The sequence below is a fragment of the Solea senegalensis genome, linkage group LG16 (genome assembly GCF_019176455.1).
Source record: "Solea senegalensis isolate Sse05_10M linkage group LG16, IFAPA_SoseM_1, whole genome shotgun sequence".
Taxonomy (NCBI): Eukaryota; Metazoa; Chordata; class Actinopteri; order Pleuronectiformes; family Soleidae; genus Solea; species Solea senegalensis.
In genome coordinates, this window is record NC_058036.1 from 20,676,392 (window position 1) to 20,742,377 (window position 65,986).

Genomic DNA, 65,986 nt, shown 5'->3' on the forward strand with positions numbered 1-65,986 from the left:
ATAGTTGTGCAAACGTATGGTTCACATGTTCATGTGTTTGTTCTTCTGGCCTCAAACCCAAGAGCAAGAAGCAAGAATATTACTCTCAGTTTAATAAGCATTTTATGAATGCAAGTAATGGTAAACAACAAGTAACCCATTTCCTGTGGCTACTTGAAACCCCTTATCTTGTGTTTCAGCTGAGGGATTAAAACAGTGACTCAGACCTCCTCCTTATGAGGATACAGCTACTCTCTGCTTTCCTTCAAGGATAAATTGACTTTGGAAAAATACAAATATTCCCCCGGAGCCTTCCTTTATATTGTTTCAAGTCACAAATGTATATCACATTTCTGAAACAAAGGAATGAAAATGCACCACAAGTAAACTAAACATGATGAAACAGTGTTTCAATACAGAAAGTTCACCTTATCATAGTTTGCTGTTTGTCAAACAAGCATACACATCCAAGTTGATTCAAGCAGTAATTCTAAGATCATTTCAATTTAATTCATAAAAACTGCCCTTTCAGGTTGAATCATCCGTCACCATGCACCTCTTTCTGTTACCTGAAAACTTACAAATGCAAGACAATGACAAAACATGTCCATAAATGTCCCCTTGGAACAGACCTGACTATAATACTTAGTCTTCACACTTAACAGTACTTAAAAACACAATCTGCCTCACACAGTGACTCACCAATCAAAATACAGACGTTAAACCACATTAACAAGAATGGAACCACATCACATTCACTGTTTTTCAGCTTTAATGACATCATTTTGGGTTTTCAAGTTGCTTTCAATGATCATTGACATCTAGCCTGAAAATAAAAAACAGTCTCACAGACGTGTGTCTACCGGGTAGTTAAAGAATATGGTCCTGTATGTAAATAAAATGTTTAAATAGAATTATTTGCATTCACGGACTTGCTTGCATTCACTGTTGCTGCCTGACCCTGCACCGTACAGGGTCAGGCAGCAACCAGAGTGGAGCTTCTTGCATCCTGAGAGCTTCTTATTGGATGATTTAAGTTGGCAAAAACTCAGAGCCAGAAAAAAAAAATCATCTAATTCATTGAGAAAAGCAGAAAGTCTCTCTCAGATCCTCTCCTGCTGCGACCAAATCCTAGCAGTTGGTGTAAAGTGGGTTCAGCACCTTGGACAGCTCCTGTGGTGCTGCAGAGGCTGAGGCTTCGGTAAAAGCCACGAGAGTTTTAATCATAATTTAACTATAGTTGCTGATATTATTTGAATGCAGCAAACTAACTCATCTTGGTTCATAATGTTCACCACTAATTAAATGAGACCCATTTGCCTGAATAAGGAAAAACTAACACCATGTTTTATGCACAGTATATTCTGCATATGCACTATGGCACAGTCATTTCTCGACAACGTTATTTTTAGTTTGTATGTTTTTTCAGTCAATTAATAATAATCTAACTTCACTGTCCAGTTCTGATAATATTACATCTAAGTGACAGAATGGTCAGTTGAATTCTTAGCTTCAACCTGTTTTGGTAAGAAAATCTAGAGAAAGTATGAACATTTACTGGCTCAGAGCAAAACATGAACCATCCTCAGTCAAAGCATACTGGCTCACTGCTGTGCAGCACAGTGACTTCACTGTGTTCATGGTCAGCCGCTGGAGAAAACTCTCCGTTTATCTGCTGACATGAACCAGAGTGAACGTGTTGGAAAAACTACAGGTAGGCAGTGTTCAGATCATCATACTTCCTGTCTTACTTCTTCTCCTACATCCAGATTTCATGTCTCCCTCTGACTCAGTCTCACTGTTTGTGTTTATTCCCCTGACTCACATTTTTTTCTTGTCCCTCACCAAAGTGAAGAGCATCAACTGCACTACTTTGACATTACCTGAGGGACCAGGTGGAAAAATAACAACTGATGTTGTTCTGTTGCTGACCAAGTGTAATATGTAACACATTTTTATTGTGTATATATATATATATATATATATATATATATATATATATATATATATATATATATATATATATATATATATATATATATATATATATATATATGTACACATATATATACACAATAAAAATCCACACAATTCTTCACTCATAGGCACACAGCACACTATTTACTGCAGGACTATTAAGGCCACACCCCCTGCATGCATGCATGGATGTATTACAAGACCTGGATAGAGTTCCTCCCCCTCTGACTTGTGGCTAATTTTTTCCAGTGGCCACAAGTGGTACTGCAACAAAAATGAGGCAATCATTTTCCCATAGACCATAATAGTAAAAAGAGACACATGTAAAACTGTTCACATGACACGTCGACATGGACACAGGCATTTATAGATCAATATATTCTATATTTCAATGAGTGACAACTTGGTCATATATGACAGTTTATTAATTTAGCCTGAAAATGACTTGTTCTATTTATTTAAATTTATTTTTTTATTAGTAAAATTATGTGTAAAACAAACAAAACTAAATTGGGGAGGAGTTTGCATGTCTGAAAACACAAAGGTGCTGAAAAAGTTTCACAAGTGAATTCTACTGCCCTGTTGCTGTATACACACAAACGCTCCCTCAGTCAGGTCTGACAGTATTGGAGGTTGGAATACAGAAGGATTTGTGCTAAACGACTGTAAGGATCACTTAGTCAGGAAATAAAGAAAGTGAAAGCGGCTGCAGGTCTACACCGATCTACACCGAGGCAGAATTCTGCTGCTTTGCTGCTTCACAGAGTCACTTAGTCAGCATCATTTAAGGCTACAGTTGCCCTGTCCCTCGCACTGAAGAGGAGCGAAGCGTTCATATATTTTATGTTATAGCAAGGACGACTTAATGAATTCATGTGTGTGACGACGAGGAGGAGGAGGAGGAGGAGGAGGAGGAGGAGGAGGTCATGACAGCAACTGTCCGGGCCTCAACAGTGATGCAGGAGCCAGTTAACAGGTCTGATCAAGGTTAACTATTTTTACCACTCCTTAAACATTGGCACGACACAAATGACCCCTGCACTTTGATTTCCACAAACACTACACAGTGTGTGCGCCTGTACGCTCTAACACAGTCACGCGTGGTCTTCACGTCGCGTATTTGAGGCGTACTTCAACCGTCACGCACCCGTCACGTAGGCGTATATGTGCAACCACGCGTGTGTGTGTGTCAACGCGCACGTTAGAGCTTTGATGTCATCGAAGTGCATCGAGTGCAGACGAGTGCGACCTTGGCTGAGGCATGTATGTGCTTTACTAAGTGCCATTATAGTTCCCTGGTGATGATATCAAGTTTTCTGACCTTTCCTGTCCTGGACACATTTTCCATATTATTCCACACTGCTGGCCTGTTATTAATACTTAAAAAGGAAGCAAAAAGACACTACCATGGGGAAATACCTATGCATTGAGTGCATGCTGTCCTGAGGGGAGACCTGATCACACAACCATTTACTGCACTACCTTACATTACATCCTTATACCTTATATTACATCCTGACATGGCCATAAATAGCCTGGCCTTGGACATGGTTGATTATATTTGTGCAGTCGTCTCTGAGGCCCTGAAGCAAACACGGGCTTCCTCTGGGACTTGTGCAACTGTGATTAGGGACCATAACAATAATAGTTGTGAGGGCCACGCAGAGGCCACCTGAAGTAAACTAACTAATCAACCAGAGGGGTCTGAGGTCAACACTAGTGTCCAGGGACTTGATGTAAAACCCACTGGGAGAGTCATCCTGTGTTTGTGCAAACGCTGCCTCTGAGCGCTGCTGTGTAATGATTAATGTACCATGTTTTGTATTAGTATTAGATTAATGTACCATGTTTTGTATTAGTATTAGATTAATGTACCATGTTTTGTATTAGTATTAGATTAATGTACCATGTTTTGATACCAATGTGATACCATTGTTGAATGGTTTCACATCAATGTGGACTAACTTATAAAATATAACTGCTTATTAATATAACTTATAACTGTGACAGGAGATCAAACATTTAGCAGCTGAATCTATTAAAATAAATAAAAAGCTTAACTAAGTCAAACACACAAGCAGAAATCAAAACTCATCATTTAGTGCAAAATAAATGAATAAATGGAAGTGAGCTTGGTCAGAGACACACACACACACACACACACACACACACACTGAGTGACCCGCTGTCACCCTGAACGTTCAGTGAAGCATCAACAGCAGCTTCTATCTCATGAAAACAAGTCTTTTTTTTTCTTTTCTCACCCCTGATGTTGGAGAAACAGTCTCTCACTCTCTACGCTCGTGTTGCTTTCACGCCGTCGGCTCAAAGTTCTCCCCGTCTTTACGGTGAATCAGCCAAAGTCAGCGGCTTCGTCGCCTTGTTTTCACGACCTCGACACGACCTTTAGCACGAAGCATGTGGAGGTGCTGGATTAAGTTTGTGACCTTCTAGAACATTCACCTTGCAGATATGTCAAGTACCTGTACCTGGTGTAGCAAGCACCATTATCTGATACTCCATCCACCTGTATAGTCAACATTGGGGCCAATATGGGATATAACACAGTGCAGAGGCTGCTGCTATTTGACATATTGAATCTTTCTGTCCCTCTCATTAGAGCAGGGTGAGTTTAACTCCATTGAAAGTGACACTATCAAGCTTACGGTGAACATTTCCACGAGCAAACTCCATTTTATCCTTCACACTCGGCTCTTACTTTGTTAAAATGGAAACATGCCGAGTGTGAAAACAGCTTTTCTGCCTCCGACAGGTCATTTAACTGTCCTTTCATTTTAATTGAATAACTTGCTGCACAATTACATGAACACATTAAACAAAGACCCCGCCTCTTAATTTGCCCACAAATGGTAACTTCTCTAAAGACGCGCGCCTGAATCCGACACATAATTATATCCAGTTTTAAAATAGAAGCTTTTCTTTTAATTATAACTGACCAGAAAATGTTTATATTCATAGATTCTTACATTTGTATTTTATATCGTAACATGTGTTGGGTAAAATGCTGAGTTATATTGATTGATTGTATTGATTGATTATATTGATGGTCTTGAATCAGTTGCCGCATAATAGGAGAATATTTTATGAATGACTGAGCAGATTTTAAAACCCTGTTTATAGCATTTCACCAAAACCTCAGGTTATCACTGAACCTGAAGCAGTTATTAGTTATGCAGCAGTGCCATCTTGTGGCAGCCTGTGAAAAGGACTGTTTGTTTTCTTTGTTTTTGCCTGTTTGGTGGAAACATTAGTTTACATAAAACCATTCAAGTTTTGTTTGAAATAAATCAGGTTCTTTTGAGGGCGTCGTCATTTTTCTGACCTGATTTTTGGGACCAAACGACTGATGGATTTATAAAGAATATAATTCACATATAATTGATAAGCGCACGACAACACAGCGACGCACAGAACCGGTGCAAACTGAGCAGTGCATGTGTGTGAGTGTGTCTGTATGATACATTCTATTGTGCCTCTATATTCAGATATGGTCTCTGACTGTTCTTCTGTCGACACATGCTCTCTCTTCTCAGTTCCTCATGTCAGGTGACAAAACACCCGCACAGAAAAGAAGTCACACTTTCCTCTCTTCACAGACAGAGAGGAAAGGAATGGACAGAAGGGCAGAGAAAGACGCATGGGGAAAACCAGCAGACGGATGTGAGAGACGATTCATCCCCTCGAGAACTAATTATGCCTTTGCCTCAGAGTGATGTTCAAGGCCACTTAAAAAAAACGGTCTTCTTCCAGCATTTTTTCTATCGTATGTGGAGCACGGAATTTAAAAGTGTCATCTGATGAAAAAGGTGAGATGGACCACTGATGCACGACAGAGTCAAGTGTCATAATTACTGAAAGGATTGAGAACAGGACACATACATACTGCAAGGCATTGTGGGAATCCACGAGCCACGTCTAAACTTCAAGTCGACAACATTTATTCGTGAGCTGCATCACTTTTCTGTGCAACTACAAAGTTAGTTTGTGATCGTCCTTACGGCACATGGTGAACGTGAGAAAGGCTCAGGGTCCAAACTTCCATCGTAACATCTCTGTTTAAATAAACAGTCGTTATGAAGCATTCATGAAGCAACTCACCAACAGGAAGCTCTGACTCCATCAGCCTGAAACAATGCAATTATCAAATATTGCAAATTTATGTTTTTGACTTCTCTAACTTCTCACTTAAAAATTCTGTGCAGAGACAATTGTGGAGCGTAGTAGTTGTGATGGTATCTCATGTAGGAAGTGAAGTCAATATTGATTTAAAAAGTTCTCATGCAGAGGAAGTTCCGCTCTGGTTTATCGCCGGTCTCACCTGGAGAACTGTGCTGCGTTCACTTTCCATTAGTCAACATAATTAACATCCAGTTTCCACTTCTGTCTCTGTGATGTCTGCGAGCAGGACAGTGACAACATGCAGCTGGGGTCAGGAAGAGGCCTAAGCCGGGTTTCCATCATGGTACAGTTTGCTTTAATACACTGCAGTCCAGTTTGGGACTGTAAAGCCCTCGGTCTGGCTCGCTCTGGTACCCCAAAATGCAACGGTGGGGCCAGTTGTTATGGAAACACAAAGCAATACATACCATACCGAGCCGTTGAGTAGAAACACGCCACTAGTTGAACTATTCTGTTACAGCGTCTCAGCCCACTCTCTCCTGGTGATGATTCTTAGTACATCAATTGCACATATACATACATATCTTATGAATATAAAGAGATTTATTATCTGCACGCTTCAGGCTCGCCGTGCTTCTCATGCTCGACACGCTGTTGTTAAATGCTTAAATAAACCTTCTGGCCCCTCATTTGCTTCACCAGCTGGTTTCAAATGTCCCTAATTATGTTCTCGACCTGAGTTTAATATCCTCGAAATTGCTCCTTGTTTGACTGAGAGACAGATGCTGAGGAAAATGACCTGAGGTTTCTAAATGTCAACCACGAGGACTGCTGGTTGTGTTCTCTAAATGCTAAGGGAAGGTGTTTTAATGCTTCCTTTCCTCTTTCCTTTAGGAGGCACTGAACCACCCTCTGGCCTGCTGAAATCCTAACTTCTATTTATTATATTAATGGCATATTTTTAATGCTGTTTCTATAAAGATTGAAAACGTTGATTCTTATGGTTTTATATATTATCAGACAACAGAGCAGCGTTGAATAAAAGCCACAGTGTGTGTGTGTGTGTGTGTGTGTGTGTGAAAGCCTCAGAAACATCAGATAAGCTGGATTCTGTCTTTTTTTTGTCAGTACCTTCAGTGGAAAAGACAGCTGCACAGTGGGGATTTAAATGTTTAAACAGACGTACAAAGAAAAGCCTACACAGAGACAGAAGTGTCTGTATCACTGGAAATACTCGCAGGTTTATGTTCAGATCAGAGCTTTGAATCAGCTCGACAGAGAAATATCACATTATTATATCACTTTTGAGATATTAAACAAATAAACTTACTACAACAATTAAGATACTATTGAAAATGGAATGCAATCCCCTTGAAAATAGTAGTTTTCATAGTTTTTTGACCAAGAAACTAGAAATAAACTCCAGTGGAACTCAGCATCATTATGTTTGATTATTTACACCTGTTACAATTAAACCAGCACACACACCACACACACACACACACACACACACACACACACACACGGACACGCAGGACATTAAACCAATACCAATTAAAAAGTAAACTGAGAGTTTCTCTGACTCACCTTCCTCCTCCTCCTCCTCAGGCTGAAGTGTCCTCGTGCAGGTGACCACCGGCTCCTCGTCATGTCCTGAAAATGTCCCGCTGTCGAGTCTTTGGTCTGTTTGTTGTCTTTGCTCCACTTCCGTCTAACTTCCGTCTTCACAAAGTTCCGTCTTCAAACTCTCGATGATTGTCTTTCCTTTGTTTACAGCCGTGTGTGTTGGAAGCAAACTTCTCCACGTCTCCTGAGCTCGGTGCTGCGCCAGAGGGCGCTGTGTCACCAGTCACTGAAAACCAAGTCAATTAAGTGAAGTGAAGAAGTACGGAAGCGGATTAGGACCACACAGGACAACTTGATTTGAGTTCTGACTCAGAAGAAGTGTAGAAGTGATAGTTCTGACTCAAAGGTGGAAAGAGTCCAACTAAAATATTCTACTCAAGTAAAAGTACCACTAATTTGACAAGTTGAAGTTGTTTAACATGTACTCGGAGTAAAAGTTACTCAGTTACTTTTTGAACAAGGTTCTTTCTTGTGTCGTGCAAAAAAAGAACAAGGGGAGACAAATCTCACATGAATTGTTTTTAATTAAAAGCAAACATGAATATTATAATAATACAACATGATATAATTAGAGCTGCAAAGATACTCAATTAACCCTCAACTATTTTGATCATGTGTTTAAGTGTTGTTTCCATAATTAAAACAAGCGTCCTGATTTTTCAGCTCCTTAAATGTAAACATTGGCTTCTTTGCTCCACATAACAAACAAGAACATCCTCATTTCTGTCTTTGATAATCAAGAAAATAACCAACAGATTCATCAATTATGAAAATAATAAACTAACTCTTAGTTGCAGCCCTAAATAAAATATAATATAATATAAATTCATTGTATTATGTTCCACATAATACAATGAAACACAGGGTAAAATGAGGTTCTATGATCTCAATAACTGGCAGTAGATGTCTGCTTCCACTTCCTCTCCTCTCCTCTCCTCTCCTCTCCTCTCCTCTCGTCTCCTCTCCTCTCTCTATCTAACATCTAATATCTAACCGTGCACTCTCCATTGTGTGGTCATCGTCTGGGTCAGCCTCCTTCTGTCCTCAGCTGATCTTCCTGACCTCCTCCATGCATCTATCCGAGCTGGAGTCATTTTGATATAAAGGTTTTACTGTTGGTGGTGTTTGGTTTTGTCTTTTTCATATGAGCACAGGGATCCACAGTGATGCTGCCGTGCACCCGGACAGGACCCGCGTGTCCTGCACATCCATCACTTATTTACAGCAGGCTTTTGTCTGAGTGGTCCTCACGTCAGTATTGCACAATGAAAAACCAGGTTCGATTATGAAATGTTCACATGTTTGAGCAGTTCTGTGGCCCAGAGAAGCATTGGCTGAGTACAACATGCTCACAAATCCATCTTTCTAAATAAGGTTTACACATATTTGATTTAATTCATATTAAATAATAATAATAATAATAATAATAATAATAATCTGTTGTTATATAATTTCCTACCACAAGGTGTCTCTCTAGCAAAACAAAACATGTAGATTGGGGACATGGCTTGAGGATATAAGAATATGCAATAAAGAGTGTCTTATATCCTTTTTCAATCTGATGAAAAAAATCATTTTCACCAACTACATAAACATAAACTCTTCTAATTATCATTTATATTAATGATTAATGATTAATGATTAATGATCTGAACCTGTCATGTGCCAGTCTGACAACACAGATATTCACAGCCGTGGATCGACCGTCGTTCAGGCCACTGAATGACTGCAGAAAGCCTTCTAAGAATATCTAAGAATCTAAGAATAAACTGATGCTCTTTTACAACAAACGTGTTCATCTCCAACATTTAGCAAATGAATTGTCTGAAATCTAAAACCTAACAGAGGAGTCTGGTGTATTTAACGACAGCACTGCCGAAAGCCGGCGAACGTGAGCCGAACCACAATCTGTTCAGTCGTACTTTAGTTCAGTGTCAGACGGAGTCTGTGCTCCGGTCATGCAGGAAGTACAAGTACCGAACAATCCTGTCAACAAATATGTTTAATCAACTGATTCTAATGATTCAGTTACACCAAAAACAACTGCACTAGTTTTAGACGACCCAAACTGTGTAGAGTCGAGCAACAACTGTACAAAGAGCCACAAGTGTAGTGATACTGAACTTTCTTTAAAGATTTAAGTAAATCAGTTTAATGACTTTGTTTTTTTAAATGTAAAACATGAAACCAAATGATCTAAGCTCAACACAATCTAGATATTTGAACGTATGTAGATTTTGTTAAATGTAAAATGATGTTTGCCATTTTAGGAAGATTGAGATGAAAAGTCAGCTTGTGTTGTTATTATGTAATTACATTTACTTATCACGAGTTTTTCAGGTAATAACTGCCACTTTCTCAAAGAAGGGTGCGGCTGTCGCCTGTGGCCACTCGCGACACGCCCCCTTCATAACCCCACCCCTGACCCTAACTGTCAGAGGGCGTGGCGTGAGATGCTTATTATTACTCTCTTCATATTTACACGAGTCAAGTTCGCGTTCACTCAGTAACGCCTTCTGTTGCACTTGAACCGCGTGGCCCCGCCCCTTACGCAGGCTCCAGTGCGATGTATGGGCGTGGATTTTCCGGTATTTGATGTGTGTGGATTTTCAGGTTCCTCAGTGAGTGGGTAACGCGTGTGTGTGCGCGCGCGCGTGTGAAAGTGACAGTGGGACAGAGTTTGTGCTCGTGTTCGTCCTCAGCTCTGCTACTGTTACGGCTTTGCACCACTGCAGGGAGGGAGAGAGGGAGAGAGAGGGAGGGAGAGAGGGAGAGAGGGAGGGAGGGAGACCCTCCGTGTGTTCATATGCGAGTTCACCGTCGCTGCTCCACAAGCACCGGCCAGCGATGACGGAGAGCCCCGCGACCAAGCCAGTGGATGGGGAGGCGTGTGAGCGGGTGAAGAACGGACTGAAACCGGAGAGAAACGGCTTGGTGAGGAGCCTCCACCGCTGCCACGAGCGCCAGTACAAGCACCACAGCCTCGCCGACGAGGAGGAGGTTAGGCCCGGGAAGGGGACTGGGGAGGAGAGGCTGCTGAAGCCGCGGCGTGAAACCCGGAACCGCCCGGACAACGCTGACATGTTGTTGTCATTATTCCGCTGTTATCAGGTTATGACGAGATCATCTGCTGCTGATAATCTCTGCGCAGTCTGAAAAGCAAACACCATCAAAAATAGTTTCGATCAAAGAGTTTTCGCGCGTCGTTGGCGTTAGATTCTCCTCTGAAACGTCAGTCAAACACTTTGATTGGCTCATTTTGAGACGTTCTTCAATTCGGCGTCATCACAATCGCTCCAAATGTTTCGTGGATGCATAAAAATGTCAAGACAACAACAGCGCGCGGTTGTTTTAATGTGGAGAAGGTTGTTTAAAGTCTGTTTAGTGCTTCATATCTGAGAGGAGGTGCATCTCAGAATGTGTCATAAACATGTTTGGAAACAATCACGCACACAGTCTTATGTGTGTGTGTGTGTGTGTGTGTGTGTGTGTGTGTCAGGGGATGTGTTTGGTTAAGTGTTTGAAAGAGAAGAAAATGAAAAAGGATAATTCCCTTTACATCTGGTAAAGTGACAGTGATCAGGGAGCGTGAACAAAGCACACTAATGAATTTTCCACCCTTGGGTGCACCCTCTGTTATTGTCCCAATGAATACGTCCCTGATGACGATCAATGTGTTGATGCTGTCACACACATGGGTTTTTACTCTCATAGACACAGTATGTTGTCATCAGGGTTGCAACGAACAGTTATTAAATAAAAATGTCAGAATATGGTAGAAAGTGTTGTTTCCCAAACTTCATATTTGTAAGTCTTTGGCAACATTTCCACGCTGCACGCGCATCACTGGAAACATTGCGTTACTGTTCAGCAGCTGCTTGCCACCACCACCGCGCTGCCGCTGTATACAAACAAACGCTCCCTCGCCAGGTCCACGCAGACTATAATCGAGGATAATTAACTCCAACAACAAAATCACATAAAGTCACACATTGTGGATTTAAAATGACAAAACTTAAATTGCTGTTACTGATTGGTTTTCTCCTATAAACATTTTCACTGACCAGTTTTGTGAAAGCAAAGTCATTCTTATCTGTATTTTGACATTGTTGAGTGAAATAAAGGGAAGGACACTCTTATCACACCAGTTTGTGCCGCTCAGCTGGGTCAGTAGACCAGGCCCTGAACCTCAGCTGATTACATTTCATGCACAAGTTAGTAAGTATTTGAGAGGCATGACCGGTCACATGTGGTGCCTCACAGTCACGAGCACAGAGACAAACGGTTTCCTGGTTCATGTAAAGCAGAGTTTTCTTGGTGCAGGTTAGAGACATGTCAGGGTTTCTTTATTGCATTATTGATCACTTAGCGCTGACTGAGTGCACTGATTTCCATCAGTGCAGTAATGCACTTCCCTTATTTGACAATGAAATCTTCCATGTGCTGTGACACACAATGTTATCTCCCCTGAACGTGCAGTAGCTCAGAACTCAATACTGTGCTCTTATCATACCATCACTCACAATCTGCACAGACTCAAACCTGAGAGGGAGTTACAGAAACCACGGCGTACGTCTACATGTAGAATGACTCTGGGATTAGTGGGAATATTGGTTTTTCATGGGCAGACGTGACAAAATGGTTTCAATGGATTCTCATGTTCCAGCTGTGAACAGTGAAACACGAGTGTTTACAGACACACTGAAGGGTGTAGATGAGATTTTTCACGATGCATGTGTTTTTAACAGTTTGAATGTCTCCCTTCATCCCCCATGAGAAATACACCAATTTCACAGCAATCACAGTGTTTAACGGCGCTGCTCGGTCTCACAGTTCTATCACGACTCGGCTCTCCTCGGCTTTGGTACCAGGCGTCGTTTTGCACGACTTCACTCACAGCATCTCCTCTACATCAGTGCAGCTGAAGCTGCTGTGACGCGGTTTTACACACACGACACACACACACAGTGACGAGCAGAGCGGTCGTTTCCAGTGTAGAATCAGTACAGTTCTTCCTGCATGACTGATGAGTGGCATGTTGTGAATAAAATGACCTTTTTCCTTGGTGTGTGTCGCTCAGGTCCACACAGCCTCCCACTATGGCAGCCTGTACACTCAGCCCTTCCTCGAGTCCTTCGAGGAGACGCCGATGCTGGTGGCGGTTCTCACCTACATGGGCTACGGCATCCTGACCATCTTCGGGTACCTCCGCGACTTCCTCCGTCACTGGAAAATAGAGCGGTGCTACATCGCCCGGGAAAAGGAGGAGCAGAGGGTAGGAGGAGCACGTACACACAAGAAAAGTGCATTCAGTGCAACACACTTCTTTGTTTCACCAGCCAAATCCGTCACGGCTTTCCATTATTTATGTTTCACCAAAGAAAGAAAAGCCTCAGGCGTGTTGACTGAACAAACATCCCAGATATTGTCAATATAAAGTGGAGTATTTGTGACACACCCATGTCCAAGTGCTACACTTTAGGAGAAATAGCAAAAGAACACACTGAAAACACAATGAATATCACACTTTCTCTAATGGCACAAATTAGAGCAGCAGAAAGTGTGAAAGATAATAAAAAAAACCAGCGTTGGACACAGTTCTGTGTGTCAGCTCACAAAGCGTCTGATGTGATATCAAAATAAAACAGCAGTAAGTAGTAGAGCAGCATAAAACGGCGACATAAAGATCAAACAACCAAGGCAGTTCAGCAGCAAACAACAACTCTGAGAAAAGAATAAAAATAAATCAAATAAATCCAGATGAGTACAGTCAGCACTGAACAAGATGGAATGGACATGAGGGTCTTTTGATGAGAATTTGAAGATAGTAACAAGAAATCCATGGAAATATGAATCCTTTGAACCAAATAGGACATGGACAGGTGAGCGGCATTGACTCCATCTTCTCCTCGTGTGGAGGATAAAGCAGTAGAGAATGGATGCATTGACTTAGATTGGCACAGTTTTCTGTAAACGACTACAAAAAAGATCAGGAAAAGCCTGAAAAACAAAAGTGGAGCCGTTGTGCTGTTAGAATGTTATTGTTGTGTCTCACAGTGATAAAGCAGGAACAAGGAGGCGAAGGTGCTTTTCATTGTGTTGAAAACTGATTTGGCTGCTGTGTGTTGCTTGGTGATTTGACAACGAATGGAAAAACACAAACCCAGACCAGACTGAGCCAAAATCACATTAGTTTTTCCAGTGACATGAACGACGTGAGCGTTCTGTGGAAGTCACCGCCGCCTGTCAGCAGCAGAAGCTGAAACTCTGAAAACTGTGAGCTTAATACAATATTTGGAAAAACTGGCTTTTGTGCGAGTGTGAAGACTGAAGACTGAAGAGTGTGTTTGTTTGTGCAGAGATGAACGTGTTTGAGACATTTGTCCGTCACTCACACTGTTGTGTAACCACTGATAAACTCAAGCCCATTGTTCCACGTGTTGGCTTATGTTGAGGAAAGGAAGCTTGTGGGATAGATGTGGGGAAGTCATTAACCCCGCCCCCCCCCCAGGACATTGCACGGATCTTCCTCCAAGAACTAACTAAAGCCAGCTCTCTCAGTCAATATTCAAGATTATATTTCTAGACATGAAAGCTGGACGTGGTTGGTGTTTAGTTCTCTGGACAGATCCTGAAAAATCACATCAGTTCAGATTCTGAAACCACTGAATTATTCAGTATCGAAATAGTTGACGATTCACTGAGTAATTGATTCTTTCTGGTTCTTTGAAGTTATTAAATAGTTGTATAGACTGTAGAATGAAACACACACACACACATTAACACACTTCTCTGTGTAGGACTTTGTGCCTCTGTACCAGGACTTTGAGAACTTTTACACCAGGAACCTCTACATGCGGATCAGAGACAACTGGAACAGGCCCATCTGCAGCGTCCCCGGGGCTAAGATGGACCTGATGGAAAGAATGTCAAACGACTACAACTGGACTTTTGAGTGAGGGACAAACAACAGGGACTTTGCTGCTGCAGACACAGCAAAGTCAGACACATTGATTTTCCTCTTCCTGTCTCAGGTACACAGGTCGGGTCGTGCAGGAAGTGATCAACATGGGCTCGTATAATTACCTGGGCTTTGCCGAGAACACCGGCCCGTGTGCCGACTCTGTGGCCAAGGTCACCGCGGAGTACGGAGTGGGAGTGGCCAGCACCCGACAGGAGACGGGTGAGAACACACGTCGCAGCGCTCTCACAAATCCACTCTCACGCCTGTTTGTTTCATCTTTCATCAACATGAATATAAAGTGATTCACTGCAAACACAACTGTGTTGTTTTCACTTAAATATCAGAACTTCATTTATCAGTAATAATTGTAATAATAGATTATTAAAGAAGCCCTCTCTTCCCGAGCTGACCGTCGGTCCCTGAAGGTCCTTGTTGTTGGTGTGTGTTCGTCGTGACCTCGTCTGTGTTGATTCCAGGAAACCTGGACAAACACGAGGAGATGGAGAAACTGGTGGCTCAGTTCCTCGGCATGGAATCAGCGATGGCGTTTGGGATGGGGTTCGCGACCAACTCCATGAATATACCAGCGCTGGTTGGCAAGGTAGACTTTTCTAATCTGGACTTCCTCTTGTGTGCCATCACAGCAGATGTCTTTCCTCTCTTTCACTATCAATCACTCTCCGGATATGAAGTGAATTTACATTTTTATTGCTGTGCAAACTTTCAAAACAAGAAATGTGTTGAATAAATTGATAAACACGTTTGCTTGTGCTTCGTTGAACGCAGTAACAAAAACATTCCTTATCAGGTCAAATACACAGTTTCCAAACTTCCCTCTTGCTCCTTATCAAGAGGAAACTATGTGTTTGCTCAGGTGAAAAATACCAAAGTCTGCTTTGTCTCATTGCTGCTGATGTCGTTCCTTCACCATGTGATCACTTTCTACTGTTCATGTGTGTGTGTGGATGAATGCTTACATTCATCACACACACACACACATTCATGTATTTAAACTGGTAACTGATTATTCCATGTAGGTCACCAGGTGCAACCACACCAGGGTCCAAATAAACACTATTTCCTACGTATGAACAATTTATTCTACATAATGTTATATATGACTATTATTATAAGAAGTATAGTAACGACAGTTGTTCCGGTGTCCTCCTGCAGGGCTGTCTGATCCTGAGTGATGAACTGAACCATGCGTCCCTGGTCCTGGGAGCCAGACTCTCTGGGTCCACCATCAGAGTTTTCAAACACAACAGTGAGTTCTACACGCATCGTTATCACCTCATGAGATCACTTATGCAGTCAGTGTGTGTGTAGCTGTCGCACGTGTGTCTGTCAAACGTTTTAAATTAGATTCTGGAATATACTCTGACGTGAAATAGGAGAGAACATGTTTCAATTGATTGGATTCTTTTTAATTATGAACTGATATGTGAAGCAGTAAACAATCAAGTCCATAAGATTATTATTCCTTACTGTAGTTGCCATCACTGGTGTGGAAACATGTTAATAACACAAAGCCACCACTGCACTCACTTAACCACAAACATCCTTCATCTTCATCTGATGATTTCTGCCTCCTGTGGTGAAAAGAGATGAACTCAAGTCCCTGTTTGTGTCAGATATGCAGAGTCTGGAGAAGCTGCTGAGAGAAGCCATCGTTCATGGGCAGCCAAGGACTCATAGACCCTGGAAGAAGATCCTCATCGTGGTGGAGGGCATCTACAGGTAACTCACCTGTTCACTCTCTTCATGACATCGGGAACAAGAAGAGTCTTTAGAAATGTCTGCACAGAACAGGTTTCAGGAGGGAGCAGCTGTTTTAATTTCAAACAGATGATTCATGTGTGAGCAGCGTCATCACTCCTGAGACTGTCTGTCTGTCTGTCTGTCTGCCTGCCTGTCTGTGTGACTGACAGCACAGTCAGTGCTCTGTTGTAAGCGTCCTTAATTGCTTCCTTCATTCATTTTAAGGATCCACAAAACGAGTCTCGAAGATGCAAAAGAATTTGCAGTTTTTTTCCAGTCAAGCAAAACTATCAGAGCTGACTGAGGGAGTGTTTGTGTGTATACAGTGGTAGCACAAGGGGCGGAGACTTGAAGTTCTCATCAAATTGCTGAAGAGCCAAGTTTTCTGAGCAGAAGAATTCATTCTTTGTGTCTGTGTGCAGTCGTCTCTCTCTCGCTGTCGCCTCGTCTAACATGACATATTTTTATATATAAAGATTAGAAATGATCAGAAAGTATACGATACACACATTTGTCATGATGTACTGCAGCAGTGTGGGTCGATTGCTGTAAAATATGTAGATTATAAGGAATAAAACAAATCCATGGCATTAAAATGATGTTATTGTTCTTTTATCTGAGTACGGCAGGTAAATACATATAAACAGCAATATTGTGACATTTTATGTGAAGGTTTCAGTGTTAACATAAAGACCTAACACTGCTAACATGTTCATTTGTATATTAATCTGCTCTGAATCTTTGTATCCTCACGTTCACATGACAACAACAACAACAACAACAACAGATTTCAAAGTGGAACTAAAATGATAAAACTGATATAAACACTCTCTGCAGCATGGAGGGCAGCATCGTCCGCCTGCCAGAGGTCATCGCCCTGAAGAAGCGCTACAGGGCTTACCTTTACCTGGACGAGGCTCACAGTATTGGGGCCCTGGGGCCCAGAGGAAGGGGTGTGGTGGATTACTTTGGCCTGGATCCATGTGATGTGGATGTGCTGATGGGCACATTCACAAAGAGCTTTGGCGCTGCAGGGGGATACATCGCAGGGAAGCGGGTGAGGACTGTCGCTTCTTTTTTGATGTGAGCTAAACAGAGTCTGCAGACACACAGCAGTCCAGTGAACGCTGATGTTAACCGAGTTCATCAAATCAAAGGTTACACTTTCACCTGACCATGTTTGACACCTGTCATCTCAACAATGTGGACGAGCAGCACTCACAGTTCCTCGCTGTCAAGACATAAACAGCTGTGTGACCCGACGTCACCTCCGTTTACGTCCCTCACGTCTCTGTGAGCGCAGCTGTTTGAATCTCCAGTCTCACAATGTGTCATGTGAACACAGATGCGTGTGAGTCACACCCATGCAGGTAGATAGAGTTACACAATAATCACAGTAAATCCTTGAGGACTGCTTTATTTCTGTGAGTCTGTGAGTGCAGCTGCTCCGGTCGCCTACATGTGAAGAGATAATCGGACAAGTATGAATCACAGGATCCATGAAAACCTCCATGTGAGGCATTAAAGGACCAGTCAAGGTTATAGTAATGTTGTTGTATGTTGTTTAATGTTGGAGTGAATGTGTTTGTTTGGCTCTGACTGAACTCTCCTCACACTCTCTGTGCATCTGCTGGCTTTAGGAGCTCATTGAGTTCCTGCGCTCCCATTCTCACAGCGCCGTCTACGCCACCTCCATGTCTCCTCCTGTGGTGGAGCAAATCATCACTTCTATGAAGTGCATTATGGGAGAGGATGGCACAACCATTGGTGAGTCACATGCTTCAGTCACAAGAGTCACAACAGGAGTGTGTTTTTATGAATCCATGAATCCATTATTAGTTGATAACTTCAGATCAGTCGCTGCATCACTGCGTCGAAGGTAAATTGATTGGAAAATGCCCCAAAAAATTGAAAGTAAACAAACTTAATAGAAACTCATGTATTTGCAGCACAGTCAGCAACATCACGACTGAATTTAGAATAAATCTCGGGAGGTGTCATTCTTACCAGTGACCACCTGGTGTCAGTGTAAACCAGTAAAATCTAAACATCACAAGTAGTGTGTGTTTTTTTATATTGCTGTTCTCTTCTGTTGAGGGGGAACAAACACATTTACATGTGACGGTCAGAAGAACGATTCTCAGGCTCAGTTCATGAATGTTTGACAGGACGATTAAAGAAGAAGCTTCTGTGACATTTCACGGTCTGAGACTGTGACCCTCACACTTTAAACAAAGATCATCGTTACATACACTGGGCATACTGTAACTCCTGTGTGTGTGTGTGTGTGTGTGTGTGTGTGTGTGTGTGTGCGTGTGTGTGTGTGTGTGTGTGTGTGCGTGCGTGTGTGTTGTTCATGTTTAGGCCGTGAGCGTGTGACACAGCTGGCAGAGAACACAGTGTATTTCCGCAGGAGGCTGAGAGAACTGGGCTTCATCATCTACGGCAACAACGACTCCCCGGTCGTTCCACTGATGCTCTACATGCCGGCAAAGATCGGGTGAGCTGCGACGAGACTTTACCCAACATCGGCATCATCATATTATGGGATGCACACAGTGACTCTGATAACATCAGCGTTATCAGTGTCATTAAATAATTATTAGAAGTTTGAAATGAGTCTTAAAGTGACAAGAACTAAGCCTTTGTGAAGTCAAGAACTTCAGATTGAGCCGTGACGTAAACCCAGATTATAGAAAATAAATCAAGTCTAATTTAAATTATGATACGAATCGATTACTAAATGAAAGGCTTAATCGTTTCTTTGCTCCATTTAACAAAGAAATCATTAAAACTGAATCATTTTGCTTTTGATCATCATCATCATTTCCAGGTTTGGTAAACACTGATCAACACAGACCAGACTAGTGCTCCCGCATTTAAATCAAGTTTAGAGCGAATATTTTTTGTATATTGGTCGATGTAGTTTACAATTAATATTAATAATAATGATGAAAATGTGAGTCTTGGAAACAACTTACGAATATAAAGAACTCATAAAAACATTCTTATAAAAATACATATAAAATAATATAAACCACTGCATTCAAATGTCTTTGTTTATGTTTAGAAACTATTCAGTGGGTTCTTTTATGAGCCTGACTGTGCAGTTATTATTAAATACTATGGTCAGGTTTTTAGTTTCTCTTGTTAAACATGTGTCTGTCTCTGTGTCTGTCTCTGTGTCTGTCTCTGTGTCTGTGTCTGTCTCTGTGTCTGTGTCTGTGTGTCTGTGTCTGTCTCTGTGTCTGTGTCTGTGTCTGTCTCTGTGTCTGTGTATGGTGTCTGCTGCATGTGTCTGTCTCTGTGTCTGTCTCTGTGTCTGTGTCTCTGCTGTGTGTCTGTCTCTGTGTCTGCTGCATGTGTCTGTCTCTGTGTCTGTCTCTGTCTGCTGCATGTGTCTGTGTCTCTGTGTCTGTCTCTGTGTCTGCTGCATGTGTCTGTGTCTGTGTCTGTGTCTGTGTCTGTGTCTGTCTCTGTGTCTGTGTATGTCTGTGTCTGCTGCATGTGTCTGTCTCTGTGTCTGTCTCTGTGTCTGCTGCATGTGTCTGTCTCTGTCTCTGTGTCTGTCTCTGTGTCTGTCTCATCAGAGCGTTTGGCAGAGAGATGCTGAAGAGGAACATCGGCGTGGTGGTCGTGGGTTTCCCCGCGACGCCCATCATCGAGTCGAGGGCGCGCTTCTGCATCTCAGCCGCACACACGACAGACATGCTGGACCGGGTAAACACACACACACACACACACACACACATTCTGGCTCTCAGACTTCATCTGTACAAATGTGAAAGGTTGGTTCTGAGCTGGATCTGAGGACAGTTCACAGTTACACTGTAAAAAAACAACCTGTCAAACAACAAGATTTAAGTTTCTTGAGAAAATGAGTGCAGAGCCTTGATTAATGTTGGCAACACTCTTCTGACTTTCCTTTAAATGAGCTCAGTGCTGAACTGACAGCTCTTCCTTGGATTCTGCACTTTTCTGTCTTCTCTTACCTGGACCTGGTGAATCTGAAGCGAGTGAACTCTTCCTTCTCATATTTGAGATCTTATCATCTGTGAGAGGCAGACTGTCCATTCACAGTCTTAATAAGCTGCCATCACGAGACGGTGAAAGATTTCTTGTGTTTCACTCCCTCGTTCTTCATCTCATTCAGACATTTTTCTTCATTATTTATCAACTTTCATTTTTAACTAAATAGACAGTTTGTGTACTAAATGTGATGAGACTGCACAGGACTCCTCTGCTCACTCACTCCCTTTACCAAGGGCGTCGGGGAACTACGGTGGCCTTTATGTACCAGAAAGGATGTTACCTGTCTTAGATGCATCAAATGCCTTTTACTGACACTGAGCTGCTGGAACTGAAGTGTGTTAACCAGCAGTTAACATTTGTTTTGTCTTTTTATGTCGAATCCAACATAGTTTTCTAGCAGCTGCTGCCACTCACACACACACACACACACACACACACACACAGTGCTGTTCAGTCTTTATCCCACATGTTGTTATGACTTCTGATTTAAAAAGAATGCAGCACAACATCATTTTAACAATAAATATCAGATTGATGCAGGTAATCCAGTGTGTGACCACAGGTGAGCTTTCATCAAAGCATGACTCCGTATTCCAACTGTTCCCTTTGAATATTCCTCACAGTCTCTCAACACCGCTCTCACTTTTCCTTTAATTCCTTAACTAAATTATTTTCACCTTATCTCAGAGAACCAGAGATAATTCCTTCACATCAATCTGCGTCAGCAAAGACACAGATTGGCTGAGTCAGCGTTATATAAACTAAAGTAACATACTGAAAAGTTTTCCTTCACGTTGTTGAAATGTCTCCACAGGCTCTGAGTGTCATCAGCGAGGTCGGAGACCTTCTTCAGCTCAAGTACTCGCGACACAGAAAACGGCCCCTGGCAGCGCGGCCCTTCGACGACAGCGTGTACGAGGACATTGACGACTGACGACGTCAATCATCTGCGGGACATCTCGACTAAAACCCCGGGAAACACAGAGCGCGGTCGAGATGGAGAAACGGAAACAAACGCGCGTCTTCCACAAAAGACCGACATGTGCACAGGTGCCGCTTGTCACTCGCTTCGTCACCACAGAGAGAGAGAGAGACACTCTGAACACGCTCTTCTGCCTTATACACAAACACTCAACTCCCCCTTTATTTTCTCTCTTATCATTTTGTGCGCGTGTGTGTGTGTGTGTGAGTGAGCGTGCGTGTGTGTGTGTGAGTGAGTGTGTGTGTCCAGTGTTAGTAGAATTGTCACTTACTGTCAAAACAGACGTCAGTTTTCCAAACGTCTGAATCTGAATCTAAAGAAAATGATGAAAAACAAAGAGTGTCGGTTTGAAACAAAGTGAAAATGGATTTCTGTTACTGAGTCTTAGTCTTGGACGTTGGACGTTGGACGTGGACAAATTCCCACTGTGTGATTATTCTTGTTGTGTGAAGGTGGATGATCGTGGGACTCGTGGTGACAGTGTGCGCTCAGTTTGGTGCCTTTGTCATTAACGTAAAGGTTATTTTCTGTGCTCAACAGAAACATAGATGCTACACTAATAATAATAATAATAATAATAATAATAATAACACTAATAATCCTGCACTTTCCTGCTCTCAAATGATCTTAACTTTGTAACAAAGGGATCACGTTTGTCGCTGACGCAGATGAAGATAAATCTTTATGTGTGTGACCACGATTTGCCTCACACGTCCTGCTTGCATTGAATTGATCAGATTATTAGTCTCTGTCTGTGGATTATGGATTCGCTTGTTTCTGACGGGCTGTGCCGGATTGCCGGATGCCGGCAGAAAGCGCACACGTCGATCCAAACGTGCTGGATGACAGGAGGATGCAGGTTCTTTGTGTGGTGTGCAGGCTGTGCAGGGACTCACATGTGTTTATTGATCTTTGCATTATTATCAATATTATGAGGTGAATTTGGTGATAATGAGTCTCATCACAGTCTCTCTGTGTGGAATTAGATTTATATAACACACCTGCGTCCGTCAGCAGAGTTACATGATTCCACATAAACATAAAGATAGTTTATGTCAGTTATTGTGAGTGCTTACGTCACCATCATCCTTCAGTGAGAGTTTCTCTGAGCAGAACTCACTGTGTCATTTTTAACATGACACACAGCTCAGTAAATGAAAACAGAGTTGAATTCATATTCTCACGTCTCCAGGCCTCCAGGGAGAAATCAACTCATCTGGATCCAATTCAGGAACGTTGGTTATTTCCTGTGTTTCCTCTGAGTTCCACTGAGTCTGATCCTCTCTCCTCTTCTGTGTCTTTGTGATTTTATTCAGTGTGTGTGTGTGTGTGTGTGTGTGTGTGTGTGTGTGTGTGTGCGCGTGCGCGCTGTTGCCCCTTCTCTTTTTTTTCACTCTTCCACAAATGCAGCTGTAATAAATAAATAAATAAATGTACGGCTCATATAGAGCGACACTCGCATGTGTAAAGCTCACAGTGCTGCATGTTCAGACGTTCTTCATCTTCATCTTCTTCCTCGTCTGTTGTTGTTTTGAACTTTTAAATCAGGGGTCTCAAACTCACCCGACCTGAGTCTGGTCCAGTCAGGATAAAAATCCACTTCTAACGTTATTTGTGAAGATATTTCTAAGAATTTCAAAATAAAAGTAGTATAAAATAGACAAATTGAATCTGTAAATGAAGAAAGAAATGACGCGTTATACGTTGACATGAAGTGGCGTTGAGTTTGAGACCTCTGTTTCGTCTGAGTTAGCGTTTACTTTGTGTTCCGGGAGTTTTTTTCTATCTAACGTGTCATAGAAATGTATCTTTGTTTTAGTGAGTTACAAATGATCGACCTCGAGCTGAAACTTCATTTAGTGACAGTTTTATTTCTTACAGACGCACAAATAAAATCCTGAAATGTTTAAAAAAAAACAAAAAACAATATGTTAATGTTTGATGAAGGTAATTCTCGCACATGTTGGTCAGAGGGACTTTGGTGTGTTGTGTTTGTTTATCTACTCTGAACAAACTAACCAGGGAAACATGGCTCGTGCTTCTCTTCAAACACTGAAGCTGGAGCCGCTAACGGAGGCGATGGTGAGACATTACAGACACGAGAGACGACTATTTTCTCATTCAGTGCCTTTTAAAGCAGACGATTGTCAAAGAATCCTGACGACGGTGAAAGATTCAGATGGAGATGAGAAAAGAATGTTTTTTTGTTTCTTGGTTTTTTTGATCACGTGGATGTTTGAATCTTTTGCATTTACGTCAGGATGTCAACACTATAGACGACATATCCGCCTGCAACACGCAACTTCCACCACTAGATGTTGCTACATCCAACGCACTGTACCTTGGATGGATCCCTCGCTCTCTTCAAAACTCTACTGCTAATTAGCGCTGGGCGTGCTACGTATCAGCAAATAATCCAGTATGTAAAGTGTCCCCCGTGTTAATGACATTAGAGCATTAAAGAGGAATAAAGCTGTCTTTCATCTTCACTTTGTTTACGCTCGCTTTGAACACACAATCAGAAATATTCACTTTAAATTCACTCGTGATGAAAATACAACGTCAGTCATAGAGAAATCACCAGACGTCGTAGAATAATAACATTACAGTGAAAAGCTTTGATTATGATGCTGCTGACTGAGGAGAAACAACAACAACATTTCATGTAGAAATATAGATGTATTTTAATATCTAAATAGTGTTGAGCTTCAGTTATCTGGTTTGATTTAGTGCACAGTGTGATACACACATACACATCTGTCTTCAGCTCATCCCATAATAACACACACAGTATAACATGTGAAACTCTTGCTCAACATCTTTTTACACCCTTGTTTCTTTATACTGTTTGTCCTTTTATTTGTCCGTCTGTTAAAGTGAGTCTGTGCTGCAGAATAAAAGTCCATCCCATCTGAACTCTTGCGTGCGTGTGTGTGTGCGCGCGCGTGTGTGTGTGTGTGTGGTAAATATAAAGCCTGAGTTTGTGTGCGTTCGTCCTCACTCACTGGTCGTGCACCTGTCTTTATTCCTCCTCAACTTCTGCAGCAAACATGGCCACAGCTGGTAAGGTACGTACATGTTTTTAAGACTAGAAATGAAAAATATTTCTATCTTTGTGTCCGACATGTCAGGTCAGTGTCATAACCACGTTTATTTGTTTTTTTTCACTGCTTAATAAAACATATTGTAAATCTTCCAAGCTTTATTTGAAGACGACCTAGTGTGGCCTTGCTTTGTTTCTCTACTGTCATGTGATGCTAATGTTATGAACTGTAACATCCAGGTGATCACGTGTAAGGCAGCAGTGGCCTGGGAGCCCAACAAGCCTTTGGTGATTGAGGACATAGAGGTCGCTCCGCCACAGGTCGCTGAGATCCGCATCAAGGTGAGGAGACGTCCATTTATCACAACACACACACACACACACACACGGTGAGAGTGTGTGTAAAGGTTAGTAAATAAATGTAAATTCAGAGCAAAGTTCTTGAATGAACAGCTGTGTTCCCAGCTGGGTTTATAATCCCACCTCTATAATCCGTCACTGATTAACAAAGTTATACACTGATGTCAAAGGGAGTGAAGTTCAGTGTGTTCACTGTCTTGGAAAAATCACACATTTGCTTTTTTAAAAACATACAGACCTTTAGATTTGACTAAATAATAATAACAGAGGTGCCAGATGTTGCACTGGACAAAGAATGAGGTCAGCTGACCACCTGAATGTAATGAATGACCAGATTATTCCATCAATGCATTTGTTTCTTCCCTGATGACATGAACATATTCATCAGGGATTCATCAGGCTCAAATTGTGAACGAGTGATTCAGGGAGCATGAGACATGATTTTCACCACAGAGTCCAGACCTGAACCCCACTGAGAATCTCTGGGATGTGCTGGTGAAGGCTTTGCTCCGTGACCGGACTCTCCCATCATCGATACAAGATCTTGGTGAAAAATCAGTGCAACACTGGACGGAAATAAATCTTGTGACATTACAGTAGCTTATGGAAACAATGTCACAGTGAATGAGTGAGTCATCAAAGCTACAGTGAAGGCGCTCCAACCATGTGACCCTTATTTTAGGTGGCGACAGGCAGCGTAGTTTGCAACACAATGGATCTTTGACCTTCACTCAGAGTTGCACAAAAGCAGACTTTGAAGCATTGAAGCGGAACTTTGTCAGTTCTGTCCGTGGAGCCACGCCCACGTCAGTTAGAAATCTACATCTAAATGAACGCTGTTGCTGCCTTGATCTTACAGCCGTGTGTGTGTGTGTGTGTGACAGTAGATGACGCTGTTGATATTTAAAGAACCCATGTTACCCAAACTGTGTGTTGTGTACAGATTGTAGCGACAGCTGTGTGTCACACGGACCTTTACTACCTGTTAGAGAGCATGCCTAAAGATGGATTCCCAGCAGTCCTTGGCCATGAGGCAGCTGGCCTTGTAGAGAGTGTCGGGCCTGGAGTGACTGAGTTTCAGTCAGGTCAGTTCACGCTTATAAAATCTATCTTGTTGGTCCAATTGCTCACACTTGACTTCCTGTTATTCTCTATGTGAGCATCAGTTACAGCAGAACATGCTCTTACTGCTCTGAATTTCAGGAGACAAGGTGATTCCTCTGTTCCTCCCGCAGTGCAGACAGTGTCGCTTCTGTAAAAGCCCAAAGACCAACCAGTGTGAACTGGGAGTGTAAGTTCTTTTCTTTTACTTCTCGTCTCTCAGTCATTCACCATGTGTTCATCAGGTTACAGACGCATGTCAGAGAATACACAAGGCAAGACACGTTTAGTAATACTAAATACTGAGTCCCACTCAGATCAGTAAATCCCTGCAAACCCCCATCTCACCTCACTTTGGCACTAAGGTGTTACAAGGTGACAGAAACCAGAATATACTGAAGTTATATCTCATCAATCCTGACTCTCGGTCACCACTAGGTGGTACCATGTCCACCACTCGATCAGTGGGACAGCTGGTACAGTGGTGAAATGGACACGTCACCCGTCCAACACATGGAGACAAACAAGCATTCACTCTCACGGTCTCTTTACAGGGTTCCATTAGCCTGTGCATGTTTTTGAACTGTGGGAGAACACACCTGGGTCTTGCTAACAGCTAACATGTACAACTCCTACAGGGATGCCGGTCACGGTGACGTGATGGGACCAGAGGACTCCAGGTTAACATGTAAGGGAAAGAAGTTGGTGCCGTTTGCTGGAACCAGCACCTTCTCAGAGTTCACTGTGGTCAACCAGATTTCTGTGGCTAAGATTGACCATGCTGCTCCTCTGGACAAAGTCTGTCTCCTCGGCTGCGGCGTCAGCACTGGATTTGGAGCAGCGGTGAACACTGCTAAGGTGTGTGTGTGTGTGTGTGTGTCGTACTGTTGGAGAGAGCTCAGCATGACGTGATGAAGACCAGACAACTGACATCATATCAACGGTATCAATAACAAGGCTGTATTATTGCACAGAACATGAATAAACGTCGAGTGTTTGCTCCTCCAGGTGGAACCAGGCTCCACATGTGCTGTGTTTGGCCTGGGAGCCATAGGTTTGGCTGCAGTCATGGGCTGCAAGTTTGCCGGAGCCAAGAAGATTTTTGCTGTTGACATCAATCCAGACAAGTTTAAGAAAGCCAAGGACTTTGGTGCAACGCACTTCCTGAACCCCAAGGATTATGATAAACCTATCAGTGCAGTGCTGGCTGAGCTGACCGCTGGAGGAGTGGACTATGCTCTGGAATGTGTCGGCAATGTTGGAGTGATGGTGAGACAGACACACAGACACACACACACAGACAGACAGACAGACAGAGAAGACTTTTTCTTACAAACCTCTCTGACTTTCTTCTTGTAGCGCAGTGCTCTGGAATCATGCGTGAAAGGCTGGGGCGTCTGTGTGCTGGTCGGCTGGACGAACATGCACGACATCACTACCCGACCCATTCAGCTCATAGCTGGACGCACATGGAAAGGCTCCTTCTTTGGGGGTGAGACCCGAGTCGGTCAGACATGATTATCTCAGGACCAAACTGTGAGAGAGGAGGCTTGATGATGAGTAGATGAAGAGTAGATAGCAGTAGTTTAGTTGTATCTGTGGTCAAATGTGAAACACTAACTCAAGCTATTTTAAAAGAAAAGCTTAACTCTGCCTGTGCAGTAGCTGCTAATGCAGATGTGAGTGAGCTGTGATCATTCACTATGCTGATGATCATGTGTTGTTTGCTCTGGTCAATAGAATCCATATTAGTCAATCCTGAAGTCAGATTAAAATCACTGATCAGACACACGTCGACCGTCCGTGATCAGGGGAGCTTCTTTCTTTCCCACATGTGCACGTTCTCTGTGGCTCTAGGGTTTAAGGGTCGTGATGGCGTGCCTGACATGGTCAAAGCCTACCTGGACAAGAAGGTGAAGCTGGATGAGTTTATTACTCACAACATGACCTTGGCCCAGATCAACGATGCCATTGAACTGATGAAACAGGGCAAATGGTAAATTCATTCATACCCCACTCGTCACGTTTAATTACCCTGGAATACGACTCACAATGTTCTGTTTTGTTTGTGCTCCACAGCATCCGGACCGTCATGAGTGTTTGTCCACAATGAGACTGTGATGATGTTTTCAGTGAAGCCAACATCTGAAAACAATCTGCATGATTTCATGTGTTTCCATTTGTTTCACGGTGGTTTGGATGAAGCACATTACAGCTTTGTTACAAAGGGTTTATGTAGCTTGTGAATCAAATGGTTAATGAGCAGTAGCTTTGTTGTACTCACTCTCACATATCATAAAGACCTTCAATCATCAGGACCTTCAACTCTATAATGTGCACGTTGAGCATTCATGTCACCAAACATTTCACATGTCAATGGAATAAAATAAATAGTCTTCTGCACCATGTCATTAAAATGTGTTTTGCTCTGGGACCTAAATGTTCCTGTCAATCAAAAAGGTTTACACCTGCATTGTGACTTTGTATGAGATAATATGAGATAATTACTCTTAGTATGAGATAATTACACACTAACATTTGTCACTCAAGAGACAGCTTTAGTTTATTTTGTTATAAGTTCCTTCAAAGGCAACATACAGTATAATAATCTAAGCTCTCCAAAGGCTAAAAAGGCTCCCAAAGGGTAAAAACAGGTAAAACAACTGACAAAGCAAACTACAAACTCAATTTAAAATGAGCACAAACACACAAACCTGGTTCTAACCCTCAAATCAAGTCTCAATCCTTAAAAATCACTTTACAGTTGTGAGGACAGACTAGAACAATCCCAGCCCATCTGAATATTACGTAACTTTTCTTTTTTTTATTGGCGCTTCAGTGAGAGTTCATTCCCTCTCACACTCTGGTCTTGCAGCTGTCTTCATTTCTCTTCCACGTCTCGCTCATTCTCTCCTGAGAAGAAAGAATGGCCAGCGCTGGGAAGGTAAGTGTAAGATTCTATATGAGCGCGCTCACGTCATTGTGCTTCACAGGTAGATCTGCCTGTGTCAGGAACAGTGAGCGTAAAATAAACGTGATACGTTTGTGTATGTGATGTTAACTCAGTGTCGATGGATGTGACACAAGGATTTTCTGCTCTGGATGATTTATTTTGTTCAAATATTCTGTCCCTGACGTTAACACCTGTGTGGTCTCACAGCAACACACCAACCAATCCACACTTTAATGGCACATGTTATTCATACATGGTGACACATGTGTGGCTTGATCTTCAGGTCACTGACTGTAAAAGTAAAGAGACTCTTGATGTGACTTAATTCTGGCTTTTTAATGTCGGGTCATTGACCTCCAGGTCATCACATGCAAGGCAGCAGTGGCCTGGGAGCCCAACCAGCCAATGGTGATTGAGGACATAGAGGTCGCTCCACCACAGGCCAACGAGGTCCGCATCAAGGTGAGAAACTCTCACACACACACACACACAGAGAATCACTGGTGACTGGTGTCGTAGCATACCAAAAACTATTCAACAATCCAACTCACAGATCTTTGATAACATGGCCTGTAACTCAATATAATGCTCTGTAAGAGCTTCATTCATTCATTCATTCATTCATTAATGAACTGTTTAAATGAACACTGTCTCCTAGATTGTGGCATCAGCCGTGTGCCACACAGACCTTTACCACCTGTTTGAGGGCATGCATGAAGACGGCTTCCCAGCCGTCCTGGGCCACGAGGCAGCCGGTGTTATAGAGAGCGTTGGGTCTGGAGTGACCGAGTTTCAGCCAGGTCAGTTCACATTTGTTTCTCAGTAACGGGAACATTTCAGACACATCACACTCGCACACAATCCAAAAGCCAATGGAAAGTCTACTTGGTTTTTGTTGATGGAGCTCCTCCTCTGTCCTCTGTGTCATTATATACTAATGACAAAAACATGAGCCTACATTGACCTAAACACATTTGATATTTTCAGGAGACAAGGTCATTCCTCTGTTCATCGCCCAGTGTCGAGAATGTCGCTTTTGCAAGAACCCGAACTCCAACCAGTGTGAAAAGGGATGGTGAGCTCATCTTTATGTTCCTCAGGGTTCACACTCAGGTACCAGAGTCACATGGTACGGTCAGGGTGGAGCGAGACCCGCTCACAACGAGCTGCTGGATGTCCTCCATTGTTGTCTGTTGTGTCACGTGCGATGAAGTCCGTTCTTTGCGACGACACAGCTTTGATGCGACATTTCCTGACTGCTTGGATGACAGACTCTATACTGCCCCCTGGATTTGTGGTGGTCTGTCATCGTAAACTCTCCTGCTAAGCGCACACAGATGGACTCAATGAACACGTCGCCGTCATCCGTGTTTCCAGTGTCGATGCTCATGTTACATAAAACCTCTTGATGTTACTCTTCAGGGCTGCTGATCGCTATGATGTGATGTCAACAGAGGACTCCAGGTTCACCTGTAAGGGGAAGAAGGTCCTGCAGTTTATGGGAACCAGCACCTTCTCACAGTACACTGTGATGAACCAGATGTGTGTGGCTAAGATTGACCCTGCTGCGCCTCTGGACAAGGTCTGTCTGCTTGGATGTGGGGTCTGTACTGGATTTGGAGCCGCAGTGAACACGGCCAAGGTGAATGAGTAAACTGTAAAATGATTGTATGTTTGTATGAAACATCCATGAGTGCAGGTTAAATGTTTACCCGAGTGTTTGCCCCTCCAGGTGGAACCAGGCTCCACATGTGCCGTGTTTGGCCTCGGAGCCGTGGGTTTGGCTGCAGTCATGGGCTGCAAGTTCGCCGGAGCCAAGAGGATTTTTGCTGTCGACACCAATCCAGACAAGTTTGAAAAGGCAAAGGTGTTTGGAGCAACGGACTTTCTGAACCCCAAGGATCACGCGAAACCTGTCAGTGCAGTTCTGGCTGAGCTGACGGGAGGAGGAGTGGACTACGCTCTGGAATGTGTCGGGAACGTGGGAGTCATGGTGAGACGGGTGAGAGGGTGATCTTACGATCAGGTAAAAAGGGACTAAAGTGTGACTTTGTGCTGTTTGTAGCGCAGTGCTCTGGAGTCCTGTGTGAAAGGCTGGGGCGTCAGTGTGCTGGTCGGCTGGACCGACATGCATGACGTCGCTGCTCGACCCATTCAGCTCATAGCTGGACGCACATGGAAAGGCTCCCTGTTTGGAGGTAGGACACGTGTCAGTCAAACACTACTGTAACTGTCGTCGTTGAGACTTGTTATTTCAGATTCAGCCTCAAACACGTCTTATCTAGAATGAACTTAGAAGAGCGAGCGCGACATGACTAACCGTAAACATCACAACTGTTGTCAAGTCAAAGCGTTGGGAGTGTGTTCTTTAGTGGCGGTTGGGGCCATTTGTTTGGGATCATGTGACAAAAGCAGAACCAACACGTTTTTAAAGGTTCCAGATCTATGAAAGCGTTCGACTTTTGTTCCTGGGGTAAAAATCCCCCAAAAACCCCAAACCCTCGATGACTTTAGTCCTGTGGCTCTGTTGGTTTGTGTGAAGATAGAAAACAGCAGTTCCAGACTTGACTCTGGCCTCGTTCCATCCAACCAAAGCCTAACTTCTCTCCTTGTGTGGGCACTCACTGTAACCTCACTAACACTGATGCACCATAAACGTACAAACATGGATCATATTCACGGCTTTGCAAAAACAACCATCCATCAGCGTGAAGGCCTGACTCCTCATGTGAGCGCTCCATGTTTGTAACATTTCAATCTAAACAAATGATTCACTCAGTACAGCAGCGTCTTGTCTCTGTGTCTGTGGAGACACAGAGGGAAGAGCTATGCAAACGCTAGGTTAAAGAATTAACCCCGGTTCTCTGAAGCATGAGTGAGATAGTGAAACACATGTTTGAGATATCTGCAGTGACACAAGTCACACACTGGAGCTTTAACACCACGTCCATGCGGCTTCTTTAAGAGTTTAATCTCGACTTTTAACTGATTGACACTGATGTGTCACTCATGTTCATCTGCTGGTTCTGCTCATGGACGTCACAGTTAACATCATATCACATCTGTGCTGACTGGAGGAGGAGGAGGAGGAGCTTCATCATTGGACAGTTACACACACACACACTGCTGCACTGAAATGATCAACATAAACTGTGTGCTGGCTTCTCTGTTGCCATCATTCATCTGAGGTTCCACACGCTGCTGCTTTTCAAGGGAGAGTGTGATTAGAAACAAGCTCCAGCTGTGACTCCACCTCAGCTGAAACTGATTTCATGAGCCGCCTCCTCCTCCTCCTCCTCCTCCTCCTCCATGTCTAAACCCAAGGACACGATCATTGATTTCAAGTTGGCAGCAAACCCAACACTGACTGTTACTGAAGACGTGATATTGACCCAGTGGAGAGAAAAAAAGTGTGTGTGTGTGTGTTTGAAAATAAGCTGCCAATCAAACACACACGTCTGTGAGTTCATCAGTGAAGAAAAACCAAGTCTTTGAATGTTTTTCTGTCTGAAAACTTGAATCTGGCTCAGAGGTTTTGTCATGTTGTAACATTTGAAATTTAACATTAATATATTTGCACATGTGATCATTTAACTCTTTTCTTTCTGAGGGAAAGACAGATGAGTGGGTATCATGAATATAATACTATCATGATATTCCATCATGATACAGTAATAACGACATTGAGAGGATATTTTTCAAAATAAAAGTGTTTGTTTGATACAGAACGATATATAGTTTCAACAATAAAATACATTTATGATGAGGGGGGATTTTGCTTTGTCAACGTTTTGAATTTTGTCTGTCTTTTACGATGTGTGTGTGTGTGTGTGTGTGTGTGTGTGTGTGTGTGTCCTTTGCTTACTTGTATATGTTGTGTGTGTTCTCAGGATTTAAGAGTAAGGATGGAGTGCCTGAGATGGTCAAAGCTTACCTGGACAAGAAGGTGAAGCTGGATGAGTTTATAACTCACACCATGACCTTGGCTCAGGTCAATGACGCCGTTGACCTGATGAAAAAAGGCAAATGGTAATGATGTGGTTCATGCTCCACACTTCATGAGAGTAACCATGTAAAAGATTGAAGTATTAACAAGTGTCTGTTCTGTTTCTGCTCCACAGCATTCGCACAGTTTTGAGTGTTTCTCCACAGTGACATCACTGTGTTGTTGTCACCAGACTCATCACAGTTTCTTCTACTGCACTACTTTAACATGAAATGACCTGTGTTCATGTCAAATATACTACTAATATCATTGAATATTCTACCACTGCTCCTTATGATCATATTATGAATGTGTATTATTCCAGCAACATTAACACTGTGCGTCAGAAAGGTTGAATCAGACGTGTAATGAGCAGCAGCTCTGTTAGGACATGGACATGGAGGCAAAATAAAAGCTTTACACTATGGGCTGTGTTTGTGTGTCATTGCTCTCTCTGACAGGGTTTCACATGGCTCACTTTACTCTTAACGTCAATAACGTATCTCACATTCAGAAATAGGTTTTTTCTTATCGTAAGTGAAAATAGTGTTGGTGAAGATTTCAAAATTCCAGTTTCCAAAAATAAAAATGGTGCAAGTCTGGTGCAAGTTAGCTTCTTCCACATCTCATCTGTCATCTGTTATCTGTTATCCAGCAGCAGCAGCAGCAGCAGCAGCAGCAGCAGCAGCGGAGGTCACATGGATTCACTCACCTGTGCCTCTGACAACAGCCATGTTGACGCGTCACAGGTGTAAATGATCACATTAACGATGGCTGACATCGTTAATGTGATCACAAACACCTGAGCTTCTCATATCGACGTAACTGAAACATATGAATAACTCATCATTGACGTCATGATTGTGAGTGTGTTTATAAATGAAACATCGACGTTAAACTGAAACAAATGTTTTCAGAACATGTGACAGTCAGTCAGTCAGCAGCTGGTTTCACTGTCGCTGTGACGACGTAAAGTCTGTTCATACTCACAGAGTCAAAAACACTGTGTCGTGATTGTACCTGTGATGATGAGGCTGAGTGGAGTGTGTTCTGCAGCCCACTGGTGGCCTGTTGAGGTATTGCAGTAGGTTGTGTAAATTCATCCCAGATAAAAACTGTATCAATTCTTTGTGATTTAAATGAAATATAATCTCTTATTTTGTCACACTGTAATCATATATGTTTTATTCACATGTAATCATTTTTTCAGATTGTGATAAATCATGAATATTCATGGTAATAGGGAGAAAATAATCTGTCTGTGTTCTGCATACACCACATTTGTTTATACCACAAAAGCAAATAAAGTAAAAGACGCAGAGAATGAATGACTCAGAGTCTCTCTTGTCTGTGATTGGTCCACACTGTGATAAGACCTTTACTTGAACCTGAGCCTGTGAGCGAGGGTCTGCTTTTGAAACAACTATGGCGACTGTAGGGAAGGTAAGAGTGCTCACTCCTCCTCACATGCACACTAATAACGTCTGTACAGTCAATCTGAGTGAATGTTTGGATCTGAGTGAAGTCGGCACGTCTATGTTTACACTATGTTTACACTATGTTTACACTATGTTTACACTACAGAGACTGAGAGTTTCCTCGTTTGCTCTTTTCTTTCACAATCTTTGAAAGACAAACAAGGAGAGAAGAGAAGAGTTGGTTTCCTGTTAGAAGTCAAAGTCCTCGTTCAGAGTCGTGTGTTTGTGTTCACACGCAAAAGGTCAAAGTGGGATTTTATACATGTGGAGAAACAAGGATTATCAGACTGTTTCCACTGCAGCACTGCGAGGGTTAACTGTCAGAGGACGGATCACATTGTTGGATTATTGTGTTTCAGGTGATCCAGTGCAGAGCTGCAGTAGCATGGGAGGCCGGGAAAACCCTGAGCATGGAGGAGGTGGAAGTGGCTCCTCCTCGAGCTGGGGAGGTTCGCCTCCGGGTACGTTTGGTTGTACACTAATGTAATCACGTACCACATGTAATCTACATGTGATCCAGTGATCAAACACTACATGTAATCTACATGTAATCTAGTGATCACATACTACATGTAATCTAGTGATCAAACACTACATGTAATCTACATGTAATCTAGTGATCAAACACTACATGTAATCTACATGTAATCTAGTGATCAAACACTACATGTAATCTACATGTAATCTAGTGATCACGCACTACATGTAATCTGGTGATCACATACTACATGTAATCTAGTAATCACATTAAAGTATGGCTGTAACTAACGATTATTTTCATATTCTCGAGTCATTTGGTTCCTTGTGTTTTCAAACGTCTCGTTTTGATTTCATGATTTCTTTGTCAAAGAAACCAGAAGATATTCACGTTCATTGAATTGATAGATTAATAATCAATTCAATATTTTTGCCCAGGACTTAAGCAAAGTTCTAAGTGAACTTAGATAACAGTGTATCTGTGATCTCCAAATCCATCCTCATACAACGACTCCACATGGATCAAACCCCAGTCCTTTTCTTTCAGGTCGTGGCCACAGGAATCTGTCACACTGACTCGTACACGCTGAGCGGTTCTGACCCGGAGGGAGTTTTCCCCGTGGTGTTGGGCCACGAGGGAGCAGGGGTCGTGGAGAGCGTTGGAGACGGAGTTGTCAAGTTTAAACCAGGTTCTCCTCTTACATAAAGATACGAGACACGACTGCAAGCAAAGATCTAAGCTTGAAATCTGTAAACTGCTCACTCTCCTGCACCAAAGTCCAGAGATTTCACAGGGACACAGGATGGTTGTCTCTGCTGCCTCGTGTGGTGGGAACAAAGGATGGAGGCAGCAGTGGAACAGACTTAAAAACACAGTGTTTATCTCTGTCTGGACTTTGGTGTGGGGGGCGTGAGTTTACTGTCTGACACAAACTTTAGTTTAGAACAAGGTAAGGTCATGGATGTTAGACTTAAACAGGTGAGACTTTAGAGGCTGAACGTCTGTGTCTCGGGCTGATAATGTGCCAGCACCACTTCTGAGAGGTGACTGCAATAAAATGGTTAAGATGTAACCTTGACCTTGCTGTTTAACAGGTGTGAGGCGTGTGTAAAAGCGTGTGCTTGTGTTGCAGGAGACGCGGTCATTCCTTTATACGTCCCACAGTGTGGAGAGTGCAAGTTCTGTAAAAATCCCAAAACCAACCTGTGCCAGAAGATCAGGTAAGTATTCTGGAGCGAGAGGTCGTCTGTGCTGCCGTGTTCCACCTCCGAGATGTTGGATCTGTGTCTTGTTCTCCAGACTCACTCAGGGCAAAGGTTTGATGCCCGATGGGACGACACGTTTCACCTGCAAAGGCAAGAGCCTCTTCCACTTCATGGGCTGCAGCACGTTCTCTGAGTACACTGTGGTGGCCGAGATCTCTCTGGCCAGAGTGGACGACAGGGCCCCGCTGGACAAGGTCTGCCTGCTGGGCTGCGGCATCACCACGGGTTATGGAGCTGCTCTGAACACAGCCAAGGCAAGCCCCGCCTCCTCCCTGCACATCACAGCCAGGCTCCAAACATTATCATCTTCCCCAAGCAACTGAATCACAAGTGAATGAATAATGTACAATTATAATGCGTCATTGTTTATTTAGTATCTCAGCTTTCATTTTTATTTGCATCTTAACCCCTCCCACTCAAACACTTCATCTATTTTTTTATAACCTTACCTGCCGTATAACTGCAATAAATAGAGCATACAGAATGAACTGGAACATAACTGTATATATATATGTATATATATATATATATGTATGTATACAGCATTGATACTTTAACAAACTATATGCATGCATACATAAGTGAACAGAGTTTGCAGAAGTTTCCTCTCGTGTCCTCTGAAGCCTCGTGAAGTTCAGTTCAGATGATTGTCAGTGTGTATTATTCATCTTTGGTTCCTGAATGAACATTCTTTGAAATATGGATGAGATTCTGTGCTTCACGGCTCTCTGATGATGTCACGGCTCTTTAAAAAGGTCCGCTGTGCAAAATATAGGTGAAGAGGTTTTCACTTGGCAGAAACTGAAGATTTTCATGACCTCGGTGTTTACGTCAGGACCAGGTTCAGACTTCTGTGAAGACACTGGAGGCAGAATTCAGGGAAGACCTCCAGCCTTTCAGCTTCTCCGTTCAGAGATCACCACAGTGGACCATCTGTCTCCATCCTGTCCTACTCCAAGTGTCCTCATGTCCTCCATCACAACATCCATGAACCTTCCCTTTAGCTGCGTCCATGATTTGGATGTTTGACCGCAGGTCATCCACTCTCTCTCTCTCTCTCTCTTCCTCCACTCCTCTATCTATCATTTTTAATAAAGTACAAAGAAGAAAATCCATGTCACAAAACTACTCCAGCAGAAAAAAGGGAGATGTTTGTTTGTGCCTCTCTAAAGTCTCCATGAGACATCCCAGAATATCAGCAACATGATGGAGGATGAAAAGTAAAGAAAACAAGTCCTGACATGAGCAGTGAGCACAGCACAGTCTCTGTGATGCTTTTAATGATTGTGTCCTGGTCCTCGTCGTGCAGGTGGAGGCCGGATCCACCTGTGCCGTGTTCGGCCTCGGGGCGCTGGGCCTCGCAGCCGTCATGGGCTGTAAAGCGGCCGGAGCGGCTCGGATCATCGGAGTCGATCTAAACCCCGACAAGTTCCCCACTGCTCGAGAGTTTGGGGCCACAGAGGTGGTGAACCCCAAGGAGCACAGCAAGGCAATCCAAGACGTCCTGGTGGAGATGACCGATGGAGGCGTGGACTACTCCTTTGAATGTGTGGGCAATGTGGCGATCATGGTGAGGAGACACCAAACAAAGACAGCAGTGTGATTTAAAGCAGCTGCTTAAACGTGGTGTGTTGGTGACAGAGAGCAGCACTGGAGGCCTGTCACAAAGGATGGGGCACGAGCGTCATCATCGGAGTGGCAGCAGCCGGACAGGAGATCACCACCCGGCCTTTCCAGCTGGTGACCGGACGCACCTGGAGAGGCACTGCCTTTGGAGGTAAGTGCACGCGGAGACTCAGGGGAAGACCAGGATCACCTTCATTCACCTGTCACTTCAGCTGGGTTCAGTCTGGATCTGTATGACATACACTCACCCACTCACTGTGAATTCTCTGGAGACCTGCTGTGTTCTCACATGAGTGCAGTGGGGATTTCTCCAGAAATGTGACTAGAGAGCTTCAGGGAAAGATCTGGAGAACTTCCCACACACAGCAGTTTAAACCACTGACTCACATCAGACTCACACACACACACACACACACACAAACTTCAGTGTGAGTGTGTGTACGACACGTTTGCTTGTGTCTCTAACATGAATAGAAGACAGGAAGTGGGCGGGATTTATAGACTTTGGCTTGACAAGGACAGAGTGGAGTCAGGTGAGCTGCTGGTTGTAGGAGGAGTGGAAATGGGCGGAGACAATGTCGAGTAGCATGGCTCTGTAACTTTCATCAATCAATAACAACAATCATTCAATAACAAAGGAGCCAAGGTGAATTGTTATTATTTTCCTCTGCATGATTTGTAGGTTATTCATTCATATTTGTGGAGCCAGCTCTCACACACACACAGACACACACACAGACACACACACACAGACACACACACACACACGGTGTAGAATCATTGTCCAGTTCACGGCGTTGTTGAAACCTCAGCACTGAAGCTTTTTAACTTCCCTCAGGATACAAGAGCGTGGACAGTGTTCCCAAACTGGTGGACGAGTATATGAACAAGAAGCTCAAAGTGGATGAGTTTGTGACTCACACTTTGCCCTTTGAGAAGATCACTGACGGGTTCGAGCTGATGCATGCTGGGAAATGGTACGCCTGGATTTCAGATAAGCTGTTTGTTTGTTTGTGTTCATGTTTGTGTGTCTCTGTCACGTCCCTCTGCTGTCTCTGCTCCATTCTGTTGGACAAAGCCGGGACGTGACGCGAGACCTTGACGGTCAAACACAGTGGTGCATTTTAAAGATTCTATATGTGAGATTTCACACAACAACTAGAGCAGCTTCTTTCTGTGTTTGTCGTGTTTTGTGTTGTTAGTTTATTCCGTTGTAGCACAAACAAAAGTCTCTCTCTGTGAAAACTGTTCAAGGCCTTGAACATGATTATAAAACCTGAGGACTCACAAACTCTGTAAAGACTTCTGTCTTTAGTAGTTTTACCTTCATGCTACACAAAGCACCGCACAACTGTGCTGAAAACACATTTACACGCTCAAGGCTCGGACACTGACACTTCATTTTACGTGTGTGTGTGTGTGGTATGAAAAGAAAATATCTCCACTTTATCCTCACTGTCCGTCTGACTCCAGTCCGGTGTCTTCCATTAACAACGATTTTCTTGGTTTCTTTTTTGCTCTGTTTTTTTATAAAATGTGATATTCACAAATGAATCATAAGTCATTTTTTTTGTTTTCCAGCATCCGCGTCGTTCTCCACTTCTAGACGCAGAGAAGCGACGAAAAACATGATGGAACTCCATGTTTGCTCTGCTCAGATTAATAAAAAAGTTCCCTGTATGAGTGTTTTTCTTTTAAAAGAATGAAACTTTATTTTGAGCGCGCGCACACACACACACACACACACACACACACACACACACACACACACACACACACACACACACACACACACACACACACACACACACACACACACACACACACACACACACACACACACACACACACACACACACACACACACACACACACACACACACACACACACACACACACACACACACACACACACACACGCAAACACAGAGAGAACATGATGAGGAGGACAAAGATTCACAGAAACCCTTTGATGGAGACTGAATAATAAGACAGTGTTTGAGGCGTTTCACTGAGTGAGATGAAGTTGATTAAAGGTTGATTAAAACCCTGCACATGAAGTCTCACCTGTTTAGATAATTCCACAACACTGTGATTATTCTTCCAGGCAGGGGCAGGATTTTGGGCACAAGGCTGTTTTTAGACTTTTGTTTGGTTCACAAGTTTCTCACTGTAAATATAAGTGTCTCTGAGCTCGGGGAACGCTCGCTCTCCCCCCCTCTCTCCCCCCCCCTCTCTCGCTCTCACTCTCTTCAGAAATGTTGAGTCAGGCTGTAAGTGAGTTGAAAGAATTACCATGCACTCAGCGATGTCAAGCCTAGTTAGGCAAAAAGTTTGTTTCCCCAACAGCTCAGTTCACTTTCTATAAAAGTAAAATAAAAGGAAAACAAAAGTTTACTTTTTCTCCTCGACGTAGAGAAATGGATGAATAAGAATAAGAAATAATAAAAAAATAAATGAATAAAGAATGGCTTTTGGAAAAATAATATTCTGACCAAAGACAAAAGGTGAATTTCTTTAAAAAGGTTCCATGACATCGAAAATGAATCGTAGCTGATGATGTCACTGAAGTGGGATTTTGGGAATTCAGGCAGTTTCTTTGTAAAGTTGGAATAACAGTTGAAAACTATGTGCTGTGTTAGTTATGAGCCACAATGTCAGCGTTCTATTGGGCCATTATTGTTCTGTGCGGCATCAATTTACAACGAGACACTGGAAAGTGAATTGTTCATGAGCAGAGTTTGGAGTCCTGTGTGTGACCTTCAGGGTCACGTCGTCCCTCTGCTGAGGTATGAAACTCAACTCAAAGACAAACTCACCCAGAACAAGCTACAGAAGAGGCGTTTATTACTCCTTTAGAAGAAATAGAAACAAGGCAGAGTGACTGTGATCACATTAGTCATCTGAAAGAGTAGAAATAATGGACTCTGCTCACACCAGAGGAAACTAATCCCCACATCAAGGTACAGGGAGACATCTGGGCAACTTCTCTAGATCCACACTTAAAGGCTGGGTTTGCTACAACAGGGCTATTAAAAACAAGACAACAGAGGAGAGACCAACACGTTCAACACTGGACTGACACTGTTCCTGCCTGGACTCTGTGAGCAGCTACCATCCACGTCCTCAACAGCTACGATGTAGTGGTCAGAGGGAGAACATGACAGTGACACGGCACCGTCCTCCAGCAGCTAATATTATCCCTCATTAACACACATGAAACCAAACATTCAACAGGACACATTTGCTTTCAAGGCAACAACTCAATGCCTCTCACATCTCAGGTCCTAGAATATAAAAGGTTTAACAACATGGCTGCAGCTCATCAATGAATCTGTTGATTGTTTTCCAGATTAATGATTAACATCTTTGTTATATGGAGCAAATAAACCAGAAAAGATTCACTTTAAGAAGCTGAACAAATCAGAAAGCTGGTCATTAGAAACTCATTAAATGATCGATCAAGTAATCGATCATTTAGTGATCGATTACTTGAATAATTGTTGCAGCCCTGCAGTAAAACATTAAATGAATGTATTTTGTTTGTTTTGTGATGTGATTTTTTTGACCTCAGTAAAAGCACAGTACGTAGGTTTGCCGGTTTGCTATTTTTATACGAGTCAAAGCTAAACTAACGATCTCCCACAGGTCCTAGCTTCATATTCAAAAATGCATTTAAGACAGTATCCATTCCTGATGCTTAAAATCTGAGTGATTTATGCATTTATTAACATACACGTACAACTTCTACTACTCCACTTTCATTCATTCTCGTAAAACACAATATTCACGTGATGGGCGTCCACAGGAGGAGTTACAGTCGCTGATAAATACTTGAATACGTTTGCTTAAATCTCCACCAGAGTGTGTTCAAATTAATTATCCTACCGAGCGTTGGTGGTTTGTAAGTTTGGACTTGGTGAGCTGAGCTCGTCTTTCCCCGGGACTCTGCTGTAACTCTGTCTCTGTTGTATCTGCTTCTCAGTTGTCACTGGAAAACTCATATGAAGTCTTCAGTTAGTAGATGATGAAAGAACAGAAGCACAGAATGGAACTGCTAAGTGCAACTACAAAAGCCAAAGCAGACCTCATAAATAGAATTCCTTCAAAAGAGATAAGTGTTCACGGATAAATCCATATTTAATATAAGACACATTCAAGTACTTCCATTTCATTTGAGGAACCACAATTTAATAACGCAAAGAACAATGAGAGCCACAGTTACACTGAGCCCTGGGAGTGGTGCCCCTCGTCTGAAATCTGTGTGTGTGCGTGCGCGTGTGTGTGTGTGTGTGTGTGCGTGTGAGGCCCAGACGTGCCGGGCGTGTCTGTGTCAGCAAAGTCCAGTCCGTGGTGTTACCCCCGTCTCCGCCTACATTTGGTTCAGGAAATGAGCGCGACCGTTCTCCTCCAGGCGACGGGTGAGGATTTCACAGCCGGTCTCCGTCACCAGCAGAGTGTGTTCGAACTGAGCCGAGCGCTTCCCGTCTCTGGTCACCGCCGTCCAGCCGTCGGGCCACGTCTCGTCCTGCCAGCCACCTGAAATATCACACACACACACACACAGTTCATTACACGGAATAACAACGATTAATAAAAAGAAGGATTTCTTAAACTTGTAATGTTTGGTGGCTGCAAATGTAGAATGACCTGAATTATACTTACTTGTTTTTATTGACATAAAGCAACATTTAATGTTGTATGTTCTGACTTAAAGGCACATGAACACAATCCAGGAGGGTTTTTTCATTCATTTAAATGAGCTTCGTGATTTCTCAGCTTCTTAAATGTCTTTGCTTCATCAACATCATTTTCAGGTTTGATAAAAACTGATCATTCATCAACATTTTGTGACATTTAAGGACCAAACAAGTCCTGGATTCATCGGTTAATCAATGAAGAAAAATAATGGTTATTTGCAGCCCTGGAACACAGTGACCTCTGATGACCTGTTGTAAAACATGACTGCTGCTGCATGTTACAATAGAATCAACAGCCACATCCTTCATTCTGAAGCCTGCACTTTGTCTTCAGTGAAAACGAGGAATAGAACGATCCTATTTAGGTTGAGAAATCTCTCCCATTAATTCAGCTTAATGAACTATTTAAAAACACTTTGATTGTCTAATAAATTGAGGAGCAGGCCTGTTCCCTCAGCTCTGCTCTGTTCTCATTCCTCCATATTTTATTGCCTCGTGAACACATTTATTTTACAACATTGCTCAGACTGAACGCAGCAATTCACTTATATTTATTGGCTCAAAACATAATTAGAGCTAAACTTAGCGTCATTGTTCACTCACCTTCACATATCATGGGCTCGATGGTGAACACATGGCCGGGCTTCATTACTCCAACAGCTTTGTTTTCTGGTCAATTAATAAACGCAGAAACCACGCGGTGTTAAAAGGGCACATGGTGAACGTTCAGAAACTTCAAGGTGACTGAAAACTCACTGGCATAGTGTGGCACGTTGGGGGCAGTGTGGAAAAGTCTGTGGATGCCGTGGCCACAGTAGCTCCGCACCACGGAGAAGCCGCTGGCCTGAGCGTGCTTCTGGATGATGTTACCTAACTCTCTGTAACGGACACCAGGCTTCACTGTGGAGACGTCAGCACAGAAGAAGCAGTAAAACACATGGTTCAGCACAGAATCTCACGTCGACCGCCTACATCAAGCAATGCAGGGCATGAAACACTAGGTGGCGCCATAACAAACAAGGAAGACATTTACCTAAATAATAAACTTCACTTCTTTCTTGCTCAAAATTCAAGCACTTTCAATGACCTACGTCTATTTAAGGCAACTTTCTATTTTCTCCCAAATTGAAGTAAAAGTTAGAATTGAAAAGTCAGCGTTGACCTTGAGAAGAGACGAGAAAACACTTTCTCTAACTGACAGTTCTCTCAGGAGAAACTTCACAACACAGACACGCTGCTATTTAAGGTCTCTAATTTATTCCAATACAAATGCATTTACTGCTGAAGCCTCGTTACAAAGTCTCCATGGTCAAATATAGTAAAACACATGTTTAGATTGTAAAAGGATAAAAAGAGTGAATTCCTACCAGAGTCGATGGCTTGCATAAGGCATTCATATGTCGTCTGGACCAGCTTCTTCGCCGCTTCTTCCACCTCCCCGATGAAGAACGTTTCGTTGAGGTCGCCATGGAAACCATTGTGGTAGACAGTGATGTCCACTGTGGTTAATACGTCAGAGTTACAGCGTTATACAAACAACAGAAACAATAGATGACATGTCAGCCTCACTGGTGAAGGTTAGTGGAAACTATTCATCTTTTCATCCACGCAGCGAGAGATGAGTCGCTGGCACTCGCTCGATCAGACGCTCTGGGGGGAGTGGCAGACGAAGGACGTCTCCTTAGCACAAATATTCAAAAAGAGGCTAAAAATGGCCAAACTCCTGCTGACACCATTTTCAGGATGCTGGTTCAGCCATTAGTCACGGAGAAACAATTCATCAGCTCTCCTGAATAAAACATGTGCCTACATCCACACTTAGCTCTGAGCTGCTTTGCTCTATATTGTGACTCTAGAACACTGATGAAGAGTGTTTGGGTGGTGAAGTGGCTCTCAGTTACATCTAGAAGAAGACAACGAAGGCGAAAACCGCTCGAGCCAAAACTCATGCAATAACCAGCAAATGTGAACTTACCGTTGAGGATATCTCCTTCTTGGAGCTGCCTTCTGTCCGGGATGCCGTGACAGATGACTTCATTGACAGACGTACAACAGGATTTGGGAAAGTTGTAGTAGTTGAGAGGGGAGGGGTAGCAGTTCCTCGCTGTACAGGCCTGAGCAGACAGAAGACAAGTGAGATGACACTTCCTGCCTCATGTAGAACTGTGAACAGTGTTTTGTGAGTGGGCGGGCCGTGGATCAGACAGCGTGACTGTATTCCACTTGTCATCGAGTAAAGACTTAAACAAAGCCGAGTCGCTGTGACACAGCGGGGGGTCTTGTTTGCATGTTCAATTATTCATCAGCACTGTCTGCTCGACAAGAATGATTTCACTATTCAAAGCAGTCTACAGTTAGCATGTTAGCAGGTCCATGAAGCTGCAGTTCTTATGGGTGAACACCATTCTGGACTCACAGAGACCAGGATCATGAGGGCTGAGGTTTAGCAGATAATGGCTGTAATGCTCATTAGTCTGGTGACGTCACGCCGTCACAGAGTGAACAACAGTTTAAACTGCATTAAAAACTAATGTGGGTCTTAAATTCAGCTGTACGCACAAAACACATGCACCTTTAAATCTCTTAATGATGATGATGATGATGCCTGGACTAGTCAGTCAGTTATTACTCAATGAAAATATGAAATGTACCAAATGCACAGCGTGGTCGATTTCCTCTGTTGTGACACCTGGCTTCACCATCATTGCTGCGATGTCCAGGACCTCCCTTGCCAGCTGCAAACAATTGATATGTCAAAAACCAATAAATGGAAGACAACTGTAAAAAAAGCAGTGATGAGCGTCAGTGTTGTTACCTTGCTCACGACTCTCATGCCTTCAATGTCCTCAGGACAAAGGATCTTGATCTGTGACGTCCCCTTCAGGAACTGCTCCGACTCAGACATTCCTGTGGGACGGCGGCGAGGACAAAGGAGCGGCATCATTCACACGTCAATACTCAGAGACACAGCACAGACCGGGGGCCTCGCGCCGAGCAGCAGTCACGGGACAATCAATGATCAGACGTAGTTTCTCCTTTTTTAAGACTTTATTCCTGAAACAGTGACGAGTGAATGAGTCATCCGAGTGTGAGGAGGCTCACACACGCTTCGCTTAAAGAAACTGGAGTTACCCAATAACTCAAACACATAGACGCTTTATATCTATCAACATAATTGAGTTTGAGATGAGGCAAATATTCTATTTGCCCTTTCTGTTAAGAATTACCTTCTGTGGCGTCTGAGTCCTAGCAGCGTCTACAGGTCAAATAATACATTTTTAATTCCACTTGAAAGACAGTACAGAGGAAGCCTGAGGGCTCTACTGATGCTGTGTTGCCATCGTGATATGGTTCAGTTTGGAATGGTAAAGGTGGAATAGTGTCGCAGTGGTTAGCACTGTTGCCTCACAGCAAGAAGGTGCTGGGTTCAATCCCTGGTCTGGGACCTTTCTGTGGTGAGTTTGCTCAGTTTGTGGCTGTTTGTCTGAAAAAGACGTGAATCTTTGTGGACTATGTGGACATGTGACATTTTTCTGTCACCCAATCAGCTGTCATGGGTGGAGCTTTCCTTTCAGGGCAGCAAGAAAGGAAAGGTCATTTTGGTACTATTCCTAATGGAAACACAAAGATATACATACCACACCGGACCGCACCTTACTGTACCAAACCAAACCATTCCACTGGATGGAAACACGGCGTATGTGAACTATTCTGTACCCCAAGACTTTGTCAATGAACAGAAAACTCCAGTGACAGACTAATGCACAAATGCTACTTTCTAGAGCAGAAGCAGAGTCTACTCTGAGTAAAGCATGTCTAGAGTCTAAAACCACACCAGTGAGCTGTGAACGTAACAACATTCAAAGGTTCACACTTGGTCAGTGCTTGGTGCTGTTGATTTTGCTCAGACATACGTGTGATGCATTATCTTAACCATGTTAAATTCTGACACTGCAAGCAGAAGCATGAATGGTTCATTTCCAACCAGAGCATCCAAGTGACACGAGGACTCGCTCACAAGCATCCTGGAGAACAGAGAGGTTTGGAACAATGTTCAGAGAAACAGAGAAAGAAATGAAAGTAGGCTAATGCTGCGTGGCCATTTCATCAATTTCGATACAGCTCCTTTAAATCTGCATAAATGTAATTCAAAGGTGAGGAACTGACTTCTTCTCTGACTTTATATGAGAACTGTGGTTCGAAGTCGCCGTGTTCGGCTGCACCTGCTTTACAGTTGCTCTTGGTATGCAATGCCAGCATCGTCTCTTTAAATCCTTATCCTTAAACGGACTCATATTCATCTTTAATTTAACCTTCGTCTCTAATGATTAATACAAGCCTAGCTTTTAATATTTACTTATTAACCCTTTTCTTTTAGTCACTGGATTTCGTTTTTATACAGTATGTACATACACTGCATGCATTATTTTTTCATGACACTCTTTGCACTTCAATCCCAGAGTCCCAGAAAACATCACATCTTCTTGCAGAGCTATGGAACTATGGGTAACTAGCTGCTCCTGCAGAGAATACTCTACAGTGTCAGCACCTGAGCAGACTCTAATGACATTCACACTGTGGACTCAGAGGAGCAGAGCAGGACCGTTACACCAAACAACGGAGGCTCACATGTCTGTGCGTTCAGCTCCACAATTTATTAGACACCCATTCAGCTACAGAACGAACAGGGATTCATTTCTTTGTGTTCTTGACTGAAAAGCATAATGCTATAGTATTTAAATATGTGTTGGTCAAAGGACCCGAGTCATCAACAATTCCGTAATTTATAATTTATTAACATGACAAGATGATTGCTGGATGAGCATGAACAGTTGCTTAGCAACAGACTTTAGACAGGTCTGTGTACAATTCGAACACAGCCCTTCTTTGGAACCCATGAGCCTACAGTGCGAGTGCAACCATCATTTAGAATTACTCACGCTCTGATACAGCTGCACAAAGACACAGAATATGAGGAAGAATCAGTCTGTGTGCATGTTACATCTTCTGGGTCACTTGCTTGTAACTACGGAGACTTTAAACAAGTCAGATAAAAACACACATTTGACTCGAGCTGAATGAAAAACACCAGCCTCGAAACTATTGTGCCTCCGTCCCTGAAAAGGCATCGCAAGAGAATGAAAAGAGACTGTAGCCATGACTACCCGAGTATGGATCTATGCAGTCAGATGACAGGGATGTAGCGGTTGCCATGGTTGCACAATGAATGGCTTGCCCAGAGAATTAGACGTAATTTCATGTTTTAATTATGCCTGTCAGACAATTAGCACAAAAGAATGTGGTTATAATAAAACTGCAGTGTCTGCAGGCGTGTCTATTTATTTCTCCCTCCAGTGAAGCTCTTTGGTGACAAAGTCAATGTCGGCATCATATTGTGAGGATTACAGTTGAAGATTTGGAAGAAATGTCACCAGCAGAAACACTGACCTACATAAACAGAAATGATTCCTAACCAGAAATTAGCCTTAAAAGTTTTTAATGTAATATTGGATTCAATCATTCTTATGAAATCCATCATACTGGGAATCACATTATACTGATGGTGTGCTTATCTGTATGTTGGTTGTAAATGATAAGACCATATTCTGTAATGTTTGTGGCTTTAACTATGTTGTCTTGAAGAAAACAAGAACAGTTTGTGTCTGAATGTATTTGCTTCTGGGTAATTAAAAAAATAAGCAACAGAGCATCATTTAAGATCTTAGACAAACTATTCTGCTCGTGTAGAGATATTTGCCAACAAGACGAGGCGGACTGGCTCATATTCAAGCACACTTGTGTATCCATTCATTACATGCATGGCTGACCACATTGTGCAGGACGACAGGACACGTTGACTCTCTGAATGTGCCCCCGTTTGTTATCATGATGCACACATCACATGCTTAAGTCATCCAATACTCAAATTTCTTACACTTCATCTGTATACAGGCGATCCTGATTGATTGTGAGGTTACTGGTGATACCACGTTCTACACAATGTAAATGTGGTACAGTGTGGGTGGTGGCCCCTGAGCTGGCAGTGATTGGTTCTTCTTATTCATCGTTACCACACATCACAGTTTTTATGCAACTCATTTCAAAGCCCCACTGACAACAGAACATTAACATGATAAAGAACTGATGATTATCTTCACTAATGCTTTCAGCGGCATGTTTGTTCAGGGGGACTACGGCCCAATCCACATGGAAACAGAGCCAAGCGTAAACAATCTTTTTCTTTGGCGTTTTGAAAAGGTTTTCTGAAAACAAGGCATCATTTCAAGAAATCTCTCCATCACAGGAAATCCCCTGAAACGATTAGAAAGGCTGGTGTAGACACGCCAGGCCAGTGAGCCAGAGAAGAAGACGGTGAACATGAATAAAAAAAATATATTATCAATATTGATGTGTGTGTGTGTGTGTCTCTCTCTCTCTCTCTCTCTCTCAAACAAGTACGTTACAGTATACAATGACAGAAATGAGACGGAATTAAATCTCCAAACACAAGAAGACAACGACAAAGACAGCAACAGCAAATGCAAGCACAAGAAAGGTGGGATTATGACATCATCGTTTTCCCAAAGTGGTGCATTGGTTGTCAACAAGAAAACACAAGGGTAGTTTTTAACACTCTAGGACCCGTTTTCTAAAAAAACTTAAGCAGATTCACCTCGACTGGTTTTTGGGTGGACAGCCCCTAGAAGACCGGTAAAACACTTTCTGTAAATGTTGGTTCAAATTTGGATTGCCCCAAAAAAACACATTATATTTTTGAATGGATTAGGGGGATGGATACATGAATTTCTTTCACTTTCTTTAACAACGTGGGGCAGGGTGTTTTTACAACATCATTTTGCTAGTATGACGGTCAGTAACGCAAACAGGAACTGGCATTTTCATACATTATATATGTTCATTCAGCCAGTCCCTCCTGACTCCACTGGATCCATTTCTCCCTCACATACGTCAACAAACCAACACCGTGACATAGGACACATGTTAACTCAGACGAACTCAAACAACATCATTGACTATTGATGACAAAGGCCTCTGTATCAAAGTGGAGATATACAAGAACAAGTGTATCTAGTTATACAAAAGCCTTCAAGATTAGATGTATATAGTGCTATTCCTGGGAAAAACACTATAAACACTTAAGATACCAAGCAAGGGTTAAAATATCACAGTTTCACGATGTTGCATTATATGATGTATCACAATTATCATCACCATCACTAACAATGAGCCTTTAAGTAAGAAAAACTTTGTTTGATGACAGTAGTCCTGCATTTAAAGAAGCAAAGTATATTTACCTCTGGGATGATCAGCATAGTCAGGTCTTTGGATGTCACTAGGTACGAGCCTCATAGGAGTCTACACCAGGGAGCAAAAAGATCAGACCGTTACATGGGACATTCACAAAGATCAGACAGTTACATGGAACATTCACAAAGATCAGACAGTTACATGGAACATTCACAAAGATCAGACAGTTACATGGAACATTCACAAAGATAAGCCACTACACGAACAAAACTTAAAGACTCAAATAAACATTTCCTGTTCCTCTGTTTTCACAGTGATGCATCCATATCATTATTATTATTAGTATGACATGCACAAAGTCTGCAAACTGACAGAAAGTTGTTCTAGTTATTACATAATTACCACAGTTAGTGGTAAGAAAAATGTGACAAGAATGTGAATTTTGCACCACTGATTATGACAAATGGAGAAAAAAGAACACCATACCAGGGGGTAGTGAGGGCGTAGATTTCCTGTGTAGCGGTAGCCAGGCCATGGGTCTGTGTTCATGTCATTCTCCACACAGTTCTTGGGTTCATTCTGGTTCTTGTCCTCCTCTGACAAAACATTACAAGTATGACATTATTAGTTTTCTGAACCACTCAGCATCACGGTGTCAGCTCACAATCAGGACAAAAAATGCATGGGTAGGGCTGCAAATCCAATACAAATACAACAAAGTAAGCAACTGACAGTGATCGGTGATACCTACTTGCTTTTTTGTGCAGCAACTTGTGAGAAGCCCAGCTCCCTTTGAAACATTCCTGCAAATGAGAACACACATCCAAACCTCAAAACAAGGCAGTGCAGCGACACAGAGACACATGCCCCAACCGGGCAAATTCAAAACCTCACAGGGTTAGCTCAACTAACGTATAATGACCATGTGCATAATAATATGAAAATCCTGTGAAAAACATGATATATTATTATTTATGTGATGTGAATAAAGTGCAATTGAAACAGACAAATAAAAGATGACATTTTAGAAGTCACGTGACAGACACATCACTCGTAAATCAACATGTCACTGCACTGGAAAAAGGCAGAAAAGGTGGATGAGAAAACAGTCCTTGAATTAGTGCAATAAGCAAATATTACTACAACAGTAGATGGAAGCAGTCACCTCATGTGACCGTGTGTCAACAGCCAATGAGCTCTTTATGTGCTTTTTTTTATTCCTCTGCTGTTGTGACCTGGATTTTTAAATTTGCACAACCTACTGCTCATCTCATTGAACCATCGACTTAACAGCTGTCAAAGAAGAACAAAATGGACATAAAGTTGCATTATATTTTATCCAGTTATAAATTATAGCATTAAAATATACAGTCAAGGGAAACCATGTTGATGTATGTATTATTATCATCATCACTTTGGCCCTTTGTTGTTAACTTCAATATATATTTGTAAGATTCCTTAAATGGACAAATAACAGCACAAAGTAAGTAGAGACGGGGTCAAGTTGCTCATCCAAAAGTGCATTCACAGCAAATACCATGGCACTGCAAGAGCACAACCCAACTATTTATAAAATTAAATCTACTGCAATGTACTTAACTAATCTGTCTACTGATATGTAGACTTAAGTTCAAATAACAAATCCTGTTCAACTGATCACCTACACACTGAAAGTCTTAATGACACCTGGAACAGTTCATCTTGACACATGTGTGAGTATGAAAGTAGGACATCAGTGTCAAACATCAGTCACACAACATTAACTCGGTCTCACTTTTCAACGTCAGTGTCTCTATCAGTAGAATAAAGACTTGTGGTCGTTTCATTGACTGTTTATGTCTCGTAAACACAACTTCGCTCTTTATTTGACTCGTTCACTTCTTGCTAACGAGCACAGAGGTTGCTAGTTTAACGTCTACCTCGGCCTGGTTCCACAGACACCGCGTCAGTAACACTCACCGACAGCGTTACTCATAACCAGCTGTTTGTGTGATGTTCCGCGGTCACAAAGCATCCGTTTGAGTTCGGCTAATACACGACTAATATTACCGGGGCGCGCACACACTCACGCACACACACACATATGCCTACCTAGCTTGACACTTAGCGTTAGCAGCCTCGTGAAAAGAGAGGGGGGCCTTTGAGCGGGGGTTCGGGGCGACATTTCACGCGGGCGAGCCACGCAAAGAGCAAAGTACCTGAGAGCAGAAGTAGGAGCCTTGAATGCCGAGCTTGATACATGTCGGGCACTGAAGTTTCGCGTCCTTGCTGCAGTCTTCTGTCTCACACTCCCTCCTGATCTCGGTGCTCGCCATGCCTTCGTCTGCAGGGAGGGGAGGGGAGGGAGGGAGGGGTGGAGTCGCCGACAATCAGCCAGCCAGCTAGTGGCGCCGCAGAGCGCATGCGCGCAGCGGGGGCGTCACGTTGTGCTGCTCGGTCCAATCAACAGAAACTTTCCGAACAGAGATTTGTAAGATGGCGACCGCCGAACCGGTGAGCACTTTCCCCGAGGAACCACGTATTTGGAGGGGCTTCTTGTTTTACTTTACGGGTTAAATGTGGTTTAAAGTTTGTGTACAATCTTTAGCTTTCGTCCTCTAATAGAAAGTTGGCCGTCGTTGTCTTCATGCGTTGTGTTTTTGGCCACTTTCAAGTTTCAAGTGTGCCACGACCGAAGCTTGTGTATGTGTTTGCGTGTGTGAACGTCCCAACTTTAAGGCTGACGTTATATCTAATCGACGCGCCGTTAACTTTTGCGAGGAGAACCACGCTGTCTTTCATTATAGAACAAGCCACGTTGTTATCAAACTACATATCAGATCAACATTTTTCCCCCTGACAGATCGATTATTGGTTAATTCGGCTTTAGGAATAACATAAGATGGTTAAAGTCAACTGTCAAAAGTGGTTGACGCTACTCCCCGCTGACTTCATCAGCTATTTTAGTAGCTGAGGCTAATGTTACTGCGCTTGAAGAACAAGTTGGAGACAAACTTTGTGCGTTTTTCCCCTCATTGAAAAATAGTCGTCGCGTAATATCAGTGCCGAATTATAAGAAAGACCCAACTTTTGTTGTTAAACGTGTTAAAGTCGTGTCATAGCGGACAGATAACGCTGTAACAAGTACGTAATAATAAAAGAGTCAGACAAATGAATGGTGTCAGTCATGGTGCTCGAGTCAAATATGAACCAGATGTCCAGATCAGGTTTTATAAGGAAACGCCCAGTTTTGTTTTATCATACAAGTCTAGAAACAACAGTATTGTTTTGTCACATCATAATGACCATGGCTAAATCCAGAAGTTATTCATTATGATATTGCCACTACAGAATTACTCCTCTGGTTCAAATCAATTGTTACCGGCGTTTGTCACTAGGGCTGCATTAATTATTCCATTAATCGATTATTAGCCGATTATACTAACTTGTCAACTATTTTAAAAATCAATTATTTGGTTTGAGTGGGGTTTTTTTTAACAGTTACAACAGATTCTCTGATTTTTCAGCTTTTTAAATCTGAATATCGTGTGGTTTCATTACACGTTGTGTATATAACAAATACATCTTTAAAACTGAATTATTGATTTATTGAGAAAACAAGACATTTGAGAACATCATCACTTCCAGGTTTGGTAAACACTTATTAACATTTTCTGCTTCTTTGGCAATAAAATGTCAGAAAATATAAAGTCTAAAATATTGATTATGAAAACAATCTTCAATTGCAGCCCTGATTATCACAATAATCGTGAAAAATCAATGACTGAGTTTTGGTCGTGATTGAAATGTGAAGATTACAAGCATCATTGTGGACAGAAAATGACAGAACATTAACATTTCACATCAATTATTGTGTTGTGTCTGAAAGTATGTTTGCACAGTGCATAGATAGTGACATTGCACATGTGTTACATCGACACAGAAGGCAATTATATCATAATATATGTTGTTACTGAATTATTGCCCAGCCAAACCGGATTATTGTACCTCACTTCTACCAAACTGTTTTTTAGGAAATTAACCCAAGTCCACCCCAGCCTGATGAGGACGGAGCTGAGGAGACAGGCCAGGAGATCGTGAGCCCAGATGCCTACATCAAACACCCCCTCCAGAACAGGTCAGGCTGTGAGACTGACGTAACTTTTATTACAGCGTTCAGAAACATTCCATTAATAATCACCTAGTGCACGATAACCCGGTTCTCACTGCGACGCAGTAGTTTGACAATCCATTGTGTTTTGCAAAAGATTATTGAGCTGTTACATTGAGTTGGAATGAAAATATTTATTAGATTTATATTCTTTGCTCATTTAATTTCCATTAGGTGCAGTCAAGTCATTTTTGTTTCTTTATTGATTATTTGCCACAGAAAATAATGGTGAATAATATTATAACACAATCATAATAACAATATCCAGTTCCTCAAAGCCCATGCTGAAATACTGGTGTTTGTTTTTCCTAAAACCTGAATATTGGGTTTCATATCTCAGAAGACAAATGATTAGTCATTTTTGTGTAGAAACGACTTGAATGATGAATTGATCGTCAAATTCCTTTAAAACATGTGTCAGTTAAATGGATGTTATAATTGCAGCTGACTGTTAGTAGACAAATATTACAAGAATTAAATGTCGTTTACATACACGGGTGTTTGGAAAAAGTAAATGACATGAACATTTTAGTATTTGGCTCAAATATTTCTTTCCATGAAGACAAAGCACACACATGGTCATTGTTTACATGTGGCATTTGGATAGTCCAGTGCATCAGCTGGTGTCCAATTGTTTGATGTTTGGGCATAGTTCAAGAACTCAGTGACCCTCCCTCTACACAGCTGAATGAGCCTTCTGATGAAGAAGTGAAAGTAAGACAGAAACTGCTTTGTTCACTGACAGCAATTTCCAAAATAATACAAAATGCAAACGTCACATGTTTACTTTCTAAATAGGTGAGTATATGTTCAGCAAACTCTGTGACATTTCTCATATGCTTGTATATTGTATGTTGGTACTGCTTCAAGTCTGATTTCACCAAAATATCGACGATAAAAATGGTTTAAAGTGATTTTGTCCTGGCTCAGAAACACAAATAAACCACGACAGAAACAACATACTTGTAAGATCCATGTTGTTACTGCACCTGTATGAATTAGAAGCCAAAGACATCGTCAAGGTCCATAAAAGGAACTGTATAACATAAAATGCATAATTCATTTGTTCATTTGAACATCTACGACTGTGTCACACGAGTAATTTGACCAATTTGCTCAACAGTGTGTGTCAGTGTCAGTGTCACCCAGGTGCATCCATATATCACTCACTTGCTCCACAGCTCAATGGCTTTTGGTTCATTGTGTTTACCTCGTGTTTAATTAGGAGCTCGTTACATTTATGCAAATTTGTTTTCACAGATGGTCTCTGTGGTTCTTCAAGAACGACAAGAGCAAGACGTGGCAGGCCAATCTGCGACTCATCTCTAAATTTGACACAGTTGAAGATTTCTGGGCGTAAGGAGCATTAACTGTACAGTGTTTTTAAATGACATTGAAATCTGCACGCGATGAATGACAATGTGAAGTTAAAGCTGTGCACTCGTCATTTCTAGTCTCTACAATCACATCCAGCTGTCAAGCAACCTCATGTCAGGCTGCGACTACTCTCTATTTAAGGTAAGTGTCCGTCTGTGCTGATTATGTGAGGAGTTTTAATAATGAAACTCTTCTCTGCATGTCTGTATCCTATATGTCGTACAGCGTTTCACTGGATTCCATAACTACGAATGTTTTACTTAAAGGGGAGAATCACATTTGCATGGACATGAGGTATAAGAACAATGATGGCCCTGAGTATCAAGCTTTACATTACTAATTTATGTATTATTTATTAGGATATTATTTTACTGAGCGGTGGTTGTTTGGAAAGTTGGTGGCGGTGCCACACTTGTGTTTCCAAGGGATCTTTTTAATAATTCAAACCTATTAAAATGTTTTTTATCGGCAGCTTTCTCATAAAATCAAATTGCTTCATTCTTTTAAGACATCCGATTCAAATAAAGCTCTTTCAAATAGAACAGAACTTATTAGCAATGTTGACAAAAATAATGGTGTTGAAAACAGCAGCATGGTTACTGAGAGTAGACGTGATCTCAGCTAACAGCTAAAGATTATTTAAAGGATTAAAGAGTTCATTTATGTGCGTGTGATGATAGAAAAGGAGAAGTTTTCTGATAAGTTGAAAATCATTAGCGACGACTAATTCTACATTTTGTGAGATGAGTAATAATAATAATGATAAATGGATCCAGCAATCATCAAATATGATATAACCACAGGCTGTGATCAGTGCGCTTTATATGCTAATCCCAAACTGTGTCACCTGTGGCGAGGATTAATGAGTGAATTGTATTCACAGCAGGGGATTTAGATTATCAGCACCTTAGCAATTAAAGTTTTACAAATTTTACATTTGAAATATTAGTGGGGAATATATATACATATATCAAATATTACAATGTGAGGTCCAGCTCCTGTCGACGGTTACTGATGCAGCTGTAGAACCAGATGTTGACCTTTTATTGTCTGGCAGAAAATGTTATAAGTGTGGAAGTGAAAAGTCATGTTGTTCATGTTCATGCAGCGTTTGAGGACGAGGTTTGTGAACTATGACTCCACTACGTCATCCAGTCATTAAAAAAACACTGGAGAGAAAATGTCGCTCTTTATAATTCGTTACACTTTTTTCAAAACTGGGTAAATGATGTTACTTTAGATAATGTGCAATGAAAATAGTGAATAGACCGCTTTAAATTCAACAAACTCCACTGTCATGTACAAAAATACCAATGCAAGAAGAATCAATCATTTAGAATGTTCCTGATATATGATGTGAAAAGGAGAAACATGGTCTGTAAACAAATATTGAACCTTAACTGGATTTATTATTCTGGCTAAAAAATGTCTTATCAGATTGAAAGAAACCTACAGAACTTTTAAGGCGGTTTGGAAGTTTGTGTGGTGACAGTTTGAACCATCGCTGCAGGATGGCATTGAACCCATGTGGGAGGACGAGAGGAACAAGCGCGGCGGCCGCTGGCTGATCACACTCAACAAGCAGCAGAGGAGATCAGACCTGGACCGCTTCTGGCTTGAAACGGTAGGTTTGGCAGCGGCTGCTGTGCTGTGTGTCACTTTCAGTGCTGTTACTCAAACAAGGGATTCTATTAATAATTCCTCGTGGCTTGAGGTAACACGTATTATCTGAGGGCGGCTGTAACTGCTTGTGCCCCTCTATCGTTACACGTGTCACAATGCTGATAAGAGTCATCACGGCCTCGTGTAGCGAGGGCTCTGTGCTGAGCGGCTGATGGGGGTCACAGCACAGTCAGATGAGAGCAGCAGAAATCTGCAGTCCACACACACACACACACACACACACACACTGTGCTAAAGGTCACTGACCATGATACAGACGTGGAGCAGCCTGTGACTGAACAAACAGCTACGACTGTACCATCAACACTGAGGCTCCTGGCCCCTCTGGGGCCACAAGGTTTCACTAATTGTTCTGACCACATGTTATATTAGAATGAATCATGAGTAAAAACTGTATGTAAGTATGCAGTATTGATTTAACAAAGAAATCCTTCAAACTGAATCGTTTTGGTTGGTGGATGAAACATCGTCATTTCCAGGTTTGACAAACAAAGATGAGCGTTTTTCAACATTTTCTGACATTTAATGGACCAAACACTAGACTGACTGATTCACTGAGAGATTACAGTCCATCTAAACCACATCCACATACTCCAGATATTTACAAGGGCAAAACAGAAATAGAACTCAAATATCTGAGCTGAAATCAAGACAACATTACATTTAAAAGTCACGATGAAATGCTGCTACAAGACGTACAAACTTGAATTTGTAAGAAAATAGCATTTGACCCTGAAGATGAAGCAGCGGCAGCAGCAGCAGCTGTGTTGACAACGCTAACGACGTGCGCGGCCTTCCCTTCTTTATGACACTTATATTTAAAGTGAAGCAGTGACTCATGGAGGTTATTGTTGCCGCGCTCTCTCCCCTGCATCAGCTCCTGTGTTTAGTGGGCGAGGCGTTTGACGACTACAGCGACGAGGTCTGCGGCGCCGTCGTCAACATCCGCACAAAAGGAGATAAAATAGCCGTGTGGACGTCAGACTTTGAGAACCGAGATGCCGTGACACACATAGGGTGAGTCAGTGTCAGTCGCACAGTGTCAGGTGATGATGATGATAATGATGATGTTTTTCCTCAGGAGAGTTTACAAGGAGCGCTTGGGGCTCCCCATGAAGATGACCATCGGCTACCAGTCGCACTCAGACACGGCCACCAAAAGCGGCTCAACCACCAAGAACAAATTTGTTGTTTGAGGAAGTGCCGTCTGCGTCTCTTTCTTTCTTCATTTCTTTGTCTTACTCGTTGTCGGTGCCTACGTTTACTTTGCTGCGAAGACTCTGCGGAAATGCAATCTGGAGGGAAGAAAAGGAAACTCAATTCATAACTTTTTACGCCAAATGTTTCCATAAACTGTCCAAGACTTGAACCACAGGAAAGAACATGAATGTTCCACGACACTAATAACGACGTTTAGAGAGCGGCAAACTCAGCTAAAGAAATCTTTGTTGATTTTGTTTTCTTTTGTTTTTAATGGCAGAGAATGGTGAAATGCAAACACAATGTATATTTCTCTCCCATTTTCTACAGCAGTGTTGATGTGCTGTAATCTTAATGACATTAAAACCCTTTTAATTTATTACATTAATTTGCCTGCATATTATTAGATCGTTAGACCTTTGTTTTATGCCCTTTTTGCCTTGTACTGTTGCACATAATCACCCTTTGAAAGTATTTCATGACTCATTCATTTGAGTGTTAATATAATTAAATCATTGGTTTTGCAGTTATTACCTGGTCAATTGTGGAGTCCATTTATTTGAGTAATTATTGCATATTTCACTGTAACATCAGAAAAAAGAAGCATAAAGGTCTTTGTACGTCAACAGTGACGAGAATAAATGGCACAAAGTTTGAATTTGGAGCAGAACTTTGACACAAGCTAACAGACGATATACACCAGGATAATGAGGCGCCAGCGTCCAGCATTAATGAGCTGCTGCTCAGTTTTACTAAATAAAAGAAAAGAATACCTGGATACAGTTAACACTGAAGGAGAGACAGATGTGACAAGTTTTACTGTAAATTGTTCCAGCTGTGTGAGCGTTTGCTTATTTTAATATTATTTTATTAAATATCAGCTCGTCAGATTTGTTGGATGTGTAGATGTTGGAAGAGAAACTGGAAAAAGTCGACCTTGATCTAAAAATATTTCACCTGCATTCATTTATGTCCTTGAGGGCTGCACACAGGTTTGATATAATATATATATATATATATATATATATATATATATATATATATATAATATAAAGTGCGAGTAAACTGTGCCAGAAACAGGATTTGATGTGCAAAGGCTTTAAAGTTGCATCCACAGTTTTGGTTTTTGATTGAACAAAATGCATAAATGATACTATGGATACACCTGCTGGAGTGTTTTAGAGCCACAAACATGTTTATTATGTTTAAAAAGACTCTGACGCATTAAAGCTCGTGTCTGCCAACGAGAAATTTGGCCAGATAATCTGTTCAAACTGAAATTATCCTCCAGTGTGTCGTCGCAGGTGATTTCAGTAAAAGAGGAAACGTGTGAAAGTAGCACACTCAAACCCCGCCCCATAACATTAACTCAAGAGCCGTTAAAATGTCAGTATGAGAAGAACGTTGAAAGAAAAGGTTACTGTGGGCAACATGGTTCCCATCTCACTGCACAATGAAAAATGTCACATCAACAACACGAACACAAATGTCATCACATGTTCAAGGTTTACATTCTCTGAGCCAGCAGGCGACGCCTCCTTGATCTGATGGAGCGTTAAGTGGGCGTACAGAGGCTTCATTAGGTGCTCGCTGAAGTTCTGACACGGTTGTGGTTGTAACCTTTAAAGGACAGCTGATAGATATATATCTATATATATATATATATATATCACGTGAGACTGTTTCCAAACATAAAGACAAAACATCACAGAGTGCCTCACAGTAACAGAGGAACTGTGGTCCTGGTAACACCTGGGTAACGAACCCCGCCCCCCCATGCACATAAGTAAATGAAAGGTTTCCTCAGTTATCGGTCGAGTTAATGTCGGATCATCATCCACCTACGACCAGACATCTGTCCAGATGAAGTGGCGAGGTCGTCTCGAGGTCGTCTCGGGGGCTGGGTCACTTCTTTTTTAGTAAACGTATGAAAGGTCCTAAAATGTCATAAAATACTGAATGTTTGCCTTGAATAATATATGTCATCTTTTCCGAGGGCAAAGTTGTTGCAGATAACTCTGAAATCCATGCACCTGTCCTCGGCCTGTCTGCCTCCTCCGTGTTAATGCAATGATGACATGATGACACTTTTGGCCGAGATCTAAGAATATTTTTGGATTATTTCTATGATGACGGGAGCTGGATATACACAATAAAAAAGAGGTCAGGAGAAATGTTAATATATCCTCACCTCGTCCAAGAACCGTTTTATTTGTCTGTCACTGTTGAATTTATGAAGCTTCTGTGTCGTCAGATATGAAAGTGTGGTTTTAATATGAAATCAAACCACTCTTACTTATTTATTATTATTAATAATAATAATAATAATAATAATAATAATAATAATAATAATAATTTTAGAATAATGGGGCACAAATACATTATTTTATGTAACCTGTAGAGCGCGTCTGCTTCCCTGAGCTTTCAGCCTGTCGTCTGATACAAAGAAGTCAAAGTGGTCCAGTCTGAAATAAGCTTTGAACTTTCATCATTCAGACAAAGCTCTTGATTCAGTTGGTGAAGGAGGGGCTAAACCCAGACACGGCTCAAACACAAAAGCACTGCCGGTGATCCATGGTGCCTTTCTTTTGATTTCTGTCGTTGTTTAACGTGTTTATTAATCTGTCAAAATGTTGCTGCTGTGTTTAGTGGGCGAGTAAATGCAGGGTTTGTCTGCACCTTCACCACACACACACACACACACACACACAGCTGAATATGACGTATTCTTTAATCTGTCTGCTGAATATGACGTATTCTTTAATCTGTCTGTTGTGCAAATGTCCCGGTCTGCACAGACAGGTAAACACGAGGCCACTGACACGGTCACTTTATTAAATGGGGTTACACACTAACCTTGGCAGCAATGAATGCAATCAATGTGGCAAATTGAATGGAGCACAGTCTGTCAGTCTCCAGGTGGCTCCTGTAGCTGCAGGGCTGCAGGGCTGCAGGGGCCCCTCGTCCCCCACTCATCAAAACCCCAAACCCTCCAGCATGACAGTGCGTCCAATCAATCGGCCACAAGGACAGAATGCAGCAGGGGAAATACAAAACACAGACTTTAAAAAAGAAAAGTTATTTGTTTCAAAGCAGAAAATGTTATTATTATTATTATTATCTATTATTAATATCTGCTGACGTCTTGTGGATCTGCACTGGATGTTTCTGTTGATTTGGTGGCAGATTAATAATCAGTGAGCTGCATGAAAGCTGCATGAAACTCTCGGTCTCTGTGTATACAGGATGAAAAAAGGACCAACGCCTTTGGAATCGTCTGCATTTGTTCTTCATCTAACAAAGAACACAGAGAAGTTATGAAACACACTCAGCCTGGTGTTCATACATGTTCTGGAGGTGTGGCTTATATATGAAATGTATTCGGACAAATACATGCAGGAAACCAGGAAGTCCTTACTACATGAGATCATGAGATCACCATGAGATCACCATGAGATCACATTACATTACATGTCATTTAGCAGACGCTTTTATCCAAAGCGACTTACAATGGATTTGAGTACAATCAACGAGGGGTGGAATCGAACTTGCGACCATTGCGACCATGATGTTTTTCGCACATAGGGTACCGGTCTTAACCACTGAGCCACTCACCATGAGATCACCATGAGATCACTGAGATCACCAGATGAGATCACACCATGAGATCACCATGAGATCCACCATGAGATCACCATGAGATCACCATGAGATCACCATGAGATCACTGAGATCACCATGAGATCACCATGATCGAGATCACCATGAGATCACCATGAGATCCACCAGATGAGATCACCATGAGATCACCATGTCCACCACATGAGATCACCATGAGATCAGAGATCACCATGAGATCACCATGAGATCACCATGAGATCCACCTCACACCATGAGATCACCATGAGATCACCAGAGATCACCATGAGATCCACCATGAGATCCACCATGAGATCACCATGAGATCACCATGAGATCACTGAGATCACCATGAGATCACCATGAGATCACTGGTTACAACCTGTTTTCTCCCACACACTAAAACAATAAAGTGAATCATTTCAAATGTTTATATGCAACAATAAACAGCAGTCGTAGGTTTTTGTTCCTATTGTCACAGAGTAAAAACTGTCCTGTGTTTCCAGAAAATCAAAACCAGTAAACTCTATTTTGGTGGTATTCCAAATGGAAATGCAAGTTTGGTACCGAACCGAAGCGCTCAGGCCTTCGTGGACTCTGACAGTGGAACAGAAAAGCCTTCACTGGATGTCTTCACAATACTTTAGGAACATCAGATGAATTTGTGCATGTTGCCAGTCGACTATAATTACTGCTTTTACATTTTGTAACGCTCACACAATTCAAGCATTGCGGCTTCAGCTGTTTGTGAAGCTGAGAGTTTCATCAGCTGATCACTCTGTAGATGTTACAGCTGTAGATTTCCCCGGGGGCTGAACCAGGTTCTCAGTGCTTCTCCTACAGCTCAACAATCAATGGCAGGATTTGTTCACCCAGACTGGATGAATGAAGGCGCTAATGAGACAGCCAATTAGGCAATTATCTTAGTTAATGGCTCTGTGAATCACTGGATTACATTTAAATCACTCTGAAATGTTTATGTATGTATATATATATATATATATATATATACATATATATATATATATATATATATATATATATATATATATATATATATATATATATATATATATATATATATATATATATATATATATATATACATAGAGAGAGAGAGAGAGAGAGAGATCTCATGAGAATATGTGCAAATGAACACAGAAATCATTGATGCAGCATAAAACACTGTGGTGTTTTCATTATTGATCTGAACTCCCAGTGTTTCCGTGTTCCTGTGTTCCTGTGTTTCCATGTTTCTGTGTTTCTGTGTTTCTGTGTTCCTGTGTTCCTGTGTTCCCATGTTTCCGTGTTCCGGTGTTTCCGTGTTACAAGACAAATTTTGACAACCAGAAAAAAAGCAGCATATTAGTTCCACGTGTTGGCTCCCACTTTAGAATAGATTTCAACATTTGACTGATCACACAGAGGAGACACTCATTATTATCATTTGTATTCATTAATATATGAACGTCTTTTTATTTGTCTCACTGTAAAGTGTCTCTGAGTTTAGAGAGTTCATGTCTCTTTGAATAACTTTACAAAATAATTGGGCAGATTTGGTCCAGCTCTGCCTTCTGATTTCAACAGAATATCCTGAAACTCATCCCTCAAAGGTTGTTTGTGGCAAAAAACCAGTGGATCAGTGAATTATTGAGCATTTTTCAAAAACCTTGATGATATCCAGTCAGTAGAACTCCTCATTCATGTGCGCTGTGCCCATATCTAAACTAAAGCTGGTGAGGTCAGGTATAGCAGCAGGTTTGGCTCAAACTGAAGATTAAATTGGCTGCTAATACAAACCCTCTGTGCTCCTCCTGCGTCGCTCAGCTGGGACTGATGCAGTCGTCTTTAATTTGACTGTTTTTGTTTTTATTTCACCACCGTCAACAGATGAAGAACAGACAGTTGTATGGCTGCACTAAATCAAAAGCAATGATAATAACTTTGATTTGTTGTCCCCGTGTGTGTGTGTGTGTGGCTTTTCTCTGGTTTCCTCCCACAGTCCAAAAACATGCAGATGTGGGGATTAGGTGTGAGGCTGTGAGTGGACAGTTGTTTGTCTCCATGTGTCCATGTGATGGTCAGACAGTTCTGTCATCATTAGTCTTTCCCACCAGCTGTTACTGACACCTTCACATGAAGCCTCGAGAATTGAACCCTTTTCTGAACCAAAGCTTCAACGCTTCATGAAACTTAATCTCACCACAAACCCACAAACCCACAAACCCAGGGAGCATAAAACGTGTCACAACACAAACGAACCACAAGAGCGCACAACAAAGACGAGCTGGCAGAGAGCGTCTGTGGCAGAGGAGCTTAAATACAGAGACGTCAATTGGTAACAGGTGTGGTTGAATAAAAAAAAAAAGAAAAGCTTGACAGGAAATGCTGACTTTGCACAGGAAAGAGAGCTGGTTTCAAAATAAAAGTGTTCCTACACACTGGCTATGTTCAGATTCTGTGTGGACACAGATTCCATTTTTGAAATCAGATTTGTGTGCTCCTAGATTAGATGAGATTAGATTAGATTATGTGTTCAGCACTGACGTCATCAACCTGCAGCAGCTGTGCAGTAAGAGTTGGAGCTTCTGTTTCTTATTTCTTTTTCTCTGACGGAGAACCAGTGATCTTCAATCTTCATTTATCTGGTATTTTAATAACAAAGGGTCGCCTTTTTTTTATTATTATTTGATTCAAAACTTTATTTAACCAGAATAAAAACTCATTAAAATGAAACATCTTGCTTGCAAGAGTGTCCTGGCCATGGTTCTCAAATTGTGGTACGCATGGTTCCTCTGGTGGTACTTGGAGGAAAATCGGAAAATAACTAAAATTCCTCATCTCCACTGAAATGCAGGACATATCAGAGTGACAGGAGTCGCTTTGTAAAGTTTTTATTCTTACAGGTCATGAAACCAGTGACGCGATGAAAGTAATTCTGCTTTGTTAACAAACTTTTCAGCTTTTTCCTTGCAAACTTAAATGCGATACATTTTAAATTCTAATCTCAAACACATGTCATCATTAACTTTTGTACATTTAATAACAACAGATGTTTAATTCACAAGCAGCAAAATCAACTATTTGACACTCAGTAAAATCATTTCTAAAGTCATTTTCTGACTATTTATGGTGAATAATCACTGTTTAATCTGTAACAACATAAAATATGTAAATGAATCTGTAAATGGTAAAAACAGACTGATATTAAGTGGCGAGCTGCATGAAATTGAATAGTCTGAGACCTCTGAGTATATTCTGTTTCTACTGATGGATTCCTCCACCAGACAATGAAAAGAAATGACGCGAGAAGCATCTCAATAAACCCTCGTACATTAAGTTGTAAAGGGAGAGGACAAAGAAAATGTCTCGTACAGTAAATAAAAGCCCTTAAAGATTATCTAACCAGCCTTTATGAGGACGTGAGTCATGTTATTTCTGAGTAACCTTTCATAAACATAAAGACGAGCTGTTCCAGCGCTGTTACGTCAGCACACCATTTATAATGGCTCTTCCCAGAGGGAAACCCTGTAATCTGAACACGAGCTTCTGCTGCTTCTCACTGAAATAAATCACATCCATTATTTATTTGTGTCGGTGTTGCCTTTGTAAACACATGATAATCATATGGTTTTTCCCCTGCACTGTGCACCTTACGTCGAGTATTGATTCTCAATCATAGTTATTTTGTGAGAATGGAACCAGGAAAGTAAGAATTTCACATGCTGATAGATTTCCTGACTCTTGAATCCTCCGCCGTCTGCTGCTTGGCTTGTATTCACTGACTAATGCAGCCTCCAAACATTCCCACAACCACCTTGCAGCCACTTGTCATGTTTTCACGGCTGTTAGTTTGCAGAAATTCCCCAACCAGGGCTTTTGTGCAGCACTGGATCGAGAGGCGGCTGCTTTGAATTTAATGCACACGATAAATTGGCTTTGTGTTTTTGTTTAATTGCTCCTCGAAGGCGTTTTACGGTTCTGAAATTTACTGGAGTAACACGGTTACAGCTGATATTACACAGTATTTGGAGCATAAGTCAGGATAACGAACCACTGACGCAACCATGAACACTGTCATGCTGCAAATAAAGAAGAGTCATTGTTATAATGTTCCAATTATCAAGACATCATCACCACATGAACAACAGACTTGGTCCCTGGACATTGGTCCCTGTCACTGCTGCTGCTGTCACTGCTGCTGCTGCTGTTACTGCT

The 65,986-nt window shown here is 42.0% G+C and overlaps 6 protein-coding genes across 7 annotated transcripts; 5 read left to right on the forward strand and 1 right to left on the reverse strand.

Annotated features, from left to right (window-relative positions):
• Positions 1-10,287: 10,287 nt before the first annotated feature.
• Positions 10,288-21,651, forward strand: LOC122782724 (serine palmitoyltransferase 2-like). 2 transcript variants are annotated; one of them, XM_044047201.1, is made up of 12 exons: positions 10,288-10,656; positions 12,803-12,997; positions 14,523-14,677; positions 14,757-14,905; positions 15,163-15,287; positions 15,860-15,953; positions 16,321-16,426; positions 17,285-17,504; positions 18,088-18,214; positions 18,812-18,947; positions 20,038-20,167; positions 21,294-21,651. In XM_044047201.1, exons 1-12 carry the CDS (start codon positions 10,570-10,572, stop codon positions 21,411-21,413), a joined length of 1,644 nt encoding a protein of 547 aa, XP_043903136.1. In that variant the 5' UTR covers positions 10,288-10,569; the 3' UTR covers positions 21,414-21,651. The 2 variants fall into 2 exon arrangements, with proteins under 2 accessions (XP_043903136.1, XP_043903135.1); XM_044047200.1 differs by having other exon boundaries at positions 10,293-10,722.
• A 2,791-nt stretch (positions 21,652-24,442) lies between these two features.
• On the forward strand, positions 24,443-28,376 carry LOC122782726 (alcohol dehydrogenase 1-like). The gene is made up of 9 exons (XM_044047202.1): positions 24,443-24,529; positions 24,745-24,846; positions 25,808-25,949; positions 26,068-26,155; positions 26,604-26,823; positions 26,974-27,234; positions 27,325-27,457; positions 27,823-27,961; positions 28,045-28,376. The coding sequence occupies exons 1-9, from the start codon at positions 24,512-24,514 to the stop codon at positions 28,076-28,078; spliced, it is 1,137 nt and encodes a 378-aa protein (XP_043903137.1). The 5' UTR covers positions 24,443-24,511; the 3' UTR covers positions 28,079-28,376.
• Positions 28,377-28,750: 374 nt separating this feature from the next.
• On the forward strand, positions 28,751-33,340 carry LOC122782727 (alcohol dehydrogenase 1-like). The gene is made up of 9 exons (XM_044047203.1): positions 28,751-28,909; positions 29,279-29,380; positions 29,577-29,718; positions 29,906-29,993; positions 30,341-30,560; positions 30,651-30,911; positions 30,984-31,116; positions 32,809-32,947; positions 33,040-33,340. The coding sequence occupies exons 1-9, from the start codon at positions 28,892-28,894 to the stop codon at positions 33,071-33,073; spliced, it is 1,137 nt and encodes a 378-aa protein (XP_043903138.1). The 5' UTR covers positions 28,751-28,891; the 3' UTR covers positions 33,074-33,340.
• A 940-nt stretch (positions 33,341-34,280) lies between these two features.
• Positions 34,281-39,430, forward strand: LOC122782550 (alcohol dehydrogenase class-3 chain L). The gene is made up of 9 exons (XM_044046937.1): positions 34,281-34,346; positions 34,741-34,842; positions 35,406-35,547; positions 35,992-36,079; positions 36,159-36,378; positions 37,434-37,694; positions 37,766-37,901; positions 38,589-38,727; positions 39,332-39,430. The coding sequence occupies exons 1-9, from the start codon at positions 34,329-34,331 to the stop codon at positions 39,354-39,356; spliced, it is 1,131 nt and encodes a 376-aa protein (XP_043902872.1). The 5' UTR covers positions 34,281-34,328; the 3' UTR covers positions 39,357-39,430.
• Positions 39,431-40,580: 1,150 nt separating this feature from the next.
• Positions 40,581-52,056, reverse strand: metap1 (methionyl aminopeptidase 1). Its single transcript, XM_044047612.1, has 11 exons — positions 51,918-52,056; positions 50,471-50,522; positions 50,206-50,315; positions 49,767-49,827; positions 45,266-45,357; positions 45,102-45,185; positions 44,426-44,564; positions 43,818-43,949; positions 43,207-43,350; positions 43,054-43,119; positions 40,581-42,289 (listed from the first exon to the last, which is right to left on the reverse strand). The coding sequence occupies exons 1-11, from the start codon at positions 52,032-52,034 to the stop codon at positions 42,123-42,125; spliced, it is 1,164 nt and encodes a 387-aa protein (XP_043903547.1). The 5' UTR covers positions 52,035-52,056; the 3' UTR covers positions 40,581-42,122.
• A 70-nt stretch (positions 52,057-52,126) lies between these two features.
• On the forward strand, positions 52,127-58,659 carry eif4eb (eukaryotic translation initiation factor 4eb). Its single transcript, XM_044046726.1, has 7 exons — positions 52,127-52,212; positions 53,733-53,836; positions 55,130-55,225; positions 55,324-55,387; positions 56,757-56,870; positions 57,807-57,946; positions 58,011-58,659. The coding sequence occupies exons 1-7, from the start codon at positions 52,195-52,197 to the stop codon at positions 58,123-58,125; spliced, it is 651 nt and encodes a 216-aa protein (XP_043902661.1). The 5' UTR covers positions 52,127-52,194; the 3' UTR covers positions 58,126-58,659.
• The last annotated feature ends 7,327 nt before the right edge of the window (positions 58,660-65,986 follow it).

Coding starts and splice junctions, on each gene's coding strand:
- LOC122782724 (XM_044047200.1), top strand. CDS start 10,570: ATGACGGAGAGCCCCGCGACCAAGCCAGTGGATGGGGAGGCGTGTGAG. Junction 16,427..17,284: donor GTGGTGGAGGGCATCTACAG/GTAACTCACCTG, acceptor CACTCTCTGCAG/CATGGAGGGCAGCATCGTCC. Junction 18,215..18,811: donor AGAGGATGGCACAACCATTG/GTGAGTCACATG, acceptor GTTCATGTTTAG/GCCGTGAGCGTGTGACACAG.
- LOC122782727 (XM_044047203.1), top strand. Junction 29,381..29,576: donor CCAACGAGGTCCGCATCAAG/GTGAGAAACTCT, acceptor ACTGTCTCCTAG/ATTGTGGCATCAGCCGTGTG. Junction 31,117..32,808: donor GAAAGGCTCCCTGTTTGGAG/GTAGGACACGTG, acceptor GTGTGTTCTCAG/GATTTAAGAGTAAGGATGGA.
- LOC122782726 (XM_044047202.1), top strand. Junction 24,847..25,807: donor TCGCTGAGATCCGCATCAAG/GTGAGGAGACGT, acceptor TGTTGTGTACAG/ATTGTAGCGACAGCTGTGTG. Junction 26,156..26,603: donor AACCAGTGTGAACTGGGAGT/GTAAGTTCTTTT, acceptor CAACTCCTACAG/GGATGCCGGTCACGGTGACG.
- eif4eb (XM_044046726.1), top strand. Junction 53,837..55,129: donor AAACACCCCCTCCAGAACAG/GTCAGGCTGTGA, acceptor TTGTTTTCACAG/ATGGTCTCTGTGGTTCTTCA. Junction 57,947..58,010: donor GATGCCGTGACACACATAGG/GTGAGTCAGTGT, acceptor GTTTTTCCTCAG/GAGAGTTTACAAGGAGCGCT.
- metap1 (XM_044047612.1), bottom strand. CDS start 52,034: ATGGCGAGCACCGAGATCAGGAGGGAGTGTGAGACAGAAGACTGCAGC. Junction 49,828..50,205: donor TACGCCCTCACTACCCCCTG/GTATGGTGTTCT, acceptor TCCCTGGTGTAG/ACTCCTATGAGGCTCGTACC. Junction 45,186..45,265: donor GCATGAGAGTCGTGAGCAAG/GTAACAACACTG, acceptor AATTGTTTGCAG/CTGGCAAGGGAGGTCCTGGA.
- LOC122782550 (XM_044046937.1), top strand. Junction 37,695..37,765: donor TGGGCAATGTGGCGATCATG/GTGAGGAGACAC, acceptor TGTTGGTGACAG/AGAGCAGCACTGGAGGCCTG. Junction 37,902..38,588: donor GAGAGGCACTGCCTTTGGAG/GTAAGTGCACGC, acceptor AACTTCCCTCAG/GATACAAGAGCGTGGACAGT.